Below are 72089 nucleotides of genomic sequence, written 5' to 3'. Positions count from 1 at the left end.
GAAGAGCTGTGTATTTTTCTGTGTATTTATGTATGTGATACTATCATGATATATACCATATTGAGATCAAGCATCAAAATACATACTGCAATATGAAATGGCTGCTGATCCTTAGCTCTTTTAAATGGTCAGAGAAGTATTCACGATACATATATTGTAAATGACACTGATTTTATAATTCAGTATTAACATAATAAATAAAGGTATCATTTTTTAATGGCGAAAGATCTGAGAGAGTATTTGGGTAAATTATTTGGGTATTTGAAAAGATCTTCATGAAAAATGAGTTAAAAAGATGAAAAAGACCTGCCAACCCTAACAAATCCTTCTTAGTTGATTTTTTCCACAAGTTGGGCCAGTTTTAAGTAAGATGTAACAAAATACAATGTACTGCTATTGTCAAGCTGGAAAACAAATATTTAAAGTCCAGAAATGTGATTCAAGACTGATGTACTGGCAATAACTAACTAACTATCTATCTATCTATCAGTACACTGACACAGTCACACTTGACGGTTGATGCATAGTCAAAGATAAGGTAAAAACTGTAGCACTAGGACAGTCAGAGGAGTCTTGATAGGAAAGGCTGAAATAAGTAAAAGAGTGTCAGTGTATGTTTTCATCCTTTCATACTCAGACCAATCCGGCTACCGTAGCAGCGATGAGATAATGAACCTCAACCAACATGGCCCGAGAATCACTAGGTCTTTCTTGTAGTTGAATAGTTCATTAGAATGTGATTTTGGAAAGCTCCCGCTTGTGAAATACCAAGTCAGGAGCTTCTGCAATTATTGATGGTAATTTGTTCCAAGTACCTATTATACTTGGAAAGAAGCTGAACTTGAAACAATTTGTTGATGCTGACTTTAATTGGAAACCTTATCCCTGTGGCTTGCCCTAGTTGGCTATACACTAGGGTTAGGTTTTTGTCCCATGGTAAACATCAAAATTCAACTCAAAAGTTTGTAAAGTTAATTTTAACCTTAATTGCTATCAGCTTTATATATAGTAATCCATTACAATACAGCCTTGGCAACACCAACCATCTTTCCTGCCATGTGACATACGGAAATCAACTCATGATGTCCTATAAAATTAATTGTTGCCCTTCCTGCTTCTATCCCCAACAATCTGAATATTCAATTTTATTCTTCTGAACTATTACAACTTTTTTGGATGACATTTTCATCCCAACCGCTCACTTGTTGGACACCATTTTTTAAAAAAAACAAAATAAAAACAAAAGCATCTGATTTACCCCGGTAAAGTTTGTCTGGTTCACTGACCAATTCCACTGAATGTAACATGAAACCCCTGTTCAAAATCAAGCATGGACAAGCCAGTATATGAATTTTACCACAAAAACAACCATATTTCTGTAATTTGGGCTTTTATTCCGTTGTCCATATTTTAAGCATAATTTCCATAAGACTTATGACAAAATTGTACAGGTTGGCCAGTACGATATAGCCTTCAAAAGAACTTATAAATGATTTTATATCTAATCCAAGTCAAACACATAATAATCCCCAACTACATCTGTGGAACCTGTATAGTGATTTTAACAAGAGAGAACAATGAGAATCCAGTTTTTTTTTTTTTAAATTCTCTAAGCAGATATCCCTACAGAAATTACTTTGCTATAAGGGGTCTTAGAATTAACTTTGCTCATAGGGATAGAAACAATCACAAGAAAATATATGCTTTTGGACAATTCATTTAGTCATCATCCTGTACTGATAGTTCAAACTAGTAAACATGATACACTAAATGCCAGAATAAATAGTTGTAGTTTCCTTTGACCTTTACTGACCCATCGGATATGTTTACATCAATGACAAATGTCAAAGTCTGTAAAACGCACACAAAAAACAGAGACGGACATGTTGGAAAGTTTAGATCAAGAGAACGATAACTTTTTAAAAGGGGATTTTAAAAAATGCACAAAACTTAGTCACTTTATTAATTGTGAATGCATGTATGTATGTATGTATGCAATTATGTATTAAATTATGTATTATTATTATTTAGCATATCTTTACAGCTCATTACAGTTTTTATTTTTTTGCAAATTTATTTATCATTCTTTCAGTCTGAAATTTCTGACACGTCTGTCTCTCTCTGTCTCTCAAAATTCTGCTGTGATGGCCAGACCTAAATGCAGTTCCATCCCAAGCATTAGTAAGTTCCAAGTGATAAACTCTCACTAGGTTTCCAGACATTGTTCTTGCCTTGGGGTGATGCTGCTTTCCACGCATGCACCACCAATTTAAATATAAGGTTAATAATATATGTTCTGACAGAGATTATTACTAAAAAGTGAGCGTTCTGAAGGATTTAACGCCATGAGTCAAAAGAATTTTTAGTTACCATCTGCATACAAAGGTCAGTTAAAATAAATTTATTAATTACTAGCAAGATTCCAATCCGATGGTCAGAACTGATGCGGAGGTTAAAACAGTGTAAAACTTCAGTATGGAATACGGCCCGACAACGTTGGTCTCCGCTGTCAAAAAAAAAAAAAAAATTAAAAAAGCGGAGACCTACTTGTTGGTCTATTGTACCTTATGCCTATTCGTGTATAAACTGAATATTATATTTGGGTCACTGATATTGTCTCAACAGAAACAGTATAATGATTAAAAATACTACTATACATTGTTTCAAATACGGATATGATCACCAAATTCATTGAAAATTGGTGCATTTTCAAGCATCGAAAATAGGTGTTCGAACGGTGGTGTAGTTCAATTCCTTAATAAAATCTCAATTTTCTTCATATCCAGACGTTTCTGTGTAAATTAGATAATTGAAGAACATTCACGAATGTATTTTTGTAATAAAGAAGAAAATAAAAACCTAATTTTCTGTATAGCAATCGAGTTGACGGATAACACCGACTCAACATTGTGGTGCCAATGGTGATCATCAAGGTAGAACTGTGATATGTTCCAAATAGTGGTGTCTACTAAAACTAGATTCCGCTTTTGAAATGGAGTCGAGTTTTGATTTTATTTTATTTTATTTTTATTTTTTTATTATTTTTGTTCTTTTTCTGTCAGTTGTTTTATGCAAAGGTGTCGTTGATTATTTATATTCGGATGAAAAATGTTTTTATATGTGTCTATCTTTGATAAATAAGGTGTGATCAGGGGAGCACGCATACTGGGGGAGGGGGGAGGCAAACAAATAGTGAACAGCTTTTAAGTTTTACGGATATAGGACAAAACATGTTTTGAGGTGATATCTGGGAAAGGGGGCCTCTTTGCCTGCATGTGCTGGCTCCCATGGGTGTTGTTACCGTCGACAAATTAAACCAAGAGTTATAACTACGTTCCATTTTATTAAATTATTAATATATCAGTGTATTAATTTTGTAATACATGAATTTAATAATATTTATTGAAGCAAAATTTTCAAGAGTAATAACTAGCTTCGAAAATGTTTGCACAAACAAACTCTTTAAGAGTTTAAGTTAATGTATCACAACAAGTCGGTTTGAAGTTTGTTCAAAGAATTCTCTAAATTGACATTTTTCTACTATAATCCCCTTCATTCTCTGGAGGTGGAAGATGCAATGATATTAGCAACAGAGAGGGTGAATAGACCACTTGTCTGAAACGTCATTTGCTTAAAATATAAGCCTTCCTACGAGCGATCGAAAAATAAAAAGCATCGACAGACTTTAAAAAAGCGTCGACACTTTACTGAGAAAATCTCTATGGAATTTCCAGTTAATATTACTCCATTGTCGTTGGTGATTTTTTCTAGTTTATTATGTACGCGCTTTACGCAATTACGTCTTCGCAAGGTCCCCACCCTCTCTGCTGCTATTAATTTATCCAAATATTTTATCATGTCCAATACGATATCTTGTTCCAGGATCGTGCAAATTTATTGTTATAAATCCATGCGGAGTAGCTTGCGCTCGTGAAAAGAAATTTTTTAATTTAATTATATCCATGTCACCGTTACACCAAGTTTGATGAATATTTCTCATCGTGTGTGTATCAACTCCATTAAACACAACTAAAATATTACAGTTATCTCTGATCACTTTTGGTATTTGTGTGTATCGTTGAGTAACATAAATGACATCAGTGTTTTTATGTCTACCACGGGAAAAAATCCTAGCTGGATTTGATTGTTTATCCAGCATCACATCATCGTATACAACCAAATTATTAATAAATCCATCTATGGAATCAACTGATGGTGCTTCATCAATATCGGTTATAAATTCGATAACATCGTTATCTTTATCTATTCGTGCGTTTTCATTAAAATCCTTGAGCACATCATAACATCGTTGATCATCAACTGACGGGGCTACCAAATACAATTTATCCCACTTTAACCATCTCATTATAAGATTAAGTAACAACTGTGTCTTTCCAATTTTTAGATGGTCCCATTATTATCATTCTGATGGAATTCGGTAACGCAGGATGGTGCTTGAGAGGTTCTCGTTTTCTTGTCGCTGAAAAATCAATTATATCCATCCTGTATAAAATATCCATGGATTTATATTGTGTGAAGTGCAGGACGCGTACCCCGACGGAAACACTAACAACTATTACCACAAAAAATAATAGATCAGCTGGTTACTGGTAAGTGTACGCGGTGTGGTACAAAGAAATTTAAATTTATTCCCGGTGATAAGTCAGGGACAAAGTCAGCGTTAAAAAAAAGCAACGAGGAGGTGATATTGCAACAAAATTAGAGAAATTACCGGGAACTTCGTGGGCTAAATACCCAGGAGAAAAACATCTACCAGGATATAATTATTGCGGTCCTGGTACTCGACTCGATATCAGGCTTGATAATCAGGATCAACCAAAACCAGGCGAGGAACCAATAAACGCTATTGATAAAGTATGTCATGCTCATGATGTTGCGTATAAAAGCAATGATCTACAACATAGGCATATTGCAGATGTGAAATTAATTCATGCGCTAAATTCCATAAAAAATAAAAATATCAAACAAAAATTAGCTAATTGGTTAGTAAGATCCGCGATGAAAGGTAAATTTGCGCTTGGGGCTGGTAATATATAAAATGGAATCGATTTATTATTCTCCAATTGGATACTGGAAAGGTAAAGCAGCAATTAGTATACTTGCTGATGCAGCAGCGGTTAAATATTCTACTGCTAAAGCGTGGTTATCCAAACAGGCAATATGGCAAATTTACCTACCACCACCTAAGCAAATTCACTTTGCACATTTCGATGTTAGTGTTCATAATGAAGTTCATCAAGCTGATATTCTGTTTTTACCTCATGATACCGTTAAAATTGGTCGACGTCAAATAACATACAAGTACGCGCTAACTGTTGTTGATGTAGCAAGTAGATATAAAGATGCAGAACCGCTATCAAGGAAAACAGCATCTGAAGTAGCCGATGCGTTTGAACGAATTTATCAACGAGGTGGTCTACGATGGCCACAGCTGCTACAGGTTGATCCTGGCAAGGAATTTTTTGGTCCAGTATCATCGCTGATGAAACAACATAATACCAAAATACGACGAGGACATACTGCAATTCATCGTGATCAGGCAATTGTTGAACGATTTAATCGAACGCTAGCTGAGCGGTTATTTGGATATCAATAGGCGAAGGAATTTATTCAGGATACGAGATCTCGTGAATGGGTCGCAAGATTACCAAGTGTGATAGCAGCGTTAAATAATGAGATCACTCGAACAACCAACATGAAACCTATTAATGCAATTACAAAAAAATATACCTACGCAACAACGTGATCTTTCAGTACAGCCAGTATTAGGTAATATCACTGTGAGGTATTTATACGAGCCCGGTGAACTTGAAGGCGGTAAAAAAAGAGCGACTGATTCTATTTGGAGTATTACCACACATAAGATTTCCACCGTGACAAGATCATCAGGTAGACCTGCAATCTACCGATTAGATTCAACTGCTCCTCAACGTGGATTTGTACGTGAACAATTACAAGTAATTCCCGAGGATACACAATTACCACTGCGATCACTTAACTAGCACTGGTGCCAACATCCTGGCGTCGATTACACTCAAGACAGGTCCAGATGGTATTTTCTCGTGTATGACCAAGATTGTTATTTTTTCTGTCAACGGTAAATTGTCTTGGATCATTTTCCAGATACTGCCATAACATTATTCAATTACAACTTGCACAATGATTATTCTGTTGTTGTTTCAACCTGCTGATATATTCAATATCAAGATCAAATTCTCGATTATTTTTTTTATCAGATTGTTTATAACCAGCTAATTTGTTTCTTATTACATCATTGTCAATATCATCACTAATCACTGACTCGTCCAAGACAATTTGTCTCAATTGAGATATTTTTCTAACTCGAGACACTGCAAGATAAACTAAGTTCGACCATTCGATGTGATCATCGACGATCCAAACAACTGTATCAGTGATAGTCAGTCCCTGAGATGAGTGAATTGTCATAGCATATCCTAGCGTCCACGGGGATTTATCAGCACGTAGAGCATCTTCAACAACATCAACATCAACTGCGACAATATCATTCAGCACAAGATTCTGTTTCCTTGACTCGGTCTGTCCTGGTATATCAACATCAATATTCTGCAGCCGTGTATCAGCTGGTCGATAACATAACGGAACTGGCAATGTTAGATATTTTTCTTTATGCAACTGAAACAATTCCCGTTGAAGTGTATCACGAACTATCCTTCTACTTGCAATTATTAAATCGGTTGGTCGCCATGTTTGTAGAAAGTCGTTCATGGGTGTTTCTGAAATTATTCCACGCATTACTTCACACTGAATTTTATTCGGTTGTAGTCTAATTAATTTTTTAAATTCCTTCAACGCTGCATCAAGTGCTCTATGATCATCATTCATTTCTTCGTAATAATCGACAAAGTTCTTTAGCCATCCATGTGGAGATGGTCCAACAAACAGTGGTGGTTGACCATGATCGCCGCACATTATCACAGCAGTATTTCTTGTTAAAAACCAATCTAGAAATGTTTTTAGTGTTTCCAACGACACAGTGCATATTTCATCCCAAATGATGATCCTTGGAATGTATTTCTCGCCCATCCTTAAAGATGTCCATGTATCACCCTTCCATCGGAAGAAGCTGTGATAAGTACACGATTGTACTCCTCGTTGTTTCATCTCTCGCGCGAGTCTGTGTGTATGAGTCAGCACGATCATATCTGATTTCTGAAATAGTTCGATCGCTTGTGTGGTTTTACCAGAGCCACCCGGTCTGTTTATATATATCGTTTTATATCTAGCTATTGGATCATATAATAATGGTAACAACGAAGTTGTCGATGATATATTTGATCGTTGATTTTTATAATAATCATCTTTGATCGTAACATCTGCTGATTCTGAATAATCAAGTATATTTTCTTTCTTTATTCTCCATCAACCCCATGGTACATCATTGTCCGTAAAATCATCCAACAATGTTGCATATTTCTTATCAATATAGAACGAATCCGTTGCAACCCTAACTGCGGTATCAGGAAATTTATTTATCATAGATAGCAAGTTTATGCTCACGTAGGCCAACATCGATGATCTTAAATGCGTATACTGAGGCGATTCTCCATCCATATAGCTTACAATTGTACCTAATCGTGTTTCATTTGATAAATAAACATCCTCGCGGTTTATAAATATATTTCTCGCTGCTGCATCAGCAACTATAAAATCGTATTCGGTATCATCCAGTATTAATAGTGCATGACGTTGTTCATGATCATATGTTCCACCTTCAGAAAATTTTCCTATTATTTTTCTTCCAAGATCCTTTGCTGTTTTATCGCTATTATTGAGTTTAATCTCGAGGATTCTAGGAGCTTCTTTGATGATATCATCCTTGAAAGCATCAGGACATTTTTCTCTAAATTCTTTAATAACCTCATCGAGACTGATATTTTCCCTCGGTGGTAACCAAACCTCGGTTTGTTTCTTATATGATATAATTGCCTCACTAACCAATAACGATACCAATATCGCACAATCGAGTATATATCGTAATAAAACTATTGGTGCCCAGCGTTTTTCTGAGAAATGTCTACCAAACCAAACATAACATATCGTATGAAGATCCATAGCAAACTCGAATGATTCAACAAAAGCAAATCCAGTTAGATCAAAATCCTGCAATGGTCCATTTATCGATACTCGCGTCATTTCATGTGTTGGACGACCGAACCTTGCAAAATACTTAGAACAATCTCCGTATCCGAGAAAACTCCCTGGATAACACGCAACCATATCAACAGATATCATATCGTTGTAATTATATTTGGTATTCCACAATCCGCCGTGGCCATACTCGACACAACTTGATTGTATATCCGAAAGAAATTCATTTCGGGTTGGTTTCCACGAATTTGTTTTCTCTAGCAACATGAGCTGCAACAGATGGAACAGTAAAACAGTTGCTGAGCAACTGATCAATGTTTTCTCAATATTTTTGAGCAAGATTTTTCATTTCTTCATGAAGGGATTCTTTACGATACATTTGACCGTTAGGTCGCACAAATTGATTATATTTTTCATCATCTGAGCTCTTAAATATCCACACTGACACATGATCGTTTTTACTTATTTTGTTAATAAAATCAAACATGCTATCATCATAAAATTTAACAGTTCGATTTCGTGGAAACACTGTTACTGCGCTAGTCCACGCGTGTGCGTTATGATCAATACTTTCGATCGAAGCTCCTTTTGATTTATATTTTGATTCATATAATATTTCTCCTATTATCGTCGCTACGGTTATTGGGAATTTTAATTTTTTTCCTAACTCAGTGGCATCTTTGATAGACGCCCCGGTACCTTTAACTGTTTCTCCCCACGTGTTTATTATTTTACGTCTTTTATCTGTTAAACCGTTTCCACGGGCCGCGTTTGTAAAATGTTCTATTACTCGTTCAGCTACACAGTTTATTTTTGAAAATTTCATCGGCGCCAGTTTATCAACGCTAGGTTTTTAATTTATCACATAGATTCCATAAACAACTGCTGTTAAAGGATACGTTCGCTCATAATACGGTTTGTCAATAACGATCAATAGAACTGGTTTGGAATTTCTACTTAGTATGACAGTTTTTTTTATTGCCGTGGACAGGATCATATTTGTCACGGATAATCCAGTTATCTGTTTCTGCAAGTACGACAAATTTTATTCTGAAAAGACAACTTCTATCATCGAGCTGTTTAATAATAGCTGCTGCTCTTTCGTCATTCATCGTAGCGTCGATGATACCATCGACACCTTTGGCCTTGACTTTGTCATTGCGAATAATCTTGAACGTTGACCAGACTTGAGATGCACCATCTGCGTGAAATTCTTTCTTGACGTCGTGAATTTTATTGATCAAACTTTCATTTTTCCGATCAACCAAATCTCGTATCGGCACTTCAGGAGATATCCGGTCGAGGTTGAATTTACTTGTTTTCCAAGGCTTGATTCGGATAATCTATCAAATTCGTTCATATTATATTTCAAACAAGTATTTAAATAAAAAATATTATATATACAATGTCTCAATGCAAATGGCTCATGGTGGGTTCATTGACTCGTTGTAATAAATCATGTAAAAAGGAATTCTGCGGACAACACATGCAAAACGTTCGCAGCGGAAGTCTAGGACCAATACCATGTCTGCGATGTGGTGCTGGAGTACGAAAAAAAAAACAGTTGTGTGCGTGTTGTGGTGGTAAACGATACAGAGAGCTTAAAAGATATTATGATAAAAAAATAATGACCCTGACAGAGTCAACGACAACGCTATAAAATCCGTGGAGGATTATGTAACTAAGTTTTCAGACAAATTATGATTTAAACAAATGATATTATTGTATAATGGAGCAAAATGAATTTGTCCCACATCCTATAATAACAAACTACGAATCAAATATTGATGGTATGATCAGAAATTGTCAGAAGAAAGTACCAGTTGGTTATATTAATAATGCTGGTTACCTATTGTTTACTGCTGGGAAGAAACCTTATCTCTGTCATCGATTTGTGTATGAATGTCACAAGGGCTTGATCAAAGACGGTCTTGTGATCGATCATATTGACGGGAATCCTCAAGATAATTATTTATCCAACCTTCGAGCTGTTACACAGAGCGAGAATAATACACGTGGTAATACTGGGAGATGTAAAACAACCGGAAAGAGGGCGGTAAAATCTACAAACATAGAAACTGGCAAGAAGTTATATTTCTATCAATGAATTTAGCTGCGAAATATTTTAATATTAATCCGCCTTCAGTACAATTTGTCGCGGAAAAGATAACCAAATCCACTCTTTCCAAGAAATATAAACAGAAAATCACCTTCCAATATTGTTAATGAGATAAACTATCATCACTATTAAGTAATTACCTTAAATTATATTTATTAACTATTTTTTAATTATTTTATTTTTCTGGCAGAAATCCTCACTTTTATACTACTTATTTTTTGACTTATGTGGAAGGGAGATTATTCTCCAAATATATATTTATCCATAGATTTCTGATTTTTATGATCATAATTAGTCAATTAACCATCTATGTCGTAATTAATATCAATAATTATACTCGTAGAAGGATATTTATGGTTTACAGCTTACAAAATAAAAAAATAAACGTATTTTACATCGTACAATATAGCGAGTTATTTTTAGATCTGTTATGAGAAATCGAGGCAGAACACGCTGTTAGTGCAGATATTTACAATCTGTTTAGAAACCGCTGTTATAATGCATAAATATATAAACCGATCTGTAGGTGATAAAACGTTAGATGGTGCAGTGGTAGGAGATGTATATATATTTTATCAAGGCAGAACACGCTGTTAGTGCAGATATTTACAATCTGTTACGAGAAATCTAGGTAGAACACGCTGTTAGTGCAGATATTTACAATCTGTTCAGAAACCGTTGTTTTAATGCAGAAATATTTACAATCTATTCAAAAACCGTAGCTATATAATAATTTCTGAAACGTATATTGTTAGATGCTTCGATAGCTCAGTTGATAACATATCCGACCATGATACTCGAGGTCTGGCGATCGAATCCCCATGGCTGACAGCTGTCGGTGGTTATGCTTAATTGCAATTTTTATAATTAATTGGGGCCCCGCCAGGCCTCGTCTCTCAACAGAACCCCTCCAACCACGTCACTGGTGGTTGATACATGTTTTGTATCACCCACGGGCTGATTATTGGGGGAGTGTTCTGCTGAGCGTAGAGAATGGCCCCGTACATGTTGTGCCGTCCTTATCATTCATTCATTTATATATTTCATGTCATTCATTCATTGTATATATTATAAATACTACGTGTTTGTACTGTCATTCATTCATTGTATATATTTCATGTCATTCATTCATTGTATATATCATAAATACTACGTGTTGTATTGTCATTCATTTATTGTATATATTTCATATATGTTTGTACTATCATTCATTCATTGTATATATTTCATATACCCCCTGAACTTGCTAAAAGACTCGAATAGAGGTTTATGTGGGGATTGTCATTCATTGTATATATTCCATATACCTACTGAACTTGCTAAAAGACTCGAATACAGGTTCATGTGGGGATTGTATATGTTGTGCTGTCTTCACCAAACGCAACCTCTTGAGCCTCTAGACCGTTGTTTGACGGGTTAGGGGCTCTCATAGGGGATTGTGTTTCGTGCATCCTCCTGAACTCGCTAGAACACTCGACTAGGGGTTCATAAGGGATTATATGTTGTGTCGTCATTCATTCATTCATTCATTCATCATAGATGTTGTGCTCTGCCCCTCCTGAACTCGCTAGAACACTCGACTAGGGGTTCATAAGGGGATATATTTTTTCTTTTAAATATATATATACTAAATAATGAACCATGAAAATATCAATGATGTAATTGTTGCTATTAAAATATTAGAAAAAGATAGTATTAATATATCTGATGAACTGACTCCTGAAAAGATTATTTCTAATTTTGAAATCTTACAAGAACGTAAAAATGATGGTGGTTTTACACTATCGTCTGAATACAAGTTCATAAAACGAATTCAGGCAGCGATGTTCTGGTCACTAGCTGCAGTAAAAGATGATTAGGTCAAGGAATTCGTTCCTCTCTCTGCCGCAGTAGAAAAAATTAGATCAGAGTTATCCCACGAATACGAGGCAAAGAAAACGATTAGTACTCGTATAAGACAATTAAGAGAAATCATGTTAGATCGTGAAACGATCCAAAGTAACTTCGTTAGTGAAATGATCCAGAGTAACTTCGATACTGGTGAAACGACCGAACACGTGCAATATTTTATTTATCCTGAAATATTTTATATTTATCTGAAATATTTTATTTTATCAGAAATATTTGATTTTATCAGAAATATTTTATTTTTATTTTGAAATATTTTATTTTATCAGAAATATTTGATTTTATCAGAAATATTTTATTTTTTGCAAAACTGATTGATTTTGTTAATTTTAAGTACCAATCACCATATCAAAACAAACAATCTGATTGATTTTGTTAATTTTAAGTACCAATCATCATATCAAAACAAACAATCTGATTGATTTTGTTAATTTTAAGTACCAATCACCATATCAATTTCAGAATAAAAAATTATTTCATAATAAAATATTTCTGAATAATAATAAAATATTTGTTTTCGTATTGTTTGCAAAACTGATCGATTTACACGATTTTGAGTACCTAAATACCCATCAGAATTAACAAACTGATCGATTTACACGATTTTGAGTATGAACCACCATATCAATTTCAGAATAAATACAATATTTCCGATAAAATACAATATTTCTGATAAAATACAATATTTCTGATAAAATAAAATATTTCTGATAAAATACAATATTTCTGATAAAATAAAATATTTCTGATAAAATACAATATTTCTGATAAAATAAAATATTTCAGAATAAATAGAATATTTCAGAATAAATAAAATATTTTAGAATGAATACAATATTTCTGATAAAATAAAATATTTCTGATAAAATACAATATTTCTGATAAAATAAAATATTTCTGATAAAAATAAAATATTTCAGAATAAATACAATATTTCTGATAAAAACAAAATATTTCAGAATAAATACAATATTTCTGATAAAATAAAATATTTCTGATAAAAATAAAATATTTCTGAATAAATAAAATATTTCTGATAAAATAAAATATTTCAGAAAAATGCAATATTTCTGATAAAAATAAAATATTTCTGATAAAAATAAAATATTTCTGATAAAATAAAATATTTCAGAAAAATCTACGATAAAGCCTTACGACAGAAATCTTAAGATTTCACATACAGATTCACAAGTAGTTGTTCCCCACGCATATCAATTAAGTGTCCAAGGGGGTCAGTTAGTTTAAAATTTATTCGTGTTAACATAGTATTATGACACCGCAGATAAACAGGATTAGTCGGTTCTTGCGCGATCAAATCCCCAGGGGGAACTTGTGGTGTGAACGTGTATAAAATGTATCCTTGTTGAGCCTGATTTGATTTTCCGAGATTTATTTGATAGCTACCATCGATCACATCACAAAATAGATTAACCGCGATCGTTGAAGTTATATTAACGATTCCCGGAGATACATGTCTACCGCTGCCGTGTGGATCATTATTATATCTAAGTACAGTTGCTGGTGGGGCTATTTTTCTCCACACAGCTAGTATTTCAGGAACGTTTTTCGTGATAAGATCATTGAGTGACCTTACCAATTCGCCGGTTTCAAATCCTGGTAGTGTAAAATTTAATAAATCTGCTTCAGTTATTTTATAATGATCATTGATTTGTTCGATCTCATAACTACCAGTTGGTATTCCAACAACAACCCAGTCAGGTGTTCCATCGGGTTTATTCTTATTAGCAAATACAAGAGAATTATTTGCTGGTGTACCATTAAATGATTTCGATCTGATATTTGGCCAACTATGGTATACTCGTAATTGCGCTAGTGCAATTTCTTTTACAGGAATTGCAGTTGGAAAATTGATGCTAAATTCAGAATTAATCGGGCTTACCGAGATCATCGTGGTCTTGTGCGGGGGTGTGTTTGTCACGATCTGCTGGAGTAATTCCGTCATTATTAATACTCGTACCTTTAACAGCACTGTTATATATTTTAATCATTTCTGAAAACTCAAAATCAGAGATAATTCCATCACTGAGACTCGCTGATAACAACGAAGATAACTTCGAGTATGCGACCGCCGCTCTATGTAATCTTATCATGTAATCGGATAACTTTTCATTCGTGCAAGTACATATTTATTTTTGCAATGATACTGAGCACACCTGCAATCGTTGTTGTAGCTGAAATACAAATAGTTACGGCTACTGGTGCCATCATTGTCATTGTTGATAATATCACACCGGTTCAAGCAACAACAGCGGATACTGAATAAACGATCACATCAACGATAACTAGTCGTCGGTGATATTTCTTTACCTTTACCGTGTATTGTTCGACTCGATCTTTCAACGCTGCCTGCCATTCACGCGCTTGATTGTACCTGTAATGTTGCGATGCAACGTCGATTGAGGTACTCATTATATTTTATAGAGTAACCAATTGAGGTGTTTCAGCTACAAATTATAGACACCACCAGTAAGATGTTGCGGTTAATTTCTTATCAGCTGCTTCCAGAATAAATATTTCTTCGTTCCCGCTATTTAATATAACAGATACAACCCCGGAAAACTTATCAGGTGAATGACACCATGGAGCACTGAAAACAGACAACCTGTACACGCCAGTGACTGTTGCGGTATATTTGATAGTTTTATTTTGCTGCGACCATGTTGCAAATCCAGATGATACTGTGTATACGATGTTGGTAATATGTCCGGGAGTAACCCCGCCAGGAATTTTAATCAAACTGGTTTTATTAACTATCTCAGGAATCTCCGCTACGATGTTCTGCTGTGTTTGTTTGATCGTGTCGATGTTCGTCTTGATATCAAAGAGTTTTACGTCAACGGTCAACGGATCACCAAAACATTCCTCTGCGGTTTGATTAATTTTTAAAAAATTTCTAAGGAGATTTGTGAACGCGTTTGTGTGAACGTCATACTCGGTCCGCAACGTGGATAATTTACCATCTACGGTGTTGTAGTTAACGTCAGCGTATTTTTTTGTTGCGGCACCTTCGTCGGATGTTGGATCTCTTAAAACTACTATCTTATTCCCGTTCATGCTGAGTTCTCCCGTCATTGTGTCACCGGTATTTTTCACGCGATTAACAACACTTGCTGTAATTTGATCTCTGATGGTTGTAAACGATACACTTGAATTCCTGATTTTTCCGCTGTCAGTAAACACGGATTTTATCCGCGACCGCACCGAGTACTCGTCGAATTATATCATTCCATTTGATATTGATGGTTTTTAGTTTACCATATCGATCCTGAAAAATAACAACCTCATCTGGGTCGACTCCAGCAAGATTCATAATATCAACGAGTTCATCTTTAGTCGAGTACTTCGACAGATCAATGTCATCGGACGTTTTCTTAACGCGTGAAGAAGATCTTCTTCCGTAAATATCAACCATTATATTTTAAGATCTGTTTAAAACGAATTGGTTGCTTGTATAATCATGCACGACTTTATGTGGTGGTTTGGATGATTTTGATATAGCGTTAAGTACATTAATTACTTCACGGCCGCATATTGGCGGATCTGTCATTGTTTGTGTGGGTAGCGTTGAATACCAAACATGCGCATGAAGTGGTGCAACATACTTGATAAACTCACGCAGTGGAGCTAACCCGTATGAATCGAAATAAACGATTCCTCGTGGATCAACCCCGTATGATACCCAATGAGTACCGGGTCCTGAATTCGGGTCAAGATTAATAATACCTGTTTCGAATTCATTCGGTTGTTTTAGTAATTGATCTCGCATAAAAACACCTCTGAAATTTTTTATTTTTAATCTTTTAGCAGCATCAAATAAATCAAAATTTGATGCTGGAGCGTCTAACAAAGTGATCCTGGAAGCCTCAGACCTCTTCCCCAAAGAGATCCCGGTAATCTTAGGCCGCGTCCCTTTTTTTGTACTCCTTTCCTGTTGCTTTCTTTACAGCCATTCCATCAGCGGTTCCAACAGCACCTAATGTGGCTGCTTTTGCTACGGCTGGAGCGGCAGCAGCTATTAACGCTGGAATATCAGCGAGTGGAAAAATACCACCTGTTTTAACTGTCCTTAATCGCACCCGCAGAGAGATTAAGTTTGACTCCTGTTTTTGATTGTTTTGCGCCGTTGAAATGTTTAAGTTGACGTTCTGATAATGATAGTTTATTTTGACCACCCGTGATCTGATCTCGCTTTAGTGATATTTTCATTCCGCAGTTTTTTGCTGAATTTGATTGAAGGTTTTTAATCTGACTTGGAGTCAGACTGACACTAACGTGATGATATGGCATTTTATGATAAATACTTGCCACGCTCCAAATAATGATTAAAGACTTTCCACTGGTGCATCAACGACCCTCATTCGATCACTACCACCTTCAAGTAAATGGCTTTATCGCCGAGTATAACCGCGATTGCTCTGTAATCAACACCACCTGTATTTAACGTTGCTTTAAGATGTATATCAACGACAGATTGTTTTGATAGATCAAGATGCTCCAATGAAAAATAATAAATCGGATACAAAGTTCTGAAATCTTATTGTGATATTTGCAACCCAGTATCTACATTTTTGATCACGTCCCATGAATGACATCAATCGATGATATACACGTCCTATACTATTTTGTTCATAATTTAGTTGTATATTCTTTGTTGGTTCTTGTTGTCCGTTTATCCGTAAAGAAATATTTGTGATACCTAGTTTATCAAATATCATATGAGAGTGAGTTTGTGACCCTAATCGATCATGGCGCTGAAATGCAATAAAAATATGCCGTGGTGCAGAAACACCTTGTTGTGATGCTATATGCCATGTAACCTGACCGTTAAAGTCAGTTTGCATACTATCCGTGCTTGTTGTTAACCATGACAACAAGGATTTACCACCTGTGTCCATGAAAGAAATCAATTTTTGTTCTTCTGCGATCGTTGGAGTCATTACCGGCATCCACAACGATAGTTTTTTTAGTATTACTTTACCAGCATCACCAGCAGGTCTCCACAGAGCATCGTTATCATCACTCTTTCTTGCAAGAACAACCGTTAGTCTAGCTCCAAAAATAACTTTTCTAACATTTCTACAAAATCCAAAAATATGCGATAGTGGAATTGTACATGAAAAACTTCTATTGGCTCCTAGCAACATATTTTTACGCGTTGTAAATCCCAAGTTGAAATCTGGTTTAGCGCCATGAACAACCGGCCACACTTCAGCATCAGCGTTATTGGCAAAATTTCTTGGTCGTCTTATATTATACGGATTATCATCGGAGTGATTAGAATTATCTTTTACAAACATCATTGTGGGACCTGCTGATCTTGTATAATCATCAGAGTATCTTGCTAGACCAATTATTGTTGTGGCAACGTCGACATCTTTCTGAATTGATTCAATATTTTTTTCCATCGATCATATATGTGGCGCTATCTAATAATGCCATGATCCCGTTGTTGAGAAAACCAATTTTTACTGTATCTATGTAATTAGTATCATCCGTTTTTACAACTGTACCTTCTACCTCAATAAAAGCCTCAGCGGGTAGAAAATATATGCTTGTGTCATGAACTTGTAGTTCAATTCTTCCTCCACGTTGATCTGGTGTTCGTGCGTTATAAGCATAAAACTGATAATCACGTACCAATTCATCTATAAGGACAGGTGCTTCCATATCAAATGCTTTGTCTGATACGCGCTTGAACATTTTATTATAATTATTTCCGTCTAATACGTTGATTATCTCGTTCGGGAAATTCCACTTCGGGAAGTTCCACTTCCTGATATCAAACTTGAAATATTATTCCTTGGTTCACCGAGTCCTTGATCTGCTAACGCTGCCAGTTTTTGATTTGCAGCTTGATTTATTACTTTACTTACGTCTGAGGGCATAATTTCAGTACTTGGTAATTTTACTGGTTGTGATCTTCGTCTCATTAATCGTGCTAGTCTATCTTTGATCGCCGAGATCACCTTACCAGCAACATTGACAACTGCACCAGGAGTTGTTTCACGAACAATATCAATAGCTTTCATCGATAATTGTTTTGCAACAGGTGCTACTTTTGGAGCTATCCTTGTAAATAATCCCCGTACAATATTACCAAGTCCATCTCCGTAAATAGCTTCGTAGAGTGGTAGTCGTGAGTTTACTGCTCTGACCGATACGGATTTACGATGATTATTATGTACGATCATCTTATTTTATTTACCATTTATCTAACAACTAGTCACTGTAATCATCAACAAGTTCATCGATAAGTTTTCTGTAAACGCCGATATGCATGATACCACCTTGAAATAATCGCCGACAAATATCAGCTGCTTCATTGGTTATTTCTGGTGAGTTATTTCCGGCACGTTTTCCCCCATGAGAACTTCTAACCGTGACACATCATTGAGGATATTATCGGGACAAACAAAATTATTTCCCAGACCACTCCCCGTTGCTCCTTCTTCTGTTGTTTTCTTAAATAGTCTTAAGGGTGATCTTTCTTCTTTTACTTTTTTAAGTAGCTCCTTAGATCTCTCAAGTTCCGACATCAACCTTTGCTGCGGTGAAGAAGATTGTTGTTGTTCTATTTGTTGCAGAGGTGGAGGAAGTTGATATGAAGGTTCCTGCTAGGAGAGTTGTTCTTGTTCTAGTTGTTTTATTTTCTCTCTATAAAGTCTTTTTACTTCTTTATCAAGATTTTTATATTCTAGATCTCTGGCTTGTTTTTTTTTTTTGTTTCTATATACGCGATATATCCATTTAATAAGATTATCATCACTTACTTTTTCATGAAGGGGTTTTAAATATCAGATTTATTAAATATGCTAATTAAAATTTTTTCAGGTAGTTTTTCACTTTTAGTATTTCTAATATCTTCGATAAACCCTTTCCTAAATCTTGCAATCAATTCTAAGTTTTCTTCTATTGGTTTGGGTTCAGGTGCAAGTTCTTTTCTCACGTCGGCGACTTCAGTACGAAGTTTTCCAATAACTTCAAGTATTTCTTCATCGACGGGTGGAGGTTGAGCTGCAGCTATATTAGTTAGAAGATCTCGTAAAATCTTTTTTGTTTGTTTGGTTCTTCTTGCCATTTCTTTTAAGTCTGCGCTGCAGTTTGTTCTAATACTGGAAAAATACCCTTTTTCCTCTTCCCATCTTCCTCCTTAATATCTCCCCATATATTTTTTTCAGCAGCCGCTGAAGCTTTCTCAGTAGCTGTAGTGACGGGTTTAAATAACTTTTTAGTGTCTTCTTCGTACTCAACTTGTGATTGTTGCTGCGCTTGTAGTTTTTTTCTGAATGAATCTCTAACAGGAAGAAATTTTTTGATTGCTTCTAATCGTTCTCGAGCTATCCTTGCAGTATAAGATTCCGGATGTACCATTATTTTAATATAACATAATGACTTAATTATAGCAGCAGAGGGTGGGGACCTTGCGAAGACGTAATTGCGTAAAGCGCGTACATAATAAACTAGAAAAAATCACCAACGACAATGGAGTAATATTAATTGGAAATTCCATAGAGATTTTCTCAGTAAAGTGTCGACGCTTTTTTAAAATCTGTCGACGCTTTTTATTTTTCGATCGTTCGTAGGAAAGCTTATATTTTAAGCAAATGACGTTTCAGACAAGTGGTCTGTTCACCCTCTCTGCTGCTATATTTCTATTAGTATCGAACAATAAAAGTGGATGGGGGGGGGGGGGCACTTTTCAGGCTATGGGAATTTAACTTTACAATATTTCGCTCTCGACTCTAATGAAATAGAATGTTATGTATAGGTAGGTATAGGCTCGATTCGAAATTTAGAATTAAGTTTGAGTCACTATATACCCCAATGTGAGTGGGAATTTAACGTTACGGATATCACCGTGTAAATTTAATATGATGTTTGGGCCGCATGGTCCTTTTTCTGGAATCTAAAAACGATAGATTAACTTATTAATACTGTTAATCACAAACGAATACTTACCCTTAGGTTGCTCTTCATTTGTAAAGCATACAAATCATATGGCGATCACGTGTGTCAGGGATTCAGATCAATGCAATAAACTGACAACGAACAGTGCAAAACTAATATCTGATTAGCGTGGGCGCTTTCTTGTCTTAATGAGTCTTTTTCAAATGCAAATACAAAAACATCGACAAGACAAACAAATAAAACAGGAAAACGGTTCTGTTTGCAAAATTTACATGGCTGTTTCTACAGGCATTAAACCTTTAAGTTTATTATGTTTTAACTAGTTTTTTCAACTTGTTGCGGATACTAGAAAATATTTTATTCACATAGAAATCGATGAGCCATAACGACATCTGTTATTTTATGTAAATATATGTAAGCGCATATTATATCCCGGATATTTCATTGTTATAGTAGTAATTATAGACTATTAAGCAACATTTTGAGACTTATTTAAAAGAAAATGTGTCGGCTGCAAAAGATACTTTTATTTGTGCATGGGTATCTTTTTCTAGTTTTCTTGGTTTAAATCGCTTGGTTTAAATGTTAAAGGCGGCGTATCGAGTAAGATTCATTTTCTTTCCTGGAAAGGAAAAGGAATCTTACAGGATGTGAATTTTTTATGTTGAAGCAACTTAACAAGAAATTTTGAATAGCAGTCCTTAAAGAAAACATTTTACAAACATATCTAAAGAAGAACTAAATTCTTTACGTACCTTGTCACAAGACGAAAGTATTATTATTTTTGAAAAACTTGATAAATCTTGCATCATAGTAATAATGAATAAGAAGGATTATATTAAAGAAGTAGAAAGACAATTAAATAATGAAGACTATTATACAATAGTTTCCTATAATCCTTCTGAAGAAATTAAAGAAAAAATAAGCAACTTTATTAATCAAATCTCTGTACACAATTGCTCCATATACGATGAACTAGATATCTTCCCAAATAGAATACGCACACCTAAGTGTTATATTTTACCGAAAATACATAAAACGGTTGATAAGTCACTACATTTAGGATATCCAGGTAGACCCATTATTTCTACATCTAAGACAATTACAAATAATATATCACAATATATTGATTATATTTTACAACCACTAATGAAATCATTACCTTCATATGTCAAGGATACTTTTGATTTCATTACCAAATTGAAATCTTTACCGACACTAACTGAAACTTCATTTCTAGTTGCACTTAATGTGGTTTCATTCTACACGAATATACCACACAATGATGGTATCGAAGCGTGTAAATATTATCTTGAAGAAAACGAATATACATGTAAACTATCAAAAGAACATGTTTGTGATTTGATAAAACGTGTGCTCTCAAATAACTTTATTCAATTTAGTACTACAAACTATCTATAAAAAAAATGGGAACAGCAATGGGTGATCCTATGGCACCTTTTTATATGATCTTCTAAAATAAATGCCTCTTAAAACCAGATGTTTGGCTAAGATTTTTAGATTATATCTTTATGATTGGAGTTATTCATTAGAAAACCATTATTATTTTATAGACAGTTTAAACAAACTACATCCAAAAGTAAAATGTACATTCAATGTGTCTAAAAAATAAAGTATCATGTTTGGACGAAGAGGTCGTGAAAAATGAAAATAATGACATCACTATCATGATTCATGTTAAAAACACGAATATTCATCAATGTGTTGAATATTATTCAAGCCATCCTAAATCATGTAAACACAGGGTACCATATAGTCAAGCAAAACGATAAAGAAGAATTATTTCGAATGATGCTTGTTTTAAAATCATCTTTGACAGAGTTAGGTCAGCATTTTTTTAAAAAGAAATTACGTTGTTGACATCATTAATACTGCTTTCCAAAAATTATTTTCTCTTACACAACTTGAATCTTCACAATGTAAAATCAAAAATAGAAATGAAAATATCATTCTTTTTGTTATTGAATATAATCAAAGTTTGCCATATATAGGTAAGATTATCAATAAATATTGGGATTTATTAGAATTATCATGTAAAGAAATTGTTAAATCGCTACACGAAAGCAAACCCACACTTGTTTATAAAGGACTAAAAATGTTAAAGATTTCCTAATTAAGTCAAAACTAGAAGAAAAAAAAAACATCATAAAAAAGGATCATGAACTAAATGTAATAGACCTAAGATGTTCGACCTGTTCTTTGGTTGATGAAAATACTTTTTTTTTCAATACTAATAATACGAAAGAAACGTTTAATATGCGTTGTGATACTAATGTGCAGCATCAAATGTTATTTATTTGATCACATGCAAAAATGTGGCATCCATTATATTGGACAAACTAGTCAACAATATCTAAACGTATGAACCAACATCGATCAGACAAATTCTTTTTATTAACCTATAATTTTCATCTCATGTTGCCGCACATTTTAACAAGAGTTTCCATACTTTGCAAGATTTCTCCTTTTAACCTATTGTTATAGCTGAATATGAGATGGAACGTGTGCTAAAGGAAAGCTATTGGATTCACCGTCTTAACACGGTATATCCAAAGGGTCTCAATTTCAAAATGCTATATGACATTCATTAATCATTAATTTTTTTCTTCGAATTGTGTCCCCTGTTTAAGAAATTTTTTATATTATTCTAATTTTCAGAATAACTGATCTATTGAAAGTATAAACTGATATCATATAAATAAGTTTAATAATTCTTTAAAATTTTATAAAAGACTTGATTATAAGTATTATGCACACTATAATTTTCTATTATGTAACTTGAGTTCTGATGAAATATTGAACATTCGTATATGAAGATATACACACGTTTTGGAAGTTTTTCTTGTTTTATTTTTGTGTTTTATTTTTAAGAATAGGAAACTAAAAGGATTGGCTTTACTTGTCAAGAAAAGAATCAATCATCGCAGCTGGGTGAAAACGGAAGGAACAATATGGGTATACCGTAGTCATTATGGGTTTAGTGTAGCAATACTTTTATTAATAATTTCATTTCATACAACAAACACAATCACAAATACAAAGAGTGTTAGTGTATGAACTTTTTCGTAGAAAAACACGCAGTTACACATACACAGGTGGATATTTTCTTATAGTCGTGCGTACCATTTTATTTTTTTAAAATATTTTTATATATACAAGCACACATACAAATCAGGGTGTAGCATATTACGCATACCAGTGGTGATATATGGTATGCTATTTGTTTTCTTCACATAAGCACGCAATTATACATAAAAAGGGGTAGGCATATTTTTCGTTCACACAAACAAACAGTTGCACATAAATAAGGTAGGGTCTTCCATTGTATCATATCAGCAATATTTGCTTCGTACAAACGCGAATTCAGAGTGGGAGTGTTGTATGATTTTGGTCGTACATAACACAATCACACATACGAATGTGTGTGTATGGAGGAAGTTATGATATATCTTTTTTTTAATTACGAACACGCAATGACACATAAAACTGGAGTTATGGTATTGTATTTTCATACATATAAATTTTTTATTCATGCAAACTCATAAATCACACATTCGGATAGGGGTGTAAATATATGTTGTTCATACCTTTGTTTTTGTTTTTTTTTTTCTTCTTACTTTATTCAAATACACAAATGCATTTACTCTGAAGGTAAGATATGATATTTTTCTGATACTCATACACACTTATACTAAAAAAATGGTGGCATGGTATTAGTTTTATATACCAATTAATTTTTCAACTTTTGATACACAACGACGTTTTTGCTCGAAACCCTACTGAGATCTCCATAGCCTGAAAGAACACGCAGACAGACGAACGAGGTCACAAACTGATCCTTACTGGGAGTCCGCCAACCATCAAAGGCACCGATTATTGTAAGTTGGAGATAACTTCCGTCCATATGTCATTTCTTGATGATATAATCCTAGCTGACAACTACCGACATGACTGACTAAAACGGGCATACTGATTTGGGAAAGGCGAGTTTATTCTACAATTGCATACATTATTATGTGTAACATAGTGTTCATATGAAAAAGAAATTGAGCATTTATGATAAAAATGGTTACTATGGAAACAGACGGTAACAACAGAAAATGTTAACTATATAACCCAATGCAATCTATTTGTTTAAGGCCATACTGCGCTTGTTTTAATCAAAATTGTCCAAAAAAAAGCCGAGAACAGAGATCGAAAATATGTTTTTATTCAACCGAAACGACGAGCAACGCTTTTCGTCTTTTCTTTCACAGAAGATTCGTTTGTCAGGATGTGAAAGACTCCACCATGTCTACTCGGAATCAAGAAACCTATGATTGGAGGCTTTAAAACACTTACAACACTATACAACAATTAACATTAGTCATAACCTAATTATGATATTTAAATTTTAAAAAAAAGAAATAAAAATTAATATCTTGTACAGTCTTAAACATGGTTGTCTCGTAAAGATAAGGACCCAATCTTCCATCTTCTTCAACCGAAGATGACGTTGATAATACTTAGTAGTGTTTAATTTAGAATAATTGCTTAATTCCGGTAATATTGTCTGCCTGAAAAATCGTCTCTCAGCGACTTTTCTGCACTGTGATCAGTATTGTGTTATGATAACGAACTGAATGTGGGTTTTATCGTTTTGATCTCGTGCTTATCAACGTAAATGAACGATTATTGCTTTTACTAGATTAATTCTTTAAAGTAAAAGAAAGAAATACAACTCTCATTGTGTCTCCGTATCACCGATCTGTCATTCAAAAGCTTTGCTACTAAAACATGCCCACTGACCTTTGCTATCTATGACTAGATGCAAGTACTCAGTACCAGCCAGGCTGAATGTTTGTCGACAGCCTGGTTCTTTGCAGCAGCTCTCCTACCTTCATAATTACCGCTGTGTAACGTATAGGAATTCAAATTGTTACAACTACAAAAAATGTCATCCAGCTATGGTGAAATTGTCCATATATATATATATATATATATATATATATATATATCATCTAAATGCATTTGCTTTAGAGGTTAAAGTCGTAAAAAAAATGCTTGATTGTTACTTAAATTGCTAAGCTAAAATGAGACGGAGTTATTTATCTCTGTTCCGACGGATCCATCAAAAAACCAATTGTTATTTGTTGGCATCAGCAAATATTCTAAATGTCTAGCATGCTTTTCAAAGAAGTGCTGCTCCTAATCAAGAACGCCCGTTTCTTAAGCAATAGCATTGGTCGGCCAAGGACCGACCTTTCGCCAGGTGACGGGCAGTTACCGTTAGTGGACCAAAGAGTTCAAAATACCGTACGATCAATGACATAGTTTAACTGATAAGATAACCTTTGTTGACGTCAGGGCAAGTGGATATATGAGGTCGTGAAGCGCAGTATAAAGATCGAAAGGATAAAACAGAAAATATAAATGATTCGATATTCTTTAGCTTACATCTGGCTTCTAGGAATACTTGGCCATCGAAAAGGTAAGTACTGCTGCAAGACTGATCAAAATAAAACATTTTCGATAAATATTTATTATTATTATTATCATTATTATTATTATTATTAATATTATTATTTTTCCACACAAGTAATAAAAACGCATTTAACGTCTTTTTTCATAAGCTATGGGTGCTGAATATCATAGTAACGTCTTACGGTATATCGGTATCAAAGTTTCTTTTTTTAAGCGGTAAAATATGCATGCTGCCTATTTCTTTTTCTTCAAGTTTTCGTCAACCCATTTTTACTGGATACAGAACGATGTAAATTGAAAACACCCACTACTTACAGCCATGGTGACTTCTGCTACGAATTTTATCTGGGAGCAGAAGTTTATTGGCATGATGCCAAGACAGCATGTGAACACCGAGGAGGTTACCTGGCAACAGTAGACAGTATGGATGTTCAAAATTTCATCATGGATAGATTAAGGGCCATTGGATTTAGTCATAACGGAATATGGATTGGCTTGAACGACGATGCCGAAGAGTTACATTGGAGATGGGCGAATGGTAAGTATGATATTGTCAGGATGCACATACATGAGGTATCCGTTGTTTTCACGTGACGTCACAATATGTGTGTACTTCCACATCCGATATTTTGAGTCCCTGGCCCCGCAAACCGATACCTAATAACATTGTTCTTCCCGCATAATTACGAAGACACGTCTCATTTTGTGCGTAAGAATATAATAATACATCACATTCTGTTGTTCCTGTCAACCGCATCAGACCAAATGCGTGACTTTTCTACTTGTTTTCCTCAAGTAAAACATTTAAATTCCAACCATCTTTGTTATTCTTTCATAAACAAATAGATCGAACAATAAACAAACGTATACACAAATGAATACACAAACAAGTAGAAACATGTAAAGATTTCAATTTTCGTGGGCTGAAATCAATCATCTGGTTATCATTCAAGTTGAAAAGCTAATTGTTAATATTTAATTTTATATTTCTAAAAGCATTTCAGGAATACTTCTTTTTGACATTCGACACAAAGTCATGTTCCATTAGGCACGTGTTTCGTTTGAACACACTGAAGATGAAACTTCTTTGAATGGTTATCGCTTTGATTCAGTATCATCCTACGTCCATCATTTCCACCACAAATACAATATATGACCATACTAATTAAATTGGTTTGTCAACTGTCTTTGATACAAACACCTGTTGACGCGAAAAGTATTTGTACATACAAGTTCTGGCATAAAACACGTGCTATGAAATTTTAATTCGTAACTGATATTGTATCCCGAAAATCATTGTCCGGAAATACTCTTTCAAGATGACAAGCTTAGGGATATGATACGAAACACTTAAAAAATGTAAATATTGTCTGTTTGTAAAATTTTGTTTAAAAAAAAATGCATTTCTATTTGATGGCAATATGCACGATTACGGTTAAATTTCTCTCTCCTGTCTTTCGATATAAGCAAGGGAAATTCCATCTTTATTTTTATTTTCATGCTATAGGGCACTTAATTTCAAGTATAATCTATGTATCGTTTCGATGAAGTAAATGTCCTTATCGACAGTTGAATCAGATTATCTTGAAGATACATGATGACTAATGTTGACAAAGTTTTGTTAGGGACACAAGATGGAGGCACAAGGTGCGCGCGCTTTGCATTGTGGGTATTTGCATACTCAGTCGTGACGTCTGTGAAAACAACCCATATGCGAGATCACGAATTGTCAGAGATTTCCTGAATGCAAGTACACGACTATGATCCTGGTATCCAAAAGCTTGTATTGTGACAATTTTTCCCAACCAGGGGATTTTCTTTTCACTTTTCTTGACCTTGATAGTTTTCAAATATGTCTCCGTGTATAAGATTCCATAGACAAAGAAGTTGACATCCTTCATATATATATATATATATATATATATATATATATATATATAATGCTGTCCGACATTTCTGCGCACTTAAGGTTCCGTCTCCAATATTGAAGCAAAACGCATACCGAATTCGACCGAGTGACAAATATGAAATACTGCAATGCTTACCATTTGAAAAGAGGCAATTGTTACCAGAATATTCTGTTCAAAATAATATTAATTTTGGACACACGGGATACCGACCCCGTGTTTTCATAACTCGCGATATGTCGGTCTATTCTGCGCATAGCTTTGAAAAGATGTAATGTTTATCTATCGGGCTACATAAATAAAATACATTATTTTTAACTGTTTATGTCAACAGTTCAGTCGAGTAATTAGGACAGTTTTTTGCTAGTTTTACAAAATTCAACGTAACAATGAAAACAAATGGCATAAGATATTAAGCAAACTAAACCAATCCTGTATAAAAAAATTAGTAAAGTTGAACATCATATAAAAAATAAGCTATTATGTGGAAGAGAAACAACAATGAGTAGGATGTAACATGTTTACAACGTCTTGTTTATGGGGAAAAATTACTAAAGAATTTAGAAACAGACTATACGCAGTGGGAATTTCTTGAAGAATCCCGTTCTAGCGGCAATTTGACACGTTCGGTAGCAGTCGATCTTGTACGTGTGGAATTACGTCTTGCAAAAATTGGAAACTTTGATTAAGATTTAGGTATACATTTCTATCTTTTAATATTATGCATTTATTTGTATGATTCAAAAAGATGCATAATAAATAGGATTTTCTGAGTTACAGGTTCAAGACGGTCATGGACTGGGTCTTCAAGTTGACATTTAGAAATCACATTTTCATATGCATTTCGAGCCGAAATGTGGAATATTTTTGTACACTTTAGGAATATAACTTTTCTTAATTAAAGTTCGATCGGACTTTCTTGAAACAAAATGGATTTTGACCCAAAATAACACGTGATCCGATGTTTACAGAAATTACGTATCGATGCGCAGAATTACCCGAGGCGCAGAATTGGCTGATATGGTATATATATATATATATATATATATATATATATATATATATATATATATATATATATATATATATATATAGTTAATCGTATTCAGAAAAGTACGTGCATCCGCTTCAATGGCTGCATTGTCTGCTACTAATCTTAACGAAATTACTAACTGGGGCTTTCCTTTACCATTCTCACTGTGCTGCTTTACGGGTATTTGGATCACTTCCGGAATTCTGCCTGGGACGTCATTTCAACTTATTTCATGGGGGGGGGGGGAGGGCAAAACTTGATGGGGGGGGGGGGGGCGCCAGAACTGGATTCGCGGAGGGTGGGGCAAAACTTGACGGGATTGTTAATTTTCGTATATAGGCAAAAGCAATTTTACAGCACATGCAAATTCGGGGGGGGGGGCGGGTTGGAGGGGGCGCAAATGCCCCCCGCCGACGTCCCTGATTTCTGCCTTACGTTTATATCGCCGCCCTTGGTACAAGTGTTGGAAATAATGAAACCCGATAAATAAGATTACCGGTTAAGAGAAATAGCTATATTTGTTTAAGACGGATGCACTCTATTCGATGCAAGTTTTACCAATAATTTTACTACAATCAAACGTTTTGTGACAACAGTAAAGTGTACCAAGAGATCTACCTATCTTTTATTGTTTTCTTGTTAGATCGGTTCTGATTTCTTTAAAACACTTTCACGAATTGTTGCGATTTTCTAACATCTGAAAACACTGCTAAAATGGCGTCGAATTATTCCATATGCTAGTGATGTGGGTAATCCAACTGCTCCTCTAGTGGTAGGATGGTGAGATTGATATAGTTCGTTTAGCAAACTTGTATGTAACATCGGCATTGCCAGAATTCCTAAATAAGATTATGGGTGTATTCCCGCTAAAATAAGTGCTTCTCGATTGCAATTTAAACACGCGTGTGTGTGTGTGTTTGTGTGTCTGTGACCCGCTATCACTGCCCTGACATTTTTGGGCTAAGATTATTTTTAATTTATTAGTGGCTATGTATCGACTTTATATGCTGGCGTCATGGATGATTTCGAATGAAGAATCACTAGCATCTGTAAATATTTTGCTCTCTCATTGGGTAAAGTCTCGTCAAATAAAAAATGTTTTAGGTGTGAATACGGAGCTAAAGATTTACCAGAATAATGAGATTGAAAACGAAAACTTCATCTTGATTCTAAACATTTATATCCGAAGAATTCCCCAGAATACGAAAATAATTCTGGACAATGTTATGTTCAGCTATAATCAGATTAGTACTAATATTAGTACCATTGTACCTCGTGGACGGGGAACTAACATGAGCATATACGTGTTAATGGAGCAAGCCCGGTGTGATTCACACCCGGCGCTCTTTTAGACTAATAATAACACTTTAAACATATTCATTGCATATAATCCAATAAATTGAGTAGTCCTCTTATTTAATACTGGAAGTATCGAAAATCTTTGTATAAATAGTTGTAAAATCTCGTTTACCTTTTTTAGCCGATATTTTCGTTTAGATCGTCCGCCATGTTATTTCAAATAATGATTACTGTCGTTCTCAGCCTCGTTTGTTTGTGTGCCATATAAGAACATTGACGCCTTATTTGGAAATGTAAACAAATCGTAGTAAAAATTTGGCGCCTTTTGGGTCAGAAATTCTGCGCATTAAAAGTAAATACCGTTTATCGGCAACTTTGAAATTCCACCAAGAAGCGATTATTCGCACTTGATTGATAATAACATAGCGTAGAATATCAAAATATGGTCTGGAAAGCCTTACGTAGAAAAGGGGTCACGGCGAGAGTCTCGCGTTATCTGTCATGGCGGACAGGATAAGGTTAGAGTAACCATGCAAATTTATTTTATCGTGTAAGGGCTTAATAAATTCAAAATAAGCCAAACTTCTTTCACAACATGATTATACTTATGTAGTTGATTTGTACACTGTTTGTGTTTCTGACTTTAGTGACAAATTTTTTTGCTCCATTACATGATATGGGATCAGTTCGTAGCCTCAACCACAACAAATCAAGTTGAGGCTACGACATCGTAGCTATCATCAGATTTGAATGTTTGACGAGACAAACAGAAATTATGAAAATATGACACGCATAAAATGTATATCTTCCAGCACACTTTGTCAAATGCTTGTTTTTATCACATTTGCAGGCACACCGCTGGGAAGTTTTCAATACTGGGGATCGGGCGAATCGAACCAGTTTTTGACGCACTTTGTTGAAGACTGTGTCCATCTTCGTTACACTGATGGAGGACGCTGGCACGATTCGCTATGTGATTCTCCCACACACAAATATAACTATATTTGTCAGTCCAGTAAGTCATAGTTTTCCCTTTTGGCTTACTCATCAAAATAATTATCTTTATTTCTGTGTATTAATTTCAATGCCGCCTTTTAGTTCGAGATTTAAGTATGGACACAAATGATCCTGAATCGATACACAATCAACACAGTGAATCATAGCCAGCTGGTGTTCTTTTGCACTATATCAGCTACATATGTCATTTTGATTTATTTCTTTTTTATTTTGTGTTCGTGGTAGGGAATACAAACAAACTGCTGTTGAGTTACACTCAAGATCAATATCAAATCAATGCGGTAAATAATTAAATTAATATTTTATGGAGGGGCCCGTGCGGCCAAGTGGTCTTAACACTGTTTTTATACAGATCACTGACATCTCACCTGTCCATGTGTGTTCGGGTCTCGGCTCGGCCAATGTAGGTATGTGAGACAACTTGCCAGTAGCATCGTGTGGTTCTTCTTGGGGTTTTTGAGAGTTCTTCCTCCACCAAATATACTGTCCACCGTAAATAGCACTTGCTGAAAAATGGCGTTCAAACTACAACCCCCAAACATAAACCATGTTTCATGATGGATTTGCAAAACCGCAAATAATTTACTGGTCGGGTTTAATGTCAAGACTGAGGTTACAGACTATCTGTATCCCTAATTATCATTTTCCTACAACTAATATGTAGGTATTGAATTCACAGATGCTCATTTAACTCGGCCTGTGACTACGGTGAAGTTCCGGGGGGGGGGGGGGCTGGAGATGGTCCTTTGTTAGTGTATGTAATTTATCAATAACGGGTCAGCTTCTGACTCGGCCAATTGAAAATGGTGAAAGGTCGTGACTGTTGGCATGTCTGTTTTATGCAAGTACGTTATTGTTTGCCAAACAGAATACCTGTAAAACTGATGGATGGTAAAGAGTGATGTGGACACTTATGGCATTGCATCAGAAAGTATGGGATTTCGACTTTTGGGTCACGAGGTCAAAGGCGCCGTCCAGGGTAAATGGAAAGAAATAACACGCATGATGCAACCACACAATGCATGAGGCTGACATAATTAAGATAGAATTAACGCATGAATATAACTCCTTCTATTCTGTTTATCAATAATAATTTCAAAAAAACTTTCTGCAGCTTGATCATTCAATAGAAATACACATACTAACTTACTGTCATATGATATGTATGATGCCATATAGCTGATTATCTGAACAATTCTTTCCTAGACATTCTTCCAACACGTGCAACTACACTTATGAGAACAGCATCGACGCTAAGAACTGAGACTTCAGATAAACCTGTAACAAGAGCAGAAAGTACAATTGGGACGATTGTTCAGACTGCACCAACTACCACTCACACAGATATAACAACTCAAGAGAAAGAAACAACCACAACACCAGGATCTACTTCAACAATGAAAACAACAACAGCGAAACCAGAGAAAGAAACAACCATGACACCAATTTCAACATCAGGGTCGATAACCACTTCAACAATGAAAACAGCAACAACAACAGTGAAACAAGAGAAAGATATAACCAATGTACCAATTTCAACAACATCAAGGCCGATAACTATTTCAACAATGAAAACAACATCAACAACTGCAAAACCAACAACCAGTACAACAATGAAACCAACCACAAATACAGCAATGGCGCATGTGTCCACCACAATAAGTAGACCAGTCACTACAAGTACAACTACTCCAACAACCATGAAGTCAACAATGAGCACAGTAACTACAACAAAGTCAACAATGAGTACAGCAACTACAACAAAGTCAACAATGAGTACAGCAACTACAACAAAGTCAATGACACAGTTAACCACAGGAAGTATGAAATTTCAGAATGCATATTAAACATACGGTCGAAAAGAATCAGAACAATGTAGCATGAAACCATAAATCTGTCCTCACACGAAAAGTCACCAACTTCTATTGTAAAATACTTGTTTATCTTTTTTAATAATGTTCATCATTTTACATATTTCTAATACGTTTAACCTAATTTGCTAATATACTGTACAGTATAAAATAGGAAATTATCTTGTGGCAAGTGATTTTAAATCTTACTAGAAATTCTATTTTTGGTCAGCAAAATATAAATTCCTTTAAAGAACTATTTTTAATGTTATAAGGATATTTAAAGATCTAACCAAGTGAAGACATTATTTTACTTAAAACCAGGGACGTCATTTCAACTTTTTTCGGGGGGGGGGGGGACAAAACTTGACGGGCTTGTTATTACTTGTATATCAGCTACAGCAATTTTACAGCACATGCAAATTCGGGGGGGGGGGGCATTTGCTAACCCCCCCCATCCAATGATGTCCCTGCTTCAAACCAGAAATATAATTCAAAATTAACCAGCAAACGGTGCTGAAGACCGTGAAAATGGTAAATATAAAAGTGTATTTGAACAAATATATGTATATTTTGTGTTTATGCAGGACTTATATTTGCCCATTCTGACAATATTGTAAGGATATTTAAAGCTCTAACCAAGTGAAGACAACATATTATTTTACTTAAAACCAGAAATGTAGTTCTAAATTAACCAGCAAACGGTGTTGAAGACCGTGAAAATGGTAAATACAGTATAAAACTGCATTTGAACAAATATACATATATTATGTATTTATTCCTCCATTCTGATAATATTGTAAAATGAAAGGATCCATTTTCGTAAAAGCTTTAAGAAGTAAAATCTTGTGAATAATATGATTTCAATCACCTAATTTCAAATCAGAGTTAAAAAAATCTAACCCCAAAAGAGGGCAAACGCATTTTTTTGATCTCATCCAGTTTGAGAATAGCCGGTACATGTTTCGACTTGTATGCCAATCAGTTTGAGAATCATCTCTGTACATGTTTTGACTTGTATCTCAATCAGTTTTGGAACTATGTGTTTAGACTTGTATCCCAATCAGATTGAGAATTGTATCTTTACATGTTTTGACTTGTATCCAAATCAATTTTTGAGAATCGTCTTGGTACAAGTTTTGACTTGTAATTCTTCAGCACATACAACAAAATTCCAAGTTCATAAAATAGAATCAACTCATAGGTTCTCTCGAAATTTATTTCAAAATTATTTGTATGCATGCAGTAATGTGTAACTTTGGGCAACATAGTTTTTTACTTAATATTTATTTTGATATCTGCTTATTTATTTACAGGAGAGGTAGACCCTTGCACTGGTTTTACCTGTAACCTGGACTGTGGCATTCTGGGATATGTGTACAGGGCCAGTGGATGTCCAGAATGTGCATGTGCGACTTAGCATTATACTACTTCAATCTTTAAAATAAAATTTAAAAAACACAGCTTCTTTTATATCCTGACTGTAGTACAAGCACTTTTTAGGAAAGTAAATCAACATATCCCGTCAAAACTACTTTCCAGTCAGTAATGTACTTCACCCTTTGTCCTTTAAGTTTGACATTGATAATACATGAACTAGGTTCTGTGTTTTTCTTGTTCATTGTACTTTATATATTTCCCTTAACATATTTTTAAATTGACCATCCTCTACTGGATAGCTTCCCCTACATGACACAAAATAACCCATTCTCTTCTCTGGCTTCTAGACCTGATGTACTGTGTGTGTGTATTGTTGGAGTTCTGAGTTGGAATGTAAAGTCTGACATTTAACTTATATTATTTCAAAATTTTGCCAAACTACTTCAACGAGAGAAGCTAATGATTATAAAAAAAATGAAAGTTCTGAGCAAAAATGGTTAACAGCAGCCCGACTCTTTGGCAGAACTGGAAATGTTTTTTTAACATAAATTACCTAGTTAAAACGTTTGCAAAGCAAGGTAAAGATTATCATTTCTCCAAAAGAGGAAGGGGAACTGGGTAAGCACTTGATTATGCCAATACGTCCTTTTGTGGCTTGGATAGTTCTCTGTATTTTCCTGTAGTGAAAAGTCTGTTACTGGCAATTATTGAAAAAAATCTCTGGTCTCACAGAAGAGATATTTGTGTGTATGCATGTGTTTCACTGAATGTTGACAAGTTAAAAAAAATGAGAATAATTCTACATTCAAGATACAAATAAAAATAAAAAACAATGACTTTTGCAAAATGCATGCTTGTGACATTTTGATTAAAGGATTAAATTATTCAGTTTAATTTCTTTCACGAATGATACCTTTTACTGGAACCTTAATTTTGATTATTTCCTCTGAAAAGGCAGCTCATACCAATAATATGGGTCATATGCAAGACTAAACATTATTATAACAAATTGGCATGCTTCTAATTACCCCTCGATTCTTGAGATATTCACATCAGACAATATATAAACGCATAAAACACCTAGGCCCTTCATTTGAAGCCCAATTTTCACGTCTGATCAAATACACTATACTGTGAAGGCATTCACCAACTAATCTATTTTCAAGACTGATTCAAAGTAAATGTAATGTAAATTAAAGATTAAATTCCTGTGTGAATTTAACACACGTGATTTGGATTCTTAACGTAGTTTTAAAAATTTTCCAGTCATATTGCTACTTGCAGCGTGGCAGTTTATAGTTATGTCTAATATTAGCACATCAGGTCCCACCCCGTCATATTATACTGACACCAGCCCAACCAGTCCTAACACTAACCTCTTAGTGCTGAGTGCCTAGCGAGGCAGCTGTTAGTGGCATTTTTATAAATCTTCTGTATGACTCAGCCGGGGTTCGAACCAGTGACATCCCGCATTTGAGGCTGATACTCTAACCACTTAGGCCACCGGAGAGGGTTAAATTTACGATACAAGGTCCATGCTTAACAGGATCATGCCATGTTAAAGCTACGTTAAAAATCCAAATCACATACATACCCCTTCTACCTTAATAATTAGGCAAGAGTGTCAAATACGAAACTGTCCATTGAAGACCTAAGAGGCAAATAATATAATCTAACAGGTGACGCACATTCATTTATTTTGGATCAGATCTAAGCAGTAGGGAAAATAGCTCTCCGTCTGTATCACCATCGCTATAGGAGTGCCTCTGCAATCTGGTGAATATCCAATTTTGGAAATTATTCCTATGCCGACCAGCTTAGCTGACATGTATGCATGCTAATAGTCTAACCAAATAGTTATGAACATTTGGCCCCTATACTTTCTTTGGTGTGATGGCTTGCCAATGTCAGTATATCATATAGATTGTAACTAAGTAAAATTCTACTAAAAATGCATTTACAAAATGAAATATGCCCATGCTTTGAGCAATTCCTTTGTCAAATCTTCGTTTTGTTCTTTGTCCAGATCTTCATTTATGGAGATAAGTAAATCTTACATGTAGTCCACATTTCAATAATGTCTATATGGAAGTCGTTAATTCTGAAAAACACCAGAACGTATGAAGTTTGATTCTCAATGGTTGCACTCTGTTTCATACCAGAGTCTGCATGAAAATATCTCTTAATTTCAAGGTTGCCTATAGAGATTTTTCCAGGGGTCGGTGGGTGGGTCCGGGCAAGCATGTGGAAGTCAGCCATACAGTTTTACAGATGTTGGACAAAACATGTTTAGAGGTAAAGTCTGGGAACGGTGGATGTGTCCCCCCCCCATATGTGTGGGTGCCTTTGCATCATTTGCAGCTTTTTCTTAAACAAAAATGTTGGTTTTGTACATTTTCCAAGCTTTTGAGCATTCATCTGTGAAACAAGGTGAAATAGCCTATGCCTGACGTCATTAACAAATACTAATTCTGTTTGAGAAACACAGCTGATGTTTTTATAAGACATACATGCCAATGCCAAGAGAGGTTTAATGTAAAATAAGACGGAAAATAAATGCATAATCTGAGTATACAGTGTAATCTATATACATCGATTACATGCCATAATTACAGGAAACTGTATGAAAAATGTGCATTGAATATGCGTTTGAAGTAAGGACCCTCAATGTGGCATGTGACACCCTTAATCTCAAATGGTTTTAAAGATACAGAGTGGAAGAGAAAGTGTGATGGAAAATGTCAGTTGAATTGTGACACTGTAGAAGATTTTCAAGATGTTGTAGCTTTACCTCACCTTACAATGATTAACTCCAAAAACACACTGAGCATGCCATTTTTTAAAATAGAAACAGTTTAACAAAAAAATTTGATAAAAGTTAAGTCATTCTATTTTACATATTATCTGTTTATTATTCAACAACAAAACTTCTCATTATTTATCACACACACACACACACATATATATATATATATATATATATATATATATATATTAAAACAGGAAAACTTGTATAGTAAATCAATCTTTACATCAGTGGATCACAAAAAGAAATTCCAATCAAAACTTTGCATGAGGTAATTATTGATAACCCGATTATGACAATCAGGACTTGTACCTCAACTTAAAGGTATATAAATCTGGGGCTGTCAGAGTCAGAAGCTGGTGTACAAATATGGCTGTGAGGCCCCATATGCGGTACTCTCCTCCAAGATAAACAGGTAAAACATAGCCTTTTCCTGTTCTGAAATGCGTAGAGTGGACATGCTTTGGATCACAAAGGGATTCTATTGATCTGGTAAACACTGATGCCACCTGAAATATGCAAAAAATATTTTCAGTGGAAGAAAATTTTATTATTTTTGGACCTCATAATATGGCCATTTACAAATTTAGATGAGGTGACGTGTTATAATTTAAGATGCATTTTTAAATGGAAAAGTAATATATTAAATCTTGAAATAACTGTAAAAGTACAGTTTTTTCTGCAATATGCAGTCCATCTTAATGTTTTGTTAACAAATAACATATACATATCTCATATCAACTTGAAAACCCAGAGTATCAAAAACTGATGAACACTGATATGAAACTTTAACTTGCTATATCTTCAACAAAGACAATTTATTAAGAAATCAAAGACACATAAATACTTGCAATATATACTATTATGATATACTTTTATTGAAACAAAAAGACCCATAGTTTGCTCTGAATTAATTCAGGTACTAAAAGCTGCAATTATGGCAAAAGTGGTAGACATGGTACATTTACATTTAGCAAATCCTACCGACACATGGACACCAAATATAGAACATATATGTTCTCAAATCACATGTCTCCATGCAATCTACTTCATTAGAAATGTATCCACATTGTTATTATTGGATCAATGATCACAATAATAATCAGGGGAATACAGAGTGGCTTAGTGGTGTAAGACCATTACTCATAGTTCACCTCGGTCCATGTGGGTTTGAGTCCTGGATCAATCAGCATGGGTATGTAAGAAAGCTTGGCAGTAGCTTCCCATGGGTTGGTGGTTCTTCCCAGGCAGGTCCTCTACTAAATATACTGGCCATCATGTACAACCTATCATGTACTCAAAAATGATCTTAAACCCCATAAAACCAAACCAAACATATTAATCATGGTTATTAGCTACCTCCTCTTTGTTAATTCGAAGAGAACTGATATCCAATTCACCACAGTAACCAATGGTGGGCGTGACCATCATATCTCCTTGCTGAAATGAAAGGTGTGGAAATAAATTAAGTTTGTAAACATAACTGCCTCTTCTGCAGACCAAAACAAAGTTTAAAAAAAATTAAAAACTTTAAAATATTTGAAAAACTGCTATAATGGCATGAAAATACATTGGGCTATTTATTTATGTATACAAACATACATACCATATTTTACTTGTCTACCTTGCATGATATTTGCAAAATGAGTTAACAAAGACTTTGCTTTGCTTTTTAGCAAATGTAAAAAATGTTACAAGCTGTGTTTAAAAGAATTAAAAAATATGCTGTAACAAACTGAAAATTTAATCAGGTCATCTACAAATATGACTAGCAAATATAAATTGTCTCGCTAAGTGGCCTTTGGCTGAATTTGCTAACAGGGTGTTCTGTCAAAAAATTAAAAAATGTAAAACAGAATTGAAATTAGCTGTAATAGCCTGAACATCTACCCAGGTCATGTACATGTGAATGTGACTGAACATGTACAATATCATAGCCCTAAGTCTAATAGTTTTTGTATTATTATGCAAAAAATGGTTGCAGGACAACTGCTTGGACTTGCAGATGTACAGCAGCTAATCAATCTGACCCTATCTACCTTCATAGTATTGAGTAATGGCATAATGTTATTACAATGAAATACATATGCAAATAGTTTTATACTCAGACCACAAGTCAGGGCAGTGTGCTGGTTGCTTGTCAGAGCTACTAGTCTGGGTAGTGTGGTAGCTTTTCAGAGCCACTAATCAGGGCAGTGTGATAGCTTTTCAGAGCCACTAAGGGCAGTGTGGTAGCTTTTCAGAGCCACTAAACAGTGCAGTGTGGCAGCTTTTCAGAGCCACTAATCAGGACAGTGGTAGCTTTTCAGAGCCACTAATCAGGCCAGTGTGGTAGCTTTTCAGAGCTACTAATTAAGGCAGTGTAGTGCTTTTAAGAGCCACTAATCAGGGCAGTGTGGTAGCTTTTCAGAGCCACTAATGAGGGCAGTGTGGTGGCTTTTCAGAGCTACTAATCATGACAGGTGGTAGCTTTTCAGAGCCACTAATCAGGACAATGTGGTGGTTTTTCAGAGCCACTAATCAGGGCAGTGTGGCAGCTTTTCAGAGCCACTAATCAGGACAGTGTGGTTGCTTTTCAGAGCCACTAATCAGGGTAGTGTGGTGGCTTTTCAGAGCCACTAATCAGGACAGTGTGGTAGCTTTTCAGAGCCACTAATCAGGGCAGTGTGTTGGCTTTTTCAGAGCCACTAATCAGTACAGTATGGTTGCTTTCAGAGCTACTAATCAGGGCAATATAGTGCTTTTAAGAGCCACTAATCAGGGCAGTGTGGTAGCTTTTCAGAGCCACTAATCAGGGCAGTGTGTAGCTTTTCAGAGCTACTAATCAGGGCAGCTTAGTGCTTTTAAGAGCCACTAATCAAGACAGAGTGGTAGCTTTTCAGAGCTACTAATCAGGGCAGTGTGGTAGCTTTTCAGAGCCACTAATCAGGGCAGTGTGGTAGCTTTTCAGAGCTACTAATCAGGGCAGTGTGGTGGCTTTGCAGAGCCACTAATCAGGGCAGTGTGGTAGCTTTTCAGAGCTACTAATCAGGGCAGTGTGGTGGCTTTTCAGAGCCACTAATCTGGACAGTGTGGTAGCTTTTCAGAGCCAATAATCAGGGCAGTGTGGCAGCTTTTCAGAGCCACTAATCAGGACAGTGTGGTTGCTTTTCAGAGCCACTAATCAGGGTAGTGTGGTGGCTTTTCAGAGCCACTAATCAGGACAGTGTGGTAGCTTTTCAGAGCCACTAATCAGGGCAGTGTGTTGGCTTTTCAAAGCCACTAACCATGGCAGCGTCATGGCTTTTCAGAGCCATTAATCAGGCCAGTGTGGTAGCTTTTCATAGCCACTAATCAGGACAGTGTGGTTGCTTTTCAGAGCTACTAATCATGACAGGTGGTAGCTTTTTAGAGCCACTAATCAGGACAATGTGGTGGCTTTTCAGAGACACTACTCACGTTATTGTGGTTGTTTTCAGAGCCACTAATCAGGACAGTGTGTGCTAGCTGCCTGTCTGGATATTTTAAGCTCTGAAAAGTCTTCTGAGGGCACCTTCTCTATGTCAATAGGCATATTGTTATACACTCACCTGATATATTTTAATGTGTACTTTGTACTACAAGCCGAAAGAAGAGTGTAATGATGCGAAGTTGATGCCCAGAATGCACAGGACAATTGCTACCATATGCCATGTACATTATTAAACCTAAAAAGTCTTAAGACAGGGCAGTCCCTTTGGATGGCAAAATGCTCCCAGAGAGGACAGGGCAACACCATATACACTTTCAAAGAACTGCAGTTTACTTGTAAAGAGTCATTGTCAATAATTTTGACGAAGAAAAATGATCTAATGTATTTATTTTCTCAATGTGGCTTATATACATGTATGAGAACAGTTAGAAAATACAGAGATCATGCCCTGTCACTGCAAAGTGTTTTCCTAATTCTATCAGAAAATGTCATCATTTTTTCTGTTCATCTATCAATCAGACTGACTTATAGCAGCGGGGGGGGGGGCGAATCCGACATTTTGTCCAATCGTTATTTTGCTTAATTATTACTTTCTGCACTCAGCGGATCCGGTGTAGTCAGCGCCTGGTAAAAAAAAAAACGACGACGGTCCATCCTACACGACGGTGACGTCATTTGGTTTAATTAATCTTTCTGCGCGCCGATCCCAGCGTCGTCAGCGTCCGGTAAACACAGCGACGACCGCGTCGATGTCATTGCCCCCCCCCCCCGCTGCTAAGAAGTTATTTACAATGATCTTACAAACAGAGTGATTACTAACTCCTCCTCTTGTAGATCAATTAGGTTATTTGACTGATCGGTAAGTCTAAAATTAATTCTCGTTAAAAACCGATTATGGCATCGCATATAGACCGGATTAATCGGGCTCTCAACGATTAAGAATCCGGGAGGGGCTGTTGGCGAAAATGAATAAAGGATATACCCCTGTTGAGCTTGATTTGATTGTTTGGTATCTACCTGGTAACTCCCTTCGATAACATCACACACTAGATTGATTGCTATCACCGATGCGATATTTACGTTGTATGGAGCAATATGCCTACCACCATCTCCGTTATCGTGTCTGAGGATAATTGATGGACCGAGAAAATCATTAAGAGACTTTCTTAGTTCTGGCGCGTTGTATCCTGGAAACTTGAAATCGGGTAAATCGGCTTCTGTGATATTATACTCGGTTAGGAATTTTTGTTTATTACCATCGCTGTTATCGGATATCATTTTAACGATTCGTTCATTGATATATTCCATGTCTGATATAAGTTGATTTAACACCTCAACGTGTTTTCGTGCTTTTGTTTTCCGTAGTTGTTCTAGTTGCAATTGGTAATTATGATTAATCTCGATAAAAGCACCAGCGATATCATTTAAAATAACTGTTAATATGACGATCGATTCAAGGGTTTTGTCATACTGAAAAAACCACTGCATGATATTCCTGTTTTGAAATAAAAACCAACTGGGTAATAACGTACTTTTTATAATAGACAAATTATCTCGATAACTGGGATTAATTTCATGATACGATTGCGCATTCGTGTGCAAATCCGCGGGGATTTCATTAGGTGGATTCTCGGGCCAACCTAGTATGGTTCTTATTGAACTGTTATAAATATCAACCATATACCCCGGTGTGCTTATTTCAATCGTCGACGATAACGTCGGTTCATGAACCGTAATATCGATTTTTGATTCTTTTCCTGTGATCGATTTTATCCTGCGTTGAAATTCTTTATTGATTTGTTCTACTTGGTATGACCCAGTTGGTATTGTAACCTCCTTCCAGTCTGGGGTCCCATCGGGTTTATTTGTCCATGCAAAAACCAGCGAGTTATTAGGTTGTTGTCCGTTAAATGCTTCCGCTCGGATATTAGGCCAACTGTGATATATTCGCAATTTTGCCAGCGCTATTTCCTTCACTGGAATCGGAGAGGGAAAGTTTACACTGAATTCTGGCTTCGTTGATGTTATCGATATCATATTTGTTTGTACCGGAGTGGTGTTCTCCGCGATCCGTTGAAGCAATTGAAACCCTTCGGGGTTCAGCGACATTATTATTATTCGTCGTTTCTAGTGTTTAATTTCAACACCGAATATTAACAACCTGCTTGTTTTCAGGAGAATGTTTTAAGCCCATTGAAGTTGTTTCAGCGACGTGGTTTCCATCTTCCAGTTGAAAATCCTCGATTTTTGACATCGCGGAGTCATACAACTGGACCATCGTGGAGAATTCAACATCGGATATAAACGAATTATCTATCGCCAACGAGATAAACCCGGATAATTTCGAGTACGCGTCGGATACTATTTGATGTTTTACTGTATACTCGTTGAGTTTTTTCTGAGAACACGATGATATCTTTCTAGTGATTGCGTTGGCGACTCCAGCAATTGTTGTCGCCGCGGAGATAGCGATTGGAACAGCGATCGGGGCCATCATGGTCACCGTGGATAAAATAACACCGGTACCGGCTACTATACCTGACACCGAGTACACGACCGCGTCGATGGTGGTTATTTTTCGGCGGTATTTTTTTATTTTTACACGGTATTGTTCGGAAAGCGTTTTCAAATTCGCGGAGAATTCTTTTACAGTATTGAATCGATATTGATGTGACGTCGGTGATACCTCTGATTCAATTACCTTGGTGGTCATTTTTATTTTAAAAGAGCTAGTGTTTTTAATTACTTAGATCCGTTACAAATTCCACATACCATGTAATGTTTGCCTCGGTTAAATGTCTATCGACGGCATAAATTGTAAACTGTTCAGTTGCGTCCTTGTCTATAATTGTTGATATTGTATTGTTAAACCCGGATGAACTCGACGATAATATATTAAACTGCATCATTGAAACCAGTGTCAATCGATAAATACCCTTAGCAGTTGCGGTGATTTTTACTGTATTCTGTGTAGAAGTCCAAGCGAATGGTCTATGATGAATCGTGTATACTGTGTTGATGGTGTTTTCATGAGGGATTTTTATTTTTGTCACCTCCGGTAGTCTGTCTTTAATCGCTGTAACATCAGTTTTGATTGTTTCTATTTCCTGTGTATGCGCGTTTATATTATTTTTGTTCGCTGCAACATTAGTTTTGACTGTTCCTATTTCCTGTATATGAACGTATAAGCCCGCTTTGTTCGCTGCAACATTAGTTTTGATTGTTTCTATTTCCTGTCCATACGCAGTGATATCATTTATAGTTATTGTAATTTCATCCGGTCTGGTATTTTTTTTACCAAAGAATTTATCAATGGTGTTATCAGCCCTGTTAAAAGTTTTTCGTAACGTGTAAAATTGGCCCGACAGCGTTGTAAACTCCGAAATACTATTTTTTATCCCCACAAGATTCGGTTCGGTTACCGTCGGGGTTCCAAAAAAACTAGCAGTAGTGAGTTGTATATCGGTGACAGACTTTTGTATCCCCTCGAACTGATTTGCTTGCGCGTCAAATTTATCATACAAATTTTTTAACGAATCCGACACGGATATATAATTGTCGCCAAGTGTACTTATTTTTCCATTTATCGTCAAGATGGATTCACCTGATTTAAGTCGTCCGTCATCGGTATACAACACGATATTGTTCTCGGCGGCATCACGCTGTCGTATTAAAACGTCATTCAGCGACACATTACTGGATTTCAGTTTACCCTGACGATCTTGAAATACAACTATTTCGCCCGGGTCAACACTGGTTAAATTTAACGTATCAGCGATTTCATCCTCGATTAGTTTTTTTATGTCATCGGTGGCGAGCGTTTCCGTGGATTTTTTCAGCGCCGAAACCGGTCGTCCCCAAATATCAATCATTATTATTGTAAAAAAAAACAGTGTTTTTAATTAACCCGCCGGGCCTCTACGACCCCACTAGTGTATTCGTTTACAACCACATGAGGTGGTTTCCGCGATGATGAAATCGCCGCGAGTACGTTCAATACCTCACGGCCGCATATCGGTGGGTCACTTAATTGTTGTGTTGGCAGCGTGGAATAAAAAACCGGGGCTGAACACGCCCGGATATACCGCATGAACTCGTTTGGCGGGGCTAACCCGTATGAATCAAAATAGACGATCGCACGCGGATCAATTGCATATGCAACCCAATGAGTCCCCGCTCCGGAGGATTTATCGAGGTTAATTATACCGGTTTCAATATTCCTTGGTTTTGTCGGTAATTGATCCCTCATAAAAACACCTCTGAAGTTTTTTATCGCTAACGCGTTTGCGGCATCTATTAAATCAAAATTAGACATAGGAGTTAATAAACGGTTCCCGGTAGTCTTAGACCCTTCCCCGAGTACCATGAATACGGGTTCCCGGTAGTCTTAGACCCTTTCCGGCTACGGGTCGTTTTTTTTATAGCCTTTCCCGGTTGCCTTCTTCAATGCCATTCCCGCCGCGGTACCAACGGCCCCCAACGCCGCCGCCTTCGCCACTGCTGGGGCCGCCGCGGCAATCAACGCTGGAATCGCAGCTAACAACGGAAATATCCCACCGGTCTTTTCCATGTTTTTAATCGCTGCGGCCGAAAAATCTATTTGAACACCCTTTTTATTCTTCATCGCATCATTGAAATGTTTTATTTGACGCGCCGTCAACGATATCTTATGATTACCACCTGCCATCTGTGACGGCTTTAACGTTATTGTGGTTCCGCATTGTTTAGCCGACTTTGATCGTAATTTCTTGACTTGACCATCGGTCAACTCTACACCGACAACATTATACGACATTTTTATTGTAAACGCGTTTATGTTTTCAATTACATGTTTTCCACTGGTGCATCAACGATTCTCATTCGTCCACCAACACCTTCCAACAGCATTGATTTATCGCTGAGAATGACAGCAACCGCTCTATAATCGGCAATAACGCCGCGAGTTACATTAGCTCTGAAGTGTATATCAACGACGGATTGTCTTGTTAAATCAAGACGTTCCAGCGAAAAGTAATAGATCGGATATAGTTCTTTGAAATCATGTTGTGATATTTGCAAACCAGTGTCGACGTTTTGATCACGACTCATATACGACAGCAACCGATGGTACACGCGTGCAATATGGTTTTGACCGTAATTAAGTTGTATATCCTCAGATGGTTCCTGCTGGCCGTTTATTCTCAGCGAGACGTCAGTAACGCCTAATCGATCAAATATCATATGGCTGGATAGTTGATTATCAACTCTCGTCATATCCTGCAACGCAACAAATATATGACGCGGAGCCGAAATGCCTTGTTGTGATGCCAGGTTCCATGTAAATATACCATTGATATTTGATTGCTTAGTATCTGTTGTTGTTGTTAGCCAACTTAGTAATGATTTTCCTCCCTGCTCCATAAAGGATAGCAATCGTGCGTCTGTGGTAATGGATGGAGTCATTACTGGCATCCACAATAATATTTTAGTTAAAACGACTTTACCAGAGTCATTATTTGGATTCGCAAGATCCGCTGGAATTCTCCAAATTGCATTTCTATCATCACCTTTTCGCACAAGCACCACGGTATGCTTTGCTCCGTAGATAACTTTTCGCACGTTCCTACAAAATCCAAATATATGATGCAGTGGAATCGCGCATGAGAAAGATCTACGCGGCCCTGTTAACATTGATATGCGTGTTGCAGCTCCGATGTTAAAATTAGGATCGCTGTTTATAATCATATTCTCAACATCAGCGTTAGCGCTATCAGCATTATTTCTTGGTCGTCTTACCACAAACTGCGAGTTTCCAGCAGTGTTTCTAGTATCCTTTGCAAACATCATAGATGGACCCGCTGATCTTGTATAATCGTCGGAATATCTTGCTAGCCCGATTATTGTTGTAGCAACATCAACATCACGTTCTATAGACTCGATCTCTCGCCCGTCAATGAGATATTTTGCGCTCTCAAATAGCGCCATTACGCCGTTATTGACTAAGCCAACTTTGGTATCATCTGGATACGGTGCTGGTACAGCAGGAGTATCGGCCTCTGTTACAAGTTCTCCTTCGATTTCAATAAACGCTTCACACGGTAAAAAATATTTACTGGTATCATGGACTTGAAGTTCAATTCGCGATCGTATGTTGGGTTGTACTGCATGATAGGAATAAAATTGATAATTACGGACAGAATCATCCTTGTGCACTGGTGCGTCCATATCAAACGCCGGGTCAGCTGTTCGTTTAAACATTTTATTTAATAATACGCTGATGCATCTAAATCATCGTCGTGGTTTTAAACCACTTCCCGCTATTATGTTTGCGATGTCATCTTGATTATTGTTTACCAACGACGCTAGTTTTTCTTCCACGGCGTTATTTATTACTTTACTGACATTTGCAGGCATCACTGTCGTTGATGGCATCACCGATGGTTTCTGTTTTCTTTTTCTCACCAACGACATTAGTTTATCTCGTGCTGCAGAAAACGCCCTTCCGGCAACATCTCCAATAGCGCTGATTCCCTTATCACGAATAACATCAATGGCCTTCATTCCTAATTGTTTAGCTAACGGCGCCACTTTTGGAGCCATTCTTGTAAATAACCCCGCAATGGTGCTACCGAGACCGTCTCCATACCACGCGCGGTATACGGGCAATCGTGAGTTTACCACGTAGACGCTGACTGGTTTATCATGGTTGTAGTGTATAATCATCTTTATTATAAAAAACACCAGTGTTTTCCAATTAGTGGTTGATCACCCCCCTTCCCACCACCGAATCATAAATTTTGTCAAAAACATCGATTTTCTCTAAATGATTTCCTGGGGTTTTCATCGGCGGTAAAAATCCACGGTTTTTGTCAATTTTTGTCAATTTTTGCCAGTTTTTGGTCGTTTTTGGTCGGTTTTTGCCGGTTTCTGGTAAAAAATATCGATTTTCTCTAAATGATTTCCTGGGGTTTTCACCCGTAAAAACTAACCAAAAACGACCAAAAAACGACCAAAAACTGACAAAAAACGACCAAAAACTGACAATTTTATAATTTTATAATTTTTTTAATCATCCACGAGTTCGTCTATGAGCGTTCGATATATATTAATGTCCATGATACCACCGGCAAATAACCGCCTGCAAATATCAGCGGCCTCATTGATTATTTCCGGAGAGTTATTTCCGGCTCGTTTTCCTCCGATTAGTATTTCTAGCCGTGATATATCACTGAGAACACTACCAGGACAAGTAACGTCTTTACCAACAGAGTATCCTTTTCCGTGCTTTGGTCTTTCACTTTTTACTTTATTGTGGAATATTATATAATTATTATCACGCGGTGGTAATTCATTTTTATATTTACTTGCCAAATACACTATTCTTGTCCAGTCCTTTAACGACCTTATATTTTTCTCGTAGCCGCTATTGATATGCTCATCTCGTGTGTCCTTAGCAAAATTTGTAACAGTAAAATCGACTAATTCTTCGTAGCCGAGATTTCTAATTGTGTCTATTGTGCTCTTTTTAAGCACATTACGGGGTATATTCCCCTCTTTCTCTATTTCTTCCGGTATTTCTTCCGGTATTTCTTCTTCTGGTTCTCTTGCGGTGGCGCCTAGTTCTTCTTCATCGGCTATTGTAACATAAGGTTCTTGTGGGTCCGTTATAGCGAGTGGTGGCGGCCTCCGTGTTGTAGCAACCGCTATTTTCGCAGGGAGTGTTTCCAGAGACTTTTTTGTTTGCTCGGTCTGAGCCGCTATCTTTTCAAGCGCACCGAGGACGGGCACAGTTGCCGCCGTAACATCTTTGGTCGCTTTAGTTACCGGAGCAAAGAGCTGTTCGCTTCCAACAGCAAAATCAGTTTGTAGTTGTTGCCGCGCTTGAAGTTGTTTTCGGACCCTGTCTCGTAACGGTATGAACTTTTTAAGCGCTACTAGCCGCTCTCTGGCTAGCCGAGTAGTAAGTGATTCGCCTACCATTATTGCAATTGCTCCGTAATTTCTAATTTCCCGCCGAGTGTGGCGGGGATATGTCCCAGGGGCTCCAGGGAGTTTTCGTCTATAATCCTTCTAATGTTTTCAATTTTATTAGAGATTTCTCGACGTCGTTCAAAAGCCTGTCCGAGTTTTTTTCGTACTGTCTCAACGGCAGTAAATAGTCCAATAAATGCATTTACGTCATTGCTATACAAGTTTTCATTGATCGTATATTGTAATCGCTTTATAAAAGAATACTCGCGTGGCAGGGTATATCGACCTTTCTTTGATTGCTCGTTAATAATTTCATAATCGGACAATATTTTTTGGTTATCAAGCTTATCAGATAATTCAATTCCTTGATTTTTTAATTTTAAAATCTCGGTTAATGTATTATTGATGTCTTCGATATTCATATTCTTATAAAACATCTTATTTCTAATATCAAAAAAAAAAATTATTTTACAAAATGAACCCCGCGTATCAATCCCGAGGTGTGTTTAGTATTTCGTCATGGCGACTTCGTCAGCGCCATAGGCGCCGGTGACTTCGTCACGGTGACCTTGTCACTCGCTGATTTCTGTTACATATGAAAATCGAATTCTGTGACCCGTCTTTTTTGAGATCGCTGAATTCTGTATTCCTTCTGCAACAAATCGTATTGAGGCTCCACAAATGTCAAAATATTTTCCTGCCTCATTCATCGACTGAAATATTTTTTCTTCGTGCGTTGTTGTATCAAATGACTTTACGCTTTTTGCTTTCTTTGAAAACTTACCAGTTTGGCCTTTTTTGGTATTCTGACTTTGCGAGATAGCTTGCAAGTTTATAAGAGAATTATCAGTCTTATTATTATTAATATGATCAATCACAAGCCCATTTTCGATTAATCCGTTGAATGCTTCAAATACAATCCTATGAACATAATAGCTTTTTCCTCCCGCAGTAAATTGCAAGTATCCCTGATTATTTACGGTACCAACCAGCTTCTTCAGTCTACAATTTCTAACAACGCCGTCGCGAGATGCCTCGTAATTAACGAGCACAGGATGCGGCTGAAATTCTTGGTTCATTTGTATAATAATACTACTTGTCTAATTCATTATTTGGTTTAATTATAAACCTTGCAATGTAGTCCTGAGGAGTTTTGATGACTGAGTCAGCGGTGGGGTCAATGACGGCGTTTTTTATTCGCTTGTCATAATAGCGTTTTAACTCTCTGTATCGCTTTCCGCCACAATTGATACATAATTGCGATTTTCCTCTTACACCAACGTGGCAAACCAAGCACGGGAGGGGGCCAAGAGAACCATTACGAACGCTTTGTAAATGATACCCGCAGAATTCACCTCTACATGATTTATTGCACGGGGTTATCGACCCAATCATCAACCATTTGCAGTGATTCATTATACTATATTCTTTCATTTAAATACTTGTTTTAATTATATGGAGGAGTTCGAGAGATTAGCAGCAATTAAGCCCTGGAAAAATATTAAGTTTAATCTCGATAGAGTCCTCAAGGACGCACCAAAAGCGTTAATAAACGATAGGACCCTGTTGAATAAAATACGCGATTGTATCAATGAATTCAAGCGCGATGGTGCATCTCATAGTTGGTCAACATTTCGAATTGATGGTATTGTTGATGCTACCATGAACGACAAACGCGCGGCAACGATAATATCACAACTTGGCTCCAGCAAGTATTTCTTCAGAGTAAAATTTATTGTCCGGGTGGAATCAGGTAATTGGATCATACGTGATAAATTTGAACCAGTTCTCAGCGACAAGAAAACAGTCATTGTTAGCCGCGACTCCAATCCAGGGCTGTTAACCGGAGTTGACAGACCATACTATGAACGAGCGTATCCTGAAACAGCAGTTGTCTATGGAATATACCCGTTAAATAAGAAACCTGATATCGGAAAACTAGCGCCGATGAAACAGTCAACGGGGATAAATTGTGTAGCAGAACGAGTAATAGAGCATTTTACAAATGCGTGTCGAGGAAATAAACTGACCGATTTACGACGTAGCAAAATAAACCAATGGGAGGAGACAGTGCGCGAGCGAGGAGCAACCATCAGCGACATAGCGAAATTAGAAACGTCGCTGAGATTTCCAATAACCGTTACAACAATAACCGGTGAAGTATTATACGAATCAAAGTATAAATCAAATGGAGCCCCAATCAAAATTATTGATCATAACGAACACGCGTGGACGCCCGCAGTCACAATATTTCCACGGGATAGAACAGTAAAGTATATCCCGGGGGAATTCCTGGAAGAGGATGGTTTTCTCGCGGAGAGGAAACTATTTGATGCTATTGCTTGCTTGTGTAAAAATGACCCTGTATCAGTGTGGTTACTTCGCAGCGCTGAAAACGACATGGATACCTTTGATCAGTTTGTAAGACCAAACGGTGAATTATATCGCACTGAAGCGTTTCACAACAAGATGAAAAAAACCGCCATGGAATTTGAAGAGCATGATGAACAACTGCTAACAAATTGTTTTACGATTCCATCGGTTGCGGCTCATGTTGCAGCAAGGAAAAATGCGTGGAGACCAACGCGCAAGGAATTTCTACCGGATGTACAATCCAGTTGTTTGGAATACTATCACGGTGGACTATGGAACACTGAATACAACCGCGACGCTATGATTTCCGTTGATATGGTTGCCTGTTATCCAGCGAGTTTTCTCGGGTATGGATCCGCCGCTGAGTATTTCAAACGATTTGGACACCCCAGACATGAAATGACTCGTGTTGCTATTAATGGACCACTGCCTGATTTTGATTTAACCGGATTCGCTCGCATAGTATCATTTGAATTCGCGGCAGGACTTCATCGCTGTTGTTATATTTGGATCGGTAGACACATGGCTGAAAAGAAGTGGCTGCCAATAGCGCAGCTACGGTATATGATTGATTGTAACATGCTTGTATCGTTGATTGTCAGTGACGCGATTATATCATACCGGGCGCAGACTGAAGTCTGGTTACCAGAACCAGAGCGTCTAGATAGCATAATTGACGAGTCCAGAAAACACATTGATGCCGACGAGGAATATATCATCGAATGGTCCAAAAAGATATTCAACCAACGAAACTGCGAGGCAAAAGATCTCGGTAGAACAATAATTGGTAAGTTCACACAAGGTGGAAAAAACTGCGACTACAAACGATATTGCTCACGGCTGATTATAGATGACGCAGAATATGATTTCGTAATCAAGGACGCAGTGGCAAAAAATAGATACGTGAACTGCAAAACAGCTTTCTTGTCCAATGGAACAAAGTTGGGTACAGTTGTTACCTACAGCGATGGAGACAGCCCCGCGTATCCACATTTGAGGGCATCTATGCTGGGTTACGCCGCTATCAATTTATTCTCGATGATAAATAGATTTCCCGACACCGCGGTTAGAGTAGCCGTTGATTCATTTTATATAGACGTAAAGTACAAGGGAAACTTAGCCGAGTTTACTAGTCCGGACGAGAGTTGGGGTATATGGAGAATTAAAAACGAAATACGACGCGATTATTCCCCGTCAGCAAATGTCACCGTTGAAAATAATTACTTACGCGGTGATAAATTATCAGAATGGTCTAATGCACCACCGTGTTCTGATCCAATTTGTAGATACAAAACAGTTTATTTAAGCGGCTGTGGCGGGTCAGGAAAGACGACTCGGGCAATTGAATTATTTCGAACGCGGGCAAGTATAATCGTGCTTACACCGACCCATAGACTAGCGCGAGAGATAAAACAACGAAATGTTGACGCCGTTACTTATCACAGCTTTTTTCGATACAGCGGCGGCGAGTGGACTCCTGATCGAATGGGGGAAAAATTTATTCCTGAGGTTATCATCTGGGATGAGATATGTACTGTTTCGTTAGATACTTTACAAATATTTCTTGAGTGGTTGCTGCGCGCGAATACAGCGGTAATCATGTGTGGCGACCATGGCCAACCACCACCATTTGTCGGCGAGGGTCCACATGATTGGTTAAAGAATTTTGTGGACTATTATGAAGAAACCGATACTGATTACCGAGCACTTGATGAACAACTGCGCGAGGTTAAAAAATTAATCAGATTACAGCCGGATAGAGTTCAATGTGAAATAATCCGCGAGGTGATTCCGGAAACACCGTTAAATGAATTCTGGGAAACATGGAGACCAAACGATTTGATTGTAGCGAGTAGAAAGATAGTCAGAGACACACTTCAGCGGAAGTTGTTTACGTTGCATAAGGAAAAGTTTCCAACGCGCCCAGCGCCGTTATGTTATAGACCCGCGGATACACGGCGGCAAAACAATGAAGTTGAAATCCCGGGCCCGACAGCGTCAGGGACAAAAAAACAAATTCTTGTGCTGAATGATATTGTGCTCGTTGATATCAGCGTCGTCGAGGACGCGCTACGTGCTGATAAATCCCCGTGGACGCTAGGATACGCAACGACAATACATTCCTCGCAGGGATTGACTATCACGGATACAATTGTTTGGATGGTTGATAATCGCATCGAATGGTCAAATCTAGTCTATCTTGCAGTGTCCAGAGTACGGAGAATGAATCAGCTTCGAAGAATTGTTATTGACGAAGCCAGTGACAACGATGACATCATCGATGCAAGCGTCATTGATAGAAAACTCTCGGGTTACCGCCAACAGGATAAAAAAAAAACAGCGGCGTTTTGATATTGATGCCGAATTAATAATTGCGTTACGACAACAACAAAATAATCACTGCGCGAGTTGCAATTGTGTAATGCGCTGGCGTTATTCGGATGAAGACGCTCGCCAATTTACCGTGGACAGAATCGATAACAGTCTCGGTCATGTCAAAAACAACGTGAGGTTGACCTGTCTTGAGTGCAATAGACGCAACGGTGCTAGTTAAGACCACGCGGGGGCAATTGAGTATCGTCAGGTATCACTTGTAGTTGCTCGCGTGTAAACCCCCGCTGTGGGGCAGTTGAATCCAGTCTATAGATCGGTGGTCTACCAGTTGATCGTGTTATCGTTGATATGTTATGTGTGGTAACACTCCAAATAGGATCAGTAGCTCTTTTTTTACCGCCTTCAAGCTCTCCTGGTTCATACAGATATCTAACAGTGACATCGCCGAGAATCGGCTTGGAAACGCTATCTATTTTTGATCTTCCGGGTATATACTTTTTTTTAATCGCGTCGCTGGGCTTCATGTTGATTGCTCGGGTAATCTCGTTATTTAACGCTGCAATTACGCCTGGCAATCTTTTGACCCATTCACGAGATCGTTTTTCTTGGATGAATTCCTTCGCGTATTGATACCCAAATAACCGTTCAGCAAGAGTCCGATTGAATCGTTCAACAATTGCCTGATCACGATGTAGCGCAGTATGACCTCGTCGTATCGCGACGCTATGATGTTTCAGCGTTGATAAAACAGCGCCGCGAAATTCACTACCAGGATCAACTTGTAATAGATTTGGCCAGCGCAGAGGACCCCTTCGGTAAATCCGCTCAAACGCATCGGTTACTTCAGTTGCTGACTTTGTTTTTAACGGCTCCGCTTGTTTGTATCGACTCGCAATATCAACTACGGTTAGCGCGTATTTGTAACCGTTGTCATGCGGCAGAAATAGTATATCAGCCTGATGAACTTCATTAGGTACGCTGACATCAAAGCGCGAAAAGTTGATTTGTTTAGGCGGTGGTAGATAAATTTGCCATATAGCCTGTTTGGATAACCAATTAGCCGCAACGGCCTTTGTTACCTTTGCAGCGCTTGCGAGTTTACCAATTGCGGCCTTCCCCTTCCAGTATCCTCTCGGAGAATAATAGATGGATTCCATGTTGTTATTATAAACGCTAGCGTTTTCAATTACCAGCGCGAGAAGCTCTGCTTCCAATCATTAATTTACCTTTCATAGCCGATTTTACCAACCATGAAGCCAATTTTTCTTTGAATGATTTATCAGGAATAGCATTTAACGCGTGAATTAATTTTACATCCGCGATATGACGCTGTTGCAGATCGCTACTTTTGTAGTAAGCAACATCATGAGCATGACACGCCTTATCGATAGCGTTTATTGGATACTCACCGGGTTTGGGCTGATTTTGATCATCGAGTCTGATATCTAATCGTGTTCCGGGGCCACAGTAGCTATATCCTGGGAGGTGCTTTTCTCCTGGATACTTTGCCCACGGTGTTCCGGGGAGTTTTGATAACTTGGCTGCAATATCACCTCCTCGCTTTTTTTTAAAACATCCCCGGGTCTAATAGAAATAAATCTAAATTTCTTTGTACTGCATTGTACACACTTACCAGTAAGTGCCGATCTGTTATTTCTTGTTGTAACGGTTGTCATATCATTTGTGCCAGTACGCACTCTACACTTCACACAATATAGATCCATAATTTATGTATAGAGATATGAATATAATTGATTTTTCGGCGACTAAAACAAGAGAACCAGTTAAGCATGTTGCAGCGTTACCAAACTCGATCCGGATGATTATCATCGGACCATCTGGATCCGGCAAGACGCAATTGTTACTTAATTTAATAATGAGATGGATGAAGTGGGATAAGTTGTATTTAATCGCCCCTAGCGTAGATGATCAACGATGCTACGAGGTGTTGAAAGATTTTAACGAGAATGCATCAGCGATCGCTGAAAAAAATGTTATTGAGTTTATTACAGATATCAATGATGCACCAGGTATTGATGATATTGATGGCGACGTTAACAATCTAGTCGTGTACGATGATGTTATGTTAGACAATCAAAAAAACCCAGCTAGGATATTTTCCAGAGGCAGGCATAAAAACACCGACGTGATATATGTCACTCAACGATACACTCAGATTCCAAAAGTAATCAGAGACAACTGTAATATTCTTGCTGTATTCAACGGCGTTGATACACACACGCTACGAAATATCTGGCAAACTTGGTGTGGCGGTGACATGGACTTTAATGGTTTTCGAAACTTTTTTAGTCATGCTCAGTCGACCCCACATGGATTTGTAACGATAAATTTACATGATCCTCGGACACGATATCGTATCGGACTTGACCAAATATTCGGTTAGTTGTAAATAATTTTCATTGTAAATAACTTCTTAGCAGCAGGGGGGGCAATGACATCGACGCGGTCGTCGCTGTGTTTACCGGACGCTGACGACGCTGGGATCGGCACGCAGAAAGATTAATTAAACCAAATGACGTCACCGTCGTGTAGGATGGACCGTCATCGTTTTTTTTTTACCAGGCACTGACTACACTGGATCCGCTGAGTGCAGAAAGTAATAATTAAGCAAAATAACGATTGGACAAAATGTCGGATTCGCCCCCCCTGCTGCTCTTATACTGTAATTTTTTCACTTCATTTGCTTAACCTTCCAAATATCAATATTAATCGTGTAGCCCACTGCAGATTCCCTGCACTATATTATATGCATCAATGAGCTCTTTGTGCATCTGATGTCACTTCTGCCTGGATATCAGGGGCAAGTCATATTTGCAGTTGTATGAGGGTTACATGTTTAAAGCAATATTTCACAAAGACGCAAAAGAAATTTGAAATAACAACAAACTTGAGTTTTCATGCATGGAATAGTCAGTGAAAAGCTGAAGTAGAAACCTTCACATCTGACATGTAAGCAAGCCTATCAAACAACACCAAACCTTAAATAATGGTGCTAACCATAAAATCTGTGGTGGGATGGGGAGGGGTGGATGTGATTTATTATAATTCCCTATTTCACATTAACTGCAAATATATTTTGCACACCCTCTCTGTGCATATATCCCATTTAATCTGTTGTTTTGGTGAATTATACTCAGGCTTTCATAAGAAACAAATTTCAGCTTAAAGATTAATTAGCCAATCACTGTTTTGTGTCCTTCATACTGATACCTTGCTAGGTGTTGGTCTGAGCTGACCCCATACATCAACTTTATCAATGGGAAGCCCAATTTCTTCATGGGATTCCCTAAGAGCCGTGTAAACTAGATCCTTATCTGTACTGTCCATCATCCCTCCAGGAAAACTATAAAAGAAAATAAGAAGTACTTTATTAAGGTCACTGTGTACAAAGTAAATAGATTAGTAAGTAAATGAGTGAGTGAATGGGAAAAGATAGAATGGAAAGAAGGAAGTAATGATGAAAGGAACTGTAACAAATAAAGCAAGACAGCTGAACTGTAAGAACTATATTTGGAATTATAATATACCAGTTGAAACCTGTGTCTCTTAAATAGCACTAACCTTAATTGTTTCAATTTGTATACTACATTCAAAACTAATTACAGATAATGATGGTCGAGAGATAAAGAACATTGTCCTATCAACTATATCCCTCTGTGTATTAATACACCAGTTTCTACTTCAATCAAAGACTTAAATATGTATGCAGTACAACCCTACTATAACATGCTTCATTGTAACAAGACTTAAGATATAACATGGTTGAGGCATGACACACACATTTTTTCCAACTCTGCATTTAAATCTTGTGACTGATTTTTGAATTACCTCAAAGTTTTATTGCCACAGTAAATGAATTTTTAATTAATATGGTGAATATACATCACATTCTTGAAGAAATAAGAATGTCTTTCTGTAAAAAAATAAAGATGTTGAATGTTTTTATTGGTGAATGATCATTGTCAAAAGGACAGCATTAAATTTTGTTCTTTTTCATTTTTGTGCTTATAAAAAGTCCCTACACACTGCATATAACTGTTGTTCACTCCTAGGCAAACAAAGACCACCAATGATTGCTCAACTACCTGGCATATGCTTTTGTGACCAAAATAAAATGTGCAATTAAATAAGTGTGTGTATATACACTGTTGTAAAGACATGAAATTTCACTAACTAGCTTCAGCACAGGATTAATTAACGAGCCATTAGGCCCTACAAATACATACATACATACATATCATGAGTTAAGAAAAAAGGTGAATGATGCCAAATTGGTGCCCATCATGCATCTATTGTTGTTGTTGTTGTTGTTGTTGGGTTTAATGCCATTTTTCAGCACACGATAGGCTATACATGGCAGCCAGTATTAATGGTGGAGGAAGAACCCGGGAAAACCCCGGAAAGAACCACCGACCCACGAAAAGCTACTGGCAAGCTTTCTCACATACCCACATTGGCTGAATCCGAGACTCAAACTCGTGCAGGCAGAGGCGAGATGGCAGTGATCAATAACAGAGAGCGCTTTAGACAACTTGGCCACTCGGGGCTCCCTCATGCATCTGTAGAATCTTGCCATAGATAATGAACTGAAGAATAAATACATCAGGACAGTCAACCAACACAAAGTGAGAGCTGGGTGCAGCACCTTCCAAAAATTGCTGGAAAATATCATTGCACTGAACTATATTGATGGCAGTCTAATAGCCACCAACCCCTCAACTGATAAAGTCTATCTGCCTTCAAAAGAACCACTGAATTGGAGAAATCATTAATTCCCTTCTGCACTTAGATATAAAATAAAAACAGCCTTATTGGAGAACTGCCTACAAACAGTAACTTAACCTTTAAAGGTCCATTTTATTGTAATTTCCCTTGGGTGTCCTGCTTAGACATTTTTGACTAATAGTGTATAATACCTGATTTCTCCTCTGTGGTTTCTGAGCTGGCTGGAACGAACCATGAAGAGGAGGGAAGGCTGGCCATCAACTGTGCACATTGGAATTAAAACTGAAGCCTTGCGCTCATCCTGTCTAAAGGGTGCCAACCTCACAGCCTTTACACTGTTTAAATTCTGCTGTACTCGCATTTTATTTGACTCGGAGAAAATGTTATTTAATGTTACTACTTCCCTGGACTGAAGAATTGCACTATTGCTTATATGGCATTTGTTTAAGAAGGATATTCTTCCATTCTTTTTTGTCCTAATTGCATTAGCGATTATGTTTTTACAAGAAAATATGTTATTAAAACATAATGAATGTTGAGATCTTACATTCTGAGAAGGACTGTAAACACAGCACAAATATTTAAACATGTTACAAGAATGTGAAAAAACTATCTTTTGATGATAGTGTATAGAAAACCTGTATATACATATCCACATATGCTTGGCACTGGTAAAATGGTGTGATTCCAAAAACATCTTTCTTAAATAAAATGTGGACAATAATCTTTTACTTTACCAACATAAACAATAACATAATTGTGGCATTTTAAAGGATTTCTCAGAAATATAAAGCATCCTGCCTGAGTTGGAATTTATTCAAATCAAAATAAAATATTCAGTTATAAACAAACTTGCATTATTGAGCTCCTAACTAAATAATGCACAATTTTATTTGATCGACTATGGCTAAAGTTCTTTTGAATTTAATGCTGGAATAAAGTTAATATCCATAAACAGTATAGTTCATTCAGACTGTCACTCATCATACTACTTAGGTGATATTCATCTTTCCATCGTTGAAAAAAAGTGGTTACTTATTTTCTCTGCTCAGTTCCTGAAATAAAATTAAAATGATGAATCATCAAAATTTCATCTTTAAACCATATGTATATTCCAACTCTCTGCTGCTTATTTGCTTTGCAATATAAACCAGTAATAAGATATTGATTCCATAGAAGGAGACAACTCAGTCCGAGAAATTCTATATGACTTATCATTATCGAATTGAGACAAAATATTTAAATCTCCTCATCAACTGGAATTAGTGCAGTCCTTCACTCTTTCCATGCAGTGTGGAAACCATTCATTCTATTTCAGTGTGGAAACAACACATTCCATGCAATGTGGAAACCATTCATTCCATGCAGAATGGAAACCACTCATTCACACAGTATGGAAATCACTCACTGCACGCAGTGTGAAAACTGCTCATTCCATTAACTGTGGGAATCACTCATGTACACAGTATGGAAACCACTCATTCCATGTTGCAATGAAACCACTCATCCCATGCTGTGTGGAAGCAACTCATTCCATGTAGTGTGGAAAACAATCATTCCATGTAGTGTGGAAAATGCATTCCATACAGCAAGGGAACTGCTCATTCCATGCACTGTGGGAATCACTCATTCACACAGTATGGAAATCACTCATTCCATGCTGCAATGAAACCACTCATCCCATGCTGTGTGGAAGCAACTCATTCCATGTAGTGTGGAAAACAATCATTCCATGTAGTGTGGAAAATGCATTCCATACAGCAAGGGAACTGCTCATTCCATGCACTGTGGGAATCACTCATTCACACAGTATGGAAACCACTCATCCCATGCTGTGTGGAAGCAACTCATTCCATGTAGTGTGGAAAACAATCATTCCATGTAGTGTGGAAAATGCATTCCATACAGCAAGGGAACTGCTCATTCCATGCAGTGTGGGAGCAACTGATTCTATGTAGTGTGGAAACCACTCAGTCCATGTAGCATGGAATCACTCATTCCAGGCAGTGTGAAAACCACTTGTTCCATCACTGACTTTTGCTCATCCCATGATGCAACATTATGATGATGTATGATAATGTTTACTAAATTACACAGATATACCAAATCACAGTACCAAACTATAGTAACCAGACCAGAACTGCTCATATTCTTTGCATCTGCTTAAAATTATTATCTTGATGTGTACTCCAGATAAAACTGCTCAATTAGAGTGATTTTAAAAACATTCATATTTTTGACCAAACTATTTTACATTTCTTGCAGGACAGTGAACTGGTGTGGCTTTTAGCAAAACTTTTATATTAATCAATGCTACCCAAAATCTTACTTTTCTGCTGAAAATATTCATGAAAACAGTGCTTATATGGCTTAAATAGTACTCAAAATATTGGCTGATTTTGTAGCAGAATTGATGTTTGATTTTGTAATTTAAATGACCAATTATGACATATTGTCGTAGTGGTTCTCACTTAGCAACAATTTGTTGCATTAATAATCTTTTATATGGTATCTCACTCCATCCCTGCCTCTGTCCTAATAACATTTCTTTCTACCTTAAAAAGATAATCTAGTAATCTAGATTATCATATCATTTTAATTATCACTGACTGTACAAAACTGTACTTGATTATGTTTGTTTATATTCTGTTGTACCCTCTTCTATGTTACTTGTAACACAGTCAATGAATGAGTTTCACTTACAGATACATGTACACTGTAAGCAAAAATTTAAAAGGACATGGTCGTAATGATTTACTAATCTGACTAATTAGAATATTAAGGATAATCAATGTTTAACTGCATAGTACAGCTCACATGATTTTTTTTATCTCCCTCCATGCCGTGGTGGGGCACTTAATCCCATCGATACATATTCTGCAATAATACTCCATGGTGTAGAGGTTAATATCTACAAATCACCATGTTGGCAGGCATGTCTTTGATAACTCCACCGTGGATGGGGCTGGTTGACATTACTGATTGACATTTTAACAGCCAATGCACAAAGACCACCCACTGAACGACTGAGACATCTAGAGTGATTTACAGTTGAAGGATATCATTTGAAGAATCACCTTTATGTCAATGACCTATTTGGACTATAAAAAAAAGTTATTTCAAAACAGCCTTGTATATTGAATAAATATGTGCTTGGAAAAGGGTAATTGGTTTGTTTTAAATAGCAGTTGTTGTAATTTGAAATTTAATTGTCCATATCACAAAGGATTGCTTTTCCTTTGTAAGGCTGTTTTATATATATATATAGGATATTCAAGAGAAGACAAAAGGTGTGCCACTCCACATAAGCAGGGTCCCATGTGGCCAAGTGGTCTAAATCGCTCACCGTTCCAGATCACTGCCATCTCACTTCTGTTTGTGTGGTTCGAGTCTCAGGCTCAGCTAATGTGGGTGCGTGAGAAAGCTTGCCAGTAGCTTCTCATCATGGGTCGGTGGTTCTTCCCGGGTTCTTCCTGCTCCTGCTATATTGGTTGTCATGTATGTATACTGTAGCCTATCTTGTGCTAAAAATGGCGTTAAACCCTACAACAACAATTCCACACGAGCCTACTTGTTATTCTTTGCACAGGGCCTCGTATCATGCTTAAAACTGACCTGTCATACATGTACTATATAATAACTACTAGTTATTATAATATAGTACAATTATGACTGGTAAATTTTAAGCAACGATACGAACCCCAGTCGGGTCTTTGTGCAATATAAAAATTCATTCTGCGAGTTCCGAAAATAGTTGAACCCTAATTATTTTATGTATGTAGAAATTAACGAAATATCAAATAATCATGTTACCTCTGCAAATACATAATGCGGATAAAGCATGAATTTGAGAAGTCCACTAGGCCTGCAGTAACCTGAAATCGTGTTTATTTTGTTATGGGAAGTAACTCTTACTTTGACTAAATACTGAGCCGGGAACCGAAACCGTGGTAAAAAAAAGGTTAAAAACTATCATGCCAGTCTCTCGGCCAGTTAATACCAAACATGCGTGTCTGAAAGAATATTTGCGGTCGTCCATATTATCAAATTATGAAATGAACATAGAAAAAAGTGGTGGGGAGACAAACGCATTAGCTTGGATTTATGGAAAGGGTTTTAAAATGCATTTAAAATATATAATAACTTTAAGGTATTACCCTAGAGAATGATAACAAATGTCGCCAATTTACTGATCAATACGTTTTTAATTTGACTAATTCTTTTGATATATATTTTCTTATCAAATTTATTTCACCAAAATATGTTGAAACTAACTGTCGACCGTACAGTGTAGCAAAGAATCAAAACAAACTTTCAACAAATAGCTCTTGTGTTCCTGTATTCGCAAAGTCATCTTGACAAAAACATATCTTTATACATAAGGGCATAATACATTGAGTTACCTGGTACACGCGCGGGTGGGTGTGTGTGTGTGTGTTTGTGTGTGAGAGAGAGAGAGATAGAGAGAGAGAGAGAGAGTTGCGTCGTTCTAAAATTGTATATTGATATATATCAAGGAAATGGGTAGGTTTGAGCAAAGTGTCCAACTCAAAGCATTGAACTTTTAATAAGTGCCGTTGTGCAAACTTCCTTGCTCAATTTGTTTGACTCGCTAAATTTCCCATTGTCAATATCGCGAGAATGAAAACCACCTTATTACTACGAGTAGCAGTAGCGACAGCAGATTAATACATTTTATTGTAGGTACGTTCAACACACATACAAATATAAAACAAAAATTATAGGTTTGAAATATAGGTTACATATTTAGATCAGTTGGGTTAGTATAATAGAGATTTTATATCGTTAGTCTGTCTTTCAAAGATCCATTCATTTTCAAACACTTTTTTCTTCAAATTTAAGATCTGAAATTGTGGAGGCTTTCTGTAATGAGGACCCATGCCAGTTTGTTTCTCCTTTTCCATATTTGTCTCTTTTGATGATTGCAAGCATACTGTATTGCATAGCCCATCTGGATGATTTTACAAGAGTCTGTCGCCTCTTATCAAAATTTTCTAACCGTGGATGTCGATAAAATTTATTGCTCCCATTAAGCAAAAGAAAATCCCGCTTTCCTCAAATGTTTTGGATGAAAACATCAACAATAATTTTTTTTAACTATTTGAGAACATATAGAAAATGAATCCATCAAAAGACTTGGTTTTGAGAAACACAATTCTTCTTTCAAACTTAGAAACAATAAAAGTAGCGAATATGGGGGCTGTTTAGCGACAATGGGAATTAGCATTGCAAACCACCCTAGGCTTGTTTGGCGACAAGATTTATAGAGACAATGGGAAAATGCATTACATAACCCCCTGGGCTTGTTTGGCGACAATAGTTATAGCGACAATTTGAAAATGGAGCACAGAACCCCTGGGCTTGTATAGCGACAAGAGTTATAGAGAGAAGGGAAATTAGCATTACAAGACCCCTTGGGCCTGTATATCGACAAGAGTTATAGAGAGAAGGGGAAATTAGCATTACAAGACCCCTTGGGCCTGTATATCGACAAGACTTTGAAATACACACTAGACCACTATGGTGACAAGGGGGAATGAAACAGGGAACAATTAGGTTTGTACAGGGACAAAGGAAAGTGGAGATTGTATAGCGTCTGACGTCACAGTACTGAGCAAAAGAGTGGGTGTACAGACAGAACACAGACAAGAGACAAACACTGATACAATTTAAAAATTTTGGGGGTTAGGCAAGAAAGTCATTTCTTTTCCTGGCCTATGAGGGGCCCTGAAAACGGCCTTTGGATTTATGTTAACATCATTTTGTTAACACAGAAGGCATGGCATTGGTCTTCTTCTTTTCCTCAAACTTTTGTCTGACTTCTGGTCCGTAGATCATACCTCTCTTTAAACAGTCTTGTCTCTCCACACAAATTCTTCTTTTCCAAATGCTTGTATCCATCCTTCTTACAATGATACACGATGATCTGACATACGTGGGTAAGTCCGTACGGAACAGCATTGACGATACGAGAATAGATGATTCTTTTTTTTTGGGGGGGGGGGGGCACCAGACAGATGCCCTCCCCCACTTAGCCAATGAGTAAATGTTTTTATGTGTTTCTGATTCCCCCCGATATGTTGCAGTGTGTTTTTTTTCAAAAGAATTTGGTTCAATAATGTAGTAAACTTTTGCCGGGGTATTTTAAATCCCTAGTGTCTCCTATAGGTTTGTTTTTCCGAGTAGGTTTTCATCACCTATCTCGAAGTCCCGCTCCTATTTTATTTTGTGACCTTGGCTAGAGGTCCCTATATCCCGTGTCTGCTATTAGTGTTTTTGCTATTTGTTTGTGTATGCTATAATTGTTTTCATGTAGGGATAGCCATATATCTGATTATTCCCAGTTGTCTTATGAACTTTATTACCGGATCTTTATTATTATTTTACACAATTTATTCAGAGATTAATTGATTACATTTTGGAATTTATAGGTGAAGTAGCGGTGTGTTACATTTTATTCAGAAAAAATTCTGTTATTGTTTTAAAGTGTGTTATATATGTGTCGCTCTTCACAGTTTTTGTATATATTTATCCAATTTCGAATGAGCTCTGTATTTTCTTTAATGTTTTATATTTCACTCCCTCGAAATTGTTGTTTATATTAAATCATTACTTCCGAAATCAAAAAGTCTTTCGTAATGTGGTTTTTATATATAAAAAAAAAAAATATTTATAAAAAAAATTTCCAAGAGGATGGAGGGGGGCGGCTGGTGCGAGTGCAAATCCTTTAAAGGTAACTATCTCATGGATAGTTTTCATTGCACTCGCCCCTCCCCCTTAGGTCCCAATAACTATAACCTGACCAAAGGCATTCATCGTTTTCATAATATAGTTACTAATTTCATATAAAGTCTTTTTTTGGAAATTCCCATCTTGATATAAAATATTTTGTTTCTCATACATATTATTTTTCTTAATCTCATTTATAATTTTTGTACGATCACGATCCTCTAATGTTTTATTGCATTGTAACATTACATGAAATTTATTAAAAGGTCCTATTTTACACAGTGGACATTTTGGCGGTACTCGGACCATACGCCGTCTCACTGCAGCCTGTCCTGTCAACCATGCATTGTGCATGTATTTGAAGCAGAGGCTCTGGATTTTCAATGATCCTAATTTTTTCCAATTTCCCCACGCCCTATCCCAATTAACATATGTATTATCTTTTTCTATCGTACTTTTTATATTTTTTGTCATTTCTTCCCTAATCCAATTATAAGTTAAATGTTCATCTTTGTCCCATAATTCCTTTGTATCTCTATATTTTACGATTAAATCTTTATCACTCCTATATTTCCTTGGTATTTCTAACTGTTTACATAGTTTATTATTTTTGTAAATGTCATTTCTATTTCTCATTGAGAATCCATAACGGTATATATAAATACCTTCCCATGGACTCTCAGGCTCTGCTCTTATTTTCTTAAATCTATTAAAACAATTTCCTACTTTTATTATGGTGGGGCTGGGGAGAATAGATAATTCTACGTCAGACCACATGTTTGTGACGAAAACAGGTGAAGGAATGCAGTGAACTGCGATTATTTAGAGGGAAAGGAGGATTGAAACGGATTGAGTTGGTTGACCAATCCAAACACGCGTTACAAAATTCAGTCACCACACAGAATCATTAGTCCAATCCGAAGAGAGCAGTCTGTGACGTCACATTCCCTATATAGAAGCGCTAGCGTCTGTGCGCAGTCAGTCCATGCGACACCGTTTTCGATCATGACGGAAACTAAGGAAACTAAGCATCCAATAGAACTCAAACATCCGAACCTAAACTGGCCAATAATATAGAAAAAGTTCGCTGAAATTAAATCACCAAGGTAGATTATTTCTATATCTACATGGAAGCTGGATGACGGGTGAGGCGGCTTTTAATAGACATATAATTAACATAATACCACGATGCAGGCTATGTAAGAACCATACAGACTCAAAAGAGCATCTAATATTAAGATGCCCAAAGAAGGATACAGAGAGACAAATCATAAAAAAACAAAATTATAAGTAAATATGGAACTTTTAATGCTATGCAGTTATTATTTAAAAATCATATTGAGGAAAAGAATATATACAATGACCTAATAGGGTATATTAACACTATTATAAAAAATAAGAAGGGAAGATTTTGAATGCTAATTATAATTTCTAAAATATAATCCAAAATGAATCAGATATAAATACATTGAAACTGTTCATAAAAAATATTTAATAAATCTATTTATTACTTTTTTTATTTTAATTTTTTTTATATCACCATAATAAGACAGATTTTTTTTTCTCTGTAAAATAGAGGTCCATGTAATACTGCACTATCTTTGACAACAAATAAGTGCACATACAGCACACACATAAACACAAATACTACTGCTTCTATCCACACTATATTTCTAAAATCCAACTATTCTACAACCTATTATCTACCGACACTAAAATGCTTCTTTACTATAAAAATAAGAACAACTCGAAAAGATTCGATTTAGCAAAGCAAGTCCGAACACAAACACAATAATAAAAGCAATCAAACAATATAGCACCATACATATAGCATACACCGGACAATATCGATCCACTGGCCTGGATCACTTATGTAAATAACTCCAAAAACTAGCCAGGGCAATGGTGCTTTGAGACACTAGAGTAGCAGCAGAGGGGGCGAACAGACCGACTTTGGAAGCGTCCAAAAACCGAAATAAGGCTTCTAACTCAAATATTTTTCGAGCTGAACATTTGCATGAAATAAATAATTGTCTAAACTAATTGAGGATTCTCCGGTTAGTTAGACCATTTATTTTCGTAAATTGTTTCCCTGATCTGTAAACTCATCAATAGCGAGTATGTTACAAAAAATGAACCAACTTGAGGTCATGGCCCCCTCTGCTGTTATTAATTAAATCATTATGTTATAATAATATGGTACATCCGGAATCTTATACTGCAAGGATGGTTCGAGAACGATTAGAAGCAATCAAAAAATTTCTTCCTGTTAGAGATTCATTCAGAAAAAAACTACAAGCGCAGCAGGAAGCACAAGTTGAGTACGAAGAAGACACTGAAAAACTATTTAAACCCGTCACTACAGCTACTGAAAAAGCCGCTGCAGCGGCTGGTGAAAAAGCTGCGGGGGCTGTTGAAAAGCTATATGGGGAGATATTAAAGAGGAAGATGAGAAGAGGAAAAAGGGCATTTTTCTAGTATTAAAACAAACCGCAGAACAAACTGAAAAAATAGCAGCGAGAACCAAGAAAACAAAAAAGATTTTACGAGACTTTCCAACTGATATAGCTGCAGCTCAGCCTCTACCTGTCGATGAAGAAATACTTGAAAATATTGAAAAACTTCGTACTGAAGTCGCCGAAGTGAGAAAAAGACTTGCATCTGAACCCAAACCAGTAGAAGTAAACGCAGAATTGATTGCAAGATTTAGGAAAGGTTTTGTTGAAGATATTAGGAATAGTGAAATAGAAAAATTACCAGAAATAATATTATTTGGTATATTTAATAAATTTGATATTTTAAAACCCCGTCATGAAAATGATAATCTAATTAGATGGATATATCGCGTATATTACAACAAAAATCAAGCTAGAGGTCCAGAATGCAAAAGTCTTTATGAAGAAGTAAAAAGACTTTATAGAGAGAGAATAAAACAACTAGAATAAGAACAACTCTCCCAGCAGGAACCTTCATATCAACTTCCTCCACCACAGCAAAAACCTTCACCACTGCAGCGATTATACACCCGACGAAGTACTATATTGAGGGAACCAATTGAGGAGTTTAAAGAAGAAAGAGAACGGATGTTGGCAGGGGAGGATGATGATGATCCTCCTGGCGCTACTGGAAGTGGTCTTTCTTCCCTGAATACAGTGGGAAATAATTTTGTTTGTCCTGATAATATCATCAATGACGTGTCACGGTTAGAAGTTCTCATAGGGGGAAAATGTGCCGGAAATAACTCACCAGGTTAGCCCCAAAAGCAGCGCCTATTGAAAAACAATTATCGATGAAAGCTATTGATATTGTTCGTGAAAAAGCTCCTGGTGCAATTGTCAATGTTGCTGGTAAAGCGTTCTCGGCGATCAAAGATAGACTAGCACGATTAATAAGACGAAAACAACAACCAGTAAAATTACCAAGTACTGAAATTATGCACGCAGATGTCAGCAAAATAATAAATCAAGCTACAAATCAAAAACTAGCAGCGTTAGCAGATCGGGGACTCGGTGAATCGGGAAATAATATCTCAAGTTTGATATCAGGAAGTGGAACTTCCCGAGGTGGAACTTCACGAAGTGGAACTTCCCGAGGTGGAATTTCCCGAACGCGGTAATCAACGTGTTAGACGGAAATAATTATGATAAAATGTTCAAGCGCGTATCCGACGAAGCATTTGATATGGAAGCACCTGTCCTTAAAGATGAATCGGTACATGATTATCAGTTTTATTCTTATGACGCACGAACACCAGATCAACGAGGAGGAAGAATTGAACTACAAGTTCATGACACAAGTAGATATTTTCTACCCGCTGATGCTTTTATTGAGGTAGAAGGTACAATTGTAAAAACGGATAATACTAATTACTTAGATGCAGTAAAAATTGGTTTTGTCAACAATGGTATTATGGCATTATTTGATAGCGCCACATATATGATCGATGGAAAAAATATTGAATCAATTCAGATTAATGTCGACGTTGCTACAACAATAATAGGATTGGCAAGATATTATAATGATTATAGAAGATCAGCAGGTCCCACAATGATGTTTGTGAAAGATAATTCTGATAACCCTGAAAGCGATCAGTATAATATATGACGACCAAGAAACAATGCCAATAACGCTGATGCTGATGTGTGGCCAGTGGTTCATGGTTCTAATGAAAATTTCAACTTGGGATTTACAACACGTATAAATATGTTGATAGGAGCCAATAGAAGTTTTTCATGTACAATTCCACTATCACATATTTTTGGATTTTGTAGGAATGTTAGAAAGGTTATTTTTGGAGCTAGACACACGGTTGTTCTTGTAAGAAAAGTTGATGATAGCGATGCTCTGTGGAGACCTCTTGGTGATGCTGGTAAAGTAGCATTATCGAAACTTTCACTGTGGATGCTGGTAATGACTCCAACGATCGCAGAAGAACAAACATTGATTTCTTTCATGGACACAGGTGGTAAATCCTTGTTGTTATGGTTAACAACAAGCACAGATAGTATGCAAACTGATGTTAACGGTCAGTTTACATGGCATATAGCATCACAACAAGGTGTTTCTGCACCACGGCATATTTTTATTGCGTTTCAGAACTATAATCGATTAGGCTCACAAACTCGCTCTCATATGATATTTGATAAACTAGGTATCACAAATATTTCTTTACGGATAAACGGACAACAAGAACCAACAGAGAATATACAACTAAATTATGAACAAAATAGTATAGGACGTGTATATCATCGATTGATGTCATTCATGGGACGTGATCAAAATGTAGATACTGGGTTGCAAATATCACAATATGATTTCAGAACTTTGTGTCCGATTTATTATTTTTCATTGGAGCATCTTGATCTATCAAAATAATCTGTCGTTGATATACATCTTAAAGCAACATTAAATACAGGTGATGTTGATTACAGAGCAATCGCGGTTATACTCAGCGATAAAGCAATGTTACTTGAAGGTGGTAGTGGTCGAATGAGAGTCATTGATGCACCAGTGGAAAATCTTTAATCATTATTTGGAGCGTGGCAAGTATTTATCATAAAATGCCATATCATCACGTTAGTGTCAGTCTGACTCCTGGTCAGATTAAAAACCTTCAATCGAATTCAGCAAAAAACTGCGGAATGAAAATATCACTAAAACGAGATCAGATCACGGGTGGTCAAAATAAACTATCATTATCAGAACGTCAACTTAAACATTTCAACGGCGCTAAACAATCAAAAACAGGCATCAAACTTAATCTCTCTGCGGGTGCGGTTAAAGACTCAGTTAAAACAGGCGGTATTTTTCCACTTCTCGAGGCCATTCCGGCATTAATAGCTGCTGCCGCTCCAGCCGTAGCAAAAGCATCGGCGTTAGGTGGTGTTGGAACAGCTGCTGGAATGGCTCTAAAGAAAGCAACAGGAAATGGATATAAATAAGGGACGCGGCCTAAGATTACCGGGATCTCGTTGGGGAAGAGGTCTGAGGCTTCCAGGATCACTTCGTTAGATGCTCCAGCATCAAATTTTGATTTACTTGATGCTGCTAAGCGATTAAAAATAAAAAACTTTAGAGGTGTTTTTATGCGAGATCAATTACCGAAACAACCGAACAAACTCGAAACAGGTATTATTAATCTTGACTCGAATTCAGGACCTGGTACTCATTGGGTATCATACGCGGTTGATCCACGTGGAATCGTTTATTTTGATTCATACGGTTTAGCTCCACCCATTGAATTTATCAAGTATGTTGCACCACTTCACGCGCAAGTTTGGTATTCAACGCTACCCACACAAACAATGACAGATCCGCCAATATGCGGCCGTAAAGTAATTAATGTACTTAACGCTATATCAAAATCATCCAAACCGCCACATAAAGTTGTGCATGATTATACAAGCAACCAATTCGTTAAACGCAAAGCGTTTTAAACAGATCTTAGATTATAATGGTTGATATTTACGGAAGATCTTCTTCACGCGTTAAGAAAAGTCTGATGACATTGATCTGTCGAAGTACGCGACTAAAGATGAACTCGCTGATATTATGAATTTTGCTGGAGTTGACCCAGATGAGGTTGTTATTTTTCAGGACCGATACGGAAAACTAAAAACGAGCAGTATCAAATGGAATGATATAATTCGACGAGTACTTGGTGCAGTTACGGATAATATACATGTGTTTAATGACAGCGGCAGAATCAGGGATTCAAGTGTATCGTTTACAACCATCAGAAATCAAATTACAGCAAGTGTTGCTAATCGCGTGAAAAATACCGGTGACACAATGACGGGAGAACTCAGCATGAACGGAAATAAGATAGTAGTTTTAAGAGATCCATCATCCGACGAAGATGCAGCAACAAAAAAATACGTTGACGTCAACTACAACACCGTGGATGGTAAATTATCCACGTTGCGTGCCGAGTATGACGTTCACGCAAACGCGTTCACAAATCTCCGTAGAAACTTTAGAAAAATTAATGAAACCGCAGAGGAATTTTTTAGTAATCCGTTGGCCGTTGACGTAAAACTCGTTGATATCAAAACTAACCTAGAAACGATCAAACAAACACCGCTAAACATCGCAACGGGGATTTCTGAGATCGTTAATAAAACCAGTTTGATTAAAATTCCCGGCGGGGTTAGTCCCGGGCATATTACCAACATCGTATACACGGTATCATCGGGATTTGCAACATGGTCTCAGCAAAATAAAACTATCAAATATACTGCAACAGTCACTGGCGTGCACAGGCTATCTGTGTTTAGTGCTGAAAATTTGAAATATTTACAACGTATCCATGGTGTCATTCAACTGATAAGTTTTCCGGGGTTGTATCTGTTATATGAAATAGCTGAAACGAGGAAATATTTATTCTGGAAGCAGCTGATAAGAAATTAACCGCAACATCTTACTGGTGGTGTTTAGAATTTGTAGCTGAAACACCTCAATTGGTTACTGCATAAAATATAATGAGTACCTCAATCGACGTTCAAAAATTTAGATACAATCAAGCGCGTGAATAGCAGGCAGCGTTGAAGGATCCAGTCGAACAATATACAGTAAAAATAAAAAAGTATCAACGACGATTAGTTATCATCGACGTTGTTGTTTATTCGGTATCTGCTGTTGTTGCTGAGCTGGAATAATATTATCCGCGGTAACAATGATGGCACCAGTAGCTGTGACTATTTGTATTTCAGCTGCAAGAAGATTGCAGGTGTGCTCAGTATCATTGCAAAAAAAATATGTACTTGCACGAATGAAAAATTATCCGATTACATGATAAAATTACACATAGCAACTGTCACATACTCGAAGTTATCCTCGTTGTTATCAGCGAGTCTCAGTGATGGAATTATATCCGATTTTAAGTTTTCAGGGATGATTAAAATATACAACTGCGCTGGTATTAAAGGTACGAGTATTAATAATGACGGAATTACTCCAGCAGATCGTGACAAACACAACCCCGCACAAGACCACGATGATCTCGGTAAGCTCGATTAATCCTGAATTTAACATCAATTTTCCAACTTCAATTCGCGCAAATGAAATTGCACTAGCGCAATTACGAGTATACCATAGTTGGCC

The 72089-nt window shown here is 36.7% G+C and overlaps 3 protein-coding genes across 5 annotated transcripts in view; 1 reads left to right on the top strand and 2 right to left on the bottom strand.

Moving 5' to 3' along the window:
- LOC149782173 (large ribosomal subunit protein uL16m-like) overlaps positions 1-2940 on the bottom strand; it is a 20073-nt gene extending 17133 nt beyond the window's left edge. The window contains exon 1 of the mRNA XM_089933597.1: positions 2860-2940. Coding sequence (XP_089789723.1) covers positions 2860-2929 — 70 coding nt within the window. The 5' untranslated portion in view covers positions 2930-2940. The remainder of the gene's footprint in view (positions 1-2859) is intronic.
- Positions 2941-25425: 22485 nt separating this feature from the next.
- LOC149782172 (uncharacterized) lies at positions 25426-34158 on the top strand. The gene is made up of 5 exons (XM_089933596.1): positions 25426-25598; positions 25845-26129; positions 30681-30845; positions 32054-32668; positions 34014-34158. Exons 1-5 carry the CDS (start codon positions 25541-25543, stop codon positions 34115-34117), a joined length of 1227 nt encoding a protein of 408 aa, XP_089789722.1. The 5' UTR covers positions 25426-25540; the 3' UTR covers positions 34118-34158.
- A 2743-nt stretch (positions 34159-36901) lies between these two features.
- On the bottom strand, positions 36902-61643 carry LOC149782171 (mitochondrial coenzyme A diphosphatase NUDT8-like). Of its 3 annotated transcripts, none has more exons than XM_089933593.1 (5): positions 61551-61643; positions 57929-58792; positions 56223-56355; positions 38243-38323; positions 36902-37392 (listed from the first exon to the last, which is right to left on the bottom strand). In XM_089933593.1, the coding sequence occupies exons 2-5, from the start codon at positions 58432-58434 to the stop codon at positions 37183-37185; spliced, it is 930 nt and encodes a 309-aa protein (XP_089789719.1). In that variant the 5' UTR covers positions 58435-58792; positions 61551-61643; the 3' UTR covers positions 36902-37182. The 3 variants fall into 3 exon arrangements, with proteins under 3 accessions (XP_089789719.1, XP_089789721.1, XP_089789720.1); XM_089933595.1 differs by having other exon boundaries at positions 58727-58792; XM_089933594.1 differs by lacking the exon at positions 57929-58792 and having other exon boundaries at positions 61551-61640.
- Positions 61644-72089: the final 10446 nt, after the last annotated feature.

This window comes from Sinohyriopsis cumingii, chromosome 15 (assembly GCF_028554795.1).
Source record: "Sinohyriopsis cumingii isolate HCF-2022 chromosome 15, ASM2855479v2, whole genome shotgun sequence".
Taxonomy (NCBI): Eukaryota; Metazoa; Mollusca; class Bivalvia; order Unionida; family Unionidae; genus Sinohyriopsis; species Sinohyriopsis cumingii.
Note: the sequence above shows the minus strand (reverse complement) of the source record. Positions and strands in the feature narration are given on the sequence as shown.

What these genes read in the sequence shown, in the direction of transcription:
- LOC149782172 (XM_089933596.1), top strand. Translation starts at nt 25,541, where the DNA reads ATGATTCGATATTCTTTAGCTTACATCTGGCTTCTAGGAATACTTGGC. An exon ending in ACATTGGAGATGGGCGAATG is followed by an intron (nt 26,130 to 30,680) that starts GTAAGTATGATA and finishes TCACATTTGCAG; the next exon opens with GCACACCGCTGGGAAGTTTT. An exon ending in TAACTATATTTGTCAGTCCA is followed by an intron (nt 30,846 to 32,053) that starts GTAAGTCATAGT and finishes ATTCTTTCCTAG; the next exon opens with ACATTCTTCCAACACGTGCA.
- LOC149782171 (XM_089933593.1), bottom strand. Translation starts at nt 58,434, where the DNA reads ATGTTTTTGGAATCACACCATTTTACCAGTGCCAAGCATATGTGGATA. An exon ending in AACCACAGAGGAGAAATCAG is followed by an intron (nt 56,356 to 57,928) that starts GTATTATACACT and finishes TTTCTTTTATAG; the next exon opens with TTTTCCTGGAGGGATGATGG. An exon ending in TTCGAATTAACAAAGAGGAG is followed by an intron (nt 37,393 to 38,242) that starts GTAGCTAATAAC and finishes TGCATATTTCAG; the next exon opens with GTGGCATCAGTGTTTACCAG.